Here is a 72,089-nt window from a genome sequence, read left to right as displayed (position 1 = left end):
ACTAGAGGGTATCATGCTTAGCGAAATAAGTCAAGCAGAGAAAGACAACTATCATATGATCTCCCTGATATGAGGAAGTGGTGATGCAACATGGGGGCTTAAGTGGGTAGGAGAAGAGTCAATGAAACAAGATGGAATTGGGAGGGAGACAAACCATAAGTGACTCTTAATCTCACAAAACAAACTGAGGGTTGCTGGGGGGAGGGGGTTTGGGAGAAGGGGGTGGGATTATGGACATTGGGGAGGGTATGTGCTTTGGTGAGTGCTGTGAAGTGTGTAAACCTGGTGATTCACAGACCTGTACCCCTGGGGATAGAAATATATGTTTATAAAAAAAATAAAAAATTTAAATTTTCTTTTCTCATGCTGAAGTCTCCTTAAATATTCCATGAAGTTCTGGAAATACTCTATCTTTACAAGTCTGAAAAATAATTATGTCATTCTCACTCTCAAACAATAGTTACTTGGTTATACTACTAAAGCGTGACTGTTCTTTTTCCTAAGCACACTGACTATACCTCGCCACTGTCTTCTCCTCTATTGTCCTTGCTGAGAAATCTCATAGATCTGTTATCCCATACAGACATTCTTTCACTCTGCTCTTGTAGTTTTTAAAATTCTAAAAGCCTATCTTTGTTTTTTTTCACCTGTCTCCCATCAATGCATAAAATCTATTTTTTAAATTTGAAAGGGAATTTTGAAGTGGGAAAACAAGACTGCATATTTCAAACTTTTGATCTGTATTTAATAATAAAGTAAGAGCCAAACTGAGTCAGAATATCTCAGTTTTTAGCAATTATTGGATTTTAAATCTGCCAGACAACCAGCTAAGCACTGGATATTCTATCTCTGATATTAGTGTGTCAAGGGGTGTGTTAGTGGTGGTATAGACACACAGGAATTAAGCTTCATGGTCCTAAACCAGCAAGGTTAAAATATATTACTAGTCTCCTTAATAGTGCTACTGCATAATTCTTACCTTTAATTTAAATATTCTATGACCAGTACATATGCATTGAGATTATCAGTAAGGTTATAACTAATTTGCCCTAGTAGAAGTATATATGAGTAAGCCTAAGAGTCCCTATAAAATGATTAAAAAAAAAAAATCTCCCAACCAAACTAGTATTTTCTCCAAAATCATCTTTACTGATTACACTAAATATATTTTTAATTAATTTTTAAAATTCCAGTATAATTAACATACTGTGTTACATTAGTTTCAGGTGTACAATGGACTGATTCAACAGTTCTATACATTACTCAGTGATCATCATAATAAATGTACTCTTAATCCCCTTCACCTATTACCCCCATTCCCCACCACCTCTCTTCTGGTTACCATTAGTTTGTTTCCAATATTTAAGAATCTGTTTTTCATTTGTCTCTTTTCTTCTTTGTTCATTTGTTGTGTTTCTTAAATTCCACATATGAGTGAAATCATATGGTATTTGTCTTTCTCTGAGTGATTTCACTTAGCATTATACCCTCTAGATCTATCCATATTGTTGTAAATGGCAAGATTTTAATCTTTTTTAGGGTTGAGAAATATTCTATTCTGTCTGTGTGTATAGATATGTATATCTATATCTATCTATTTATCTGTCACATATCCTCTATCCAATAATCTATGGATGGACACTTGGGTTGTTTCCATATCTTGGTTATTGTAAATAATGCTAGAATTAATAAAGGAGTGCATATTTTTTTTTGAATTAGTGCTTTCGTTTTGGGGAGTAAATACCTAGTTGTGGAATTACTGGATCATACAGTATGTATGGAAGCAAAAAAGACCCCAAATAGCCAAAGCTACCTTAAAAAGAACAGAACTGGAGATATCACAACCCCAGATTTCAAGATATACTACAAAACTGTGGTAATCAAAACAGTATGGTATTAGCACAGAAACAGACACATAAGTCAGTGAAACAGAATAGAAATCCCAGAAATAAACTACAGTTATATGGTCAATTAATCTATGACAAAGGCGGCAAGAATATGCAATGGAAAAAGGTAACTTCAACAAGCAGTGTTGGGAAAACTGGACAATTACATGCAAAAGAATGAAACTGAGCCATTTTCTTACACCATACACAAAAATCAATTCAAAATGTATTACAGACCTAAGTGTGAGACCCGAAACCATAAAATTCCTGGAAGAAAACAGAGGCAATAATTTCTTTAACATCAGCCATAGAAACATTTTTTCTAGATACATCTCCTTTGGTAAAGGAAACAAAATTAAAAGCAGAATTACGCTATTGGACTATACCAAATAATAAAAAGTTTTTGCATAGTGAAGGAAACCATCAACACATTATCCACCAAACTGGAGGTTGTTTTTGCAAATTATATACCTAATAGGGATTAATATACAAAACATATACATTAAGAACTAATACAATAAAAAAAAACCCCAAGTAGTCCAATTAAAAATGGGAAGAAGACATGAACAAGCATTTCTCCAAAAAAGACATAGAAGTGGCCAAGAGACACATAAAAAGATGCTCAACATCACTCATCATCAGGAAAATGCAAGTCAAAACCACAATGAGATAGTACCCCACACCTGTCAGAATCATTAAAATCAAAAACATAAGAAATAAGTATTTTTGAGGGTGTGGAGAAAACAGAACTCTTGTGCACTGTTGCTGGGAGTGAAAACTGGTGCAGACAATGTGGAAAAACAATATGGAGGTTCCTCAAAAAATCATAGTAGACATATTTTATTTTATTTTAATTTTAAAGATTTTATTTATTTGACAGAGAGAGAGATCACAAGTAGGCAGAGCAGCAGGCAGAGGGAGGGGGAAGCAGACTCTCTGATGAGCAGAGGCCAATGTGGGGCTGGATCCCAGGATGCTGAGATCATGACCTGAGCAGAAGGCTGAGGCTTAACCCATTGAGTCACCCAGGAGCCCCTACACTAGACCTACTTTAAGATGAATGCTCAGCCTGTGAGCCTCTAACACAAAAAACTGGTCTGGGACCTTGGAGCTTGTGGTTCAGCCTCATTACCTTAACGTAAGGTAGGCATTTAACACAAGCCACACAAATTGGGTTGTTTTCCCCGTAGTTGGATTGGGGTCCCAAAGACTGGTCATCCCTTACTATCATCCTGAATATAAACTTAACATCATGGTGAGGTCACACTTCCCCTTTGTACACAAAAACAGAGGAAACTGGCCCACAGATACACAAATTAAAAGCAGAAAACAGTGGAGACCCAGAGACACACAGAGAGAATAACTGCCTTGATTACTCTCAGACTTCCAGTTCCTTCCCCACTTATCAGGCCAACAAAACACTTCACCTTTCAGTTTGTGTTGGGGTTCCTTAAGACATTATGAGATGTTCCTGTATTTCACTTAATCTAAGTGGGGTTTTGCTATTATCAATCTAAAAAGTCATTGCAAAATAAAATATGCTTATTTAACATGAGTTTTCATAAAAAACTGAACTGTTATTAGTAATTTTTTCAAGGCGCTATAAAGACTGGTGTTTGTGATATATGTAGATGAATCTATACAAATTCGCCAAAGTGCCATATGAAGACAGATGACTGAAGTAATATCTCTAATCTCAAAGAAGGAACCCTTTTTTAACAACAACAACAACAAAAAATACAATATTTTATTTATTTATTTGACAGACAGAGATCACAAGTAGGCAGAGAGGCAGGCAGAGAGAGAGAGAGAGGAGGAAGCAGGCTCCCTGCTGAGCAGAGAGCCCAATGTGGGGCTCGATCCCAGGACCCTGGGATCACAACCGAGCTGAAGGCAGAGGCTTTAACCCACCAAGCCACCCAGGTGCCCTGGAGGTAACACTTTAATAAGAGATTAAGAAAACATACTTTTTAAGGAAAATAAAATATTTTTAAAATATTTTTCTGTGAGTCAGTATTATTATTTTTCATATTTTCCTAAGAATTTCTTTGCCAATAGAAGAGATTTTAACCAACCTCGTGTTATTTGAGACCTTCTTTTTGACCAAGAAGATTAAAAAATGGTAGTTTAAGATTTTATTAACTCAAAATAATATCCCCTATGCTCTGAATGCCAGACATACTTTTCTCAAAGGGTGTTTATTTGCATGCACTCTCTTATTTAATACTAAAAATAATACCAAGAGTAAGAGACTTTAGAGATGAATACTTTGGGACCCAGTGAGGTTAAATGAGCTACTCAAGTTCACAGAGCCTCCCAGTCAAGGTAAGGTTAGGCCTAGGATTTGCCTTCTGTATCCAAGTACAGCTTGCTTGCTTGCTTGCTTTTTTAACTAACAATCAGTTTATGCAGAGTTTGTAAGGAATTTCGCCTACAAAATCTTCCTGCTCCTTTACCTTTTAACAACCATATTCTCCCCAAGGAGGCAATTATTCAAAGAAAAACAGAAAACATTAGAATGACAATATATATCTAAGTTGGTTTGCAAGTTTACTCTCTTATACCCACACTGTTCATTGCCTATTGCATCAAGGGTTATTTGAAAAATTTTTGAAATGTTTACTTGCTTCAGCTAAGCTTATTATAAATTAAGCAAAAAGTGATGTATGAAGAAAAAAATTAAGCTTCCAGAAAGGAAGAAGCAGTAAAATTATCTCTTGATAACTACCAAGTGGAAAAAAGTTAAGGCTGTACTCAGCACCCATGAATATTCAGAGAGAACAGAAAAGAAAACAAGTCTTATTCCCTGGAGTTCAATCATACTATTAGCACAGCATCATCATACCGTAATCTCTGTTGCCTTTAGGCATCATTTTGGGGATTAGAGTGTTAAGGACATTCACAGATTCACCTTTCACAGAAAACCCAAATAAACTGCTTTTGTTTGGATGTTCCTTGTGTTGTCATTGACATTTTCAAGATTCAGCTGCTTTGGGAGACCAGGTTTAACTCCAGGGAAACTTAAAACTGCCAATATAATCCTACCACAGTTATATGTGGGTGACTCTGCGTAATTAAATAACCTCTACAACAGTCCTCACCTCTTTTTCACTTTCCATAGAACTTCTTTGAAAATCATCCTTTGCTTCTTATATTCTTGTCCTTCTGTTTAATTAATTCTTGTAATATATTTCTGCTTTCATTTTAGAGTCCATTTTCAGTCCTTTCATAGAATTGTCAGGTATCATTTTAACCTCTGAACATCTCCAAAAATATTTGACCAAAGAGACAGAAAAAGTCCTAAATACCCTCAAGAAGTTCTTTTGAGAATATTTATGTAAATTTGCTTAAAAAAAAAAGTATACATGTGCATATATCACTAAAACTTCAAGATTTATAACTTTGTGAAGAATTACATTAGTATTACATCTAATAAGAAAGCTTCTAGACCTTAATGTTGCTGCTAAAGCTTAATATTAATTTTCAACTTTGTTTTATTTTTCAATTTAAAACTATTTTGAAAAAAAAAAGACTATTTTGAAAACTGGAATTAAGAAACTATAAATTATGGATGAATGGATATAGAAAATATGATACACACACAAAGCAATGTTACTTGCTATAAAAAGTAATGAAACCTTCCCATTTGCAACAATATGGACGGGCAATATGCTGAGTAAAACAAGTTGGACAAAGAAAGGCAAATACCATATGATCTCACTTAAATGTAAAATTAAAAAAAAAAAGAACAACGTGATAGATACAGAAAACAGACTAGTGATTGTCAGAGGTGGGGGTACATGAAATGGGTAAAAGGAGTCAAAAGATACAAATTTCCAGTTATAAAATGAGTAAGTTATGGGAATGTAACATACAGCTTGGTGATGACAGTTAATGATACTGTATTGCTTATTTCAAAGTCACTAGGAGAGCAGATCTTAAACATTTTTATTATAAGAAAAAAAAATCTTGTTGTTATGTAGGGGGACAGATGTTAACTAGACTTATTGTGGTAAATATCGAATCGTTATGCTGTACACCTGAAACTAGTATAATATTATATGCCCATTATACCTCTATAAAGAAAAAAAACATAAATTAAAAAAAGAATCTGTTTAGCATCCTTAACAGTGATGGAATAGGACCAAGCCAGTTACAGGCAGTAACCAAAGGCAAAGAAAGAGATAGGTCAAGAAATTCATGAGGCAAACAGTAAGGTCAAATTATCCACAATCTCCACGAATGAAGTAATACATGTCAAGAAATAGAGAAAGCAAGTAGATTTCCCAGAAATCTGAAAGCTTAGGAAGAATGCGACAGGAACAAGAGGACAGTCTGCATGGGGCTGGTAAAAAAACAAAAGGATTCTAGCAATAACAGAGTGAAAGAAAACAAAGAGCCCGAGGAATGGAAACAGGGTAGCAACAGAAAGAAAGGGTTTAAATATGAAGCAAACTCCCTTTACTCATCTGGATCTTCAGAAGAAAAGAGCTCAGGGCTTCCAGGTTAAGAATAAGAAGCCAGAAGATAGTAATCCTTTCCTTTCAAATATTGAGTCTTTCTTTCCAAGCTCTAGCATTCTTCTAATCTAAAGACTTGAACTATAAATTACATAATGCTATCTGAACAACCTCATTAAGGATGAAATTATTTTACGCCAACAGAACTTCATCATGGACTGTGAGAGTAGTGTGAAAGCACATGGAATAACGTATACCTAGTTGTTCTTTTCTCTAGATTTGGGTGGAGAAACATTTCTAAATCTACAACCGGCTGTGCGCTGGCAGCTAATGTTTGGTTTATAGTAGAGTGGGAAGATCAATGTATAAATATTACTCTCTAACTATAGGGAATATGATAGGGTTTCATCTGATTAGAATCGTCATCCTGTCAACTTCCTATAGAGATAATGGTTCTGTTTACTTTTCCTTAATAGAGAAGGAAAGGGCAAGGACACAGAATGGTTCCTGAGAGTCCCTAGCATTGTGTCTGCAAACAAAAAGCCAGTTCTCTTCCTCATGTTCACTTCCACCAGGTCAGCCAGAATTTTAACTAAATCCAAGCATTTTCTCTCCATATTACACTTACCAAAGTCACAGAGTTAGAAAATAGAGATCTCATGAAAACTGCCTCACCAAACCATGATTTTAACAATGAATGTCTCAATCTTTTGAGAAGGGGGGTATTTTTATATTTCTTTCTACCATCTAGAGCTATCTCTAATGTTGTGCTGGCAAAAGATGTTTATAGTGCCAACTAGTCAGAGAAGATGTGAAACCAAACATTTACCATTGGGAATACATGACTGTCCTCAACTTGATTTCATGAGAAACTAAGCCCTACAGAAGATAATATAATTGACCATTTTCTCAACTTTCCAATTTATATACTAACATTCTGTGTGCATAGGAGAAAATACAATTTGTTGTATACGATAAATGTACTGAGGCAAAAGAGTTTAATTCTCCCACAAAAGGGTTTAATTCACTCTCCCACAGAACTCGTTTGGAGAGGGACTACTCAAAGCCTGAAAATTCACACAGTTTTCAAAAGCCATCCTTTTGAAAGGGATTCCACCTTTACTGCATGTTAAAAAGTTAGCCTGCTACAGTTACACAGATGCTGGTACAAGACCTAAGATTCCAGAATCAGAAACATCGGACTTAATTACAGTATAGGAGGAAGCATTACCTTTGTGTTTGTATTGTGTTCCTCCCCCCAGCCTCCAATTCCCAAACCCCTTAGGAGTGAGGAAGAGCAGTTCAGATAAATGCTACAAGTGCATTAGTTTTGTTTAACAGCTAAGGAACCCAGAGTTTCAGAAATCCAAATCTTTGAAAAGGGCTCCTACGTAACCTGCCTAAACTTTGCCCAGAGAAAGACATAATCTATATCACTTTGACTAGGAAAAAAACATCAGTCTTCTACTCCAAAGGGAGACATAATCTCTGTCTTCCAAGACTGTTTGTTATATAAAATACCTTGAAAAAATAGTCCAGAATAAAAATCATTAATGCCTCTTTAAAATACACGCAGAAACTCGAGACCCAAGGAGAACTGTTGCTCAGCAATGGCCAAACTCACAAAATCTGTACAGTTTATTCCCATAGCTATGCTTATGCGGTTCTCTCACTGAAAATCTATAGAAAGAAAAGTAACAATGGGTGATTATCCAAGTCATTCCAAACAGACACCATTCAAAAATTATCTCTTATTTAAAAGGATTGAGAGACAATTTAATCTTAGCAAACCATATAACAAGCAAGGTAAGGTTGAATGTTTAAAGCTCGCATCCTAAACCAGGTGTATTTTTTATCTTTCCATCATGAACAGTCACCACAGTATATGACTAAAGCATATTAGAGATACCTTATATTACAAAGCAACTGGTTTAATTACTTGCTTTGAGGCACTATACCACAGGATGGCAGCTGAACCAGTCTTCCCAGGTCTGTAAGAAGTGTCCTTTAAGGCAGCAGTGAAAGAAATCAATATTTCTTATTACTAAAGGATACTTGGCACGAATTTTTCCAATTACTCTGGGGAAACATGTTATTTTAATTTCAGTCTCTGTGGTAAAACTGTCTTGTATATATTTCCTGTTTTCGGTGAGAAGGTTGAAGAAGTTCCTGGATCTACATACATAAAATTATAGAAAACTAGCATACGAATATAGTCCTTGTATTGTACCCAAGAGGAAAAAATTTAAAGGACTGAATTATATGAATCAAATACAAGGAATGTAATTGTATAATTATAATTTTATTAAAATACCTATTTAAATAGGGAAAGGCAAATCTCAGATATCTGAAGATTAGAAAAATATGTTTGTTGCTAACAGCCTGAACCATCTCACATGTTCTCTTTTGAAAATGACAGCATGGAGTCATTAGAAGCATTCATAGCTAAAAATAAATGTACCTCTTCTAGGCTCCAGATATTGGCCATTATTAAATATCATATGGAAAAGCAGCAGCTCCTGCCCTCATGAATCCATTAGTTAGAACCAACCTCTTGTACAGTAAGTATGATTTGATTCCTCTAATGTTTAAAATTAGCTTTATCAATTTAAAGCCATATCCTTCTCTGACTGATTTGTTACTAGAAAAATGCATTTAGAAGTGGAGGAAATCCAAGTATAAATTGTTTTATGTTTATATAAACAGATTACCAATCAATGTGTCAAATCTATAAATAAATCATACTATTCAAATAATGGCATAAAGTCTCAATATCCAGAAATCTGTCTGGAAAGAGTTAAGAACTGAAAAATAAATTAAAATGGTATCTAGGGAGATTGATATATATTTGACAAAATCTATGCAATAAACCTATACAGGAACACCTTCATTTTAGTTTATATCCATCACTAAAAAAATTAAATACACTTGTGTCCAGAATTACAAAAGGATGGGAATATTAAAACAGTAATAGAAGAAAGTCCATTGCAAGGCAGAAAAAGTAGTACTGAAATAAAAATAGGTCAATAAGCAGATGAAAAGGGGTTCAATATCAATAGCATCAGACAGAATTATCACAGAACTCAGCAATTCTAGTCTTTGATATGTATCAAGAAAAATGAAAACATGTTCACACAAAAAAATATGTTCATAGAGGTATATCCATAATAGCTAAAAAGTAGAAATAACACAAATACCCATCAACTGTTGAATAAATAAAATGTTGTCTATCCATACAATGAAATATTACACCAATGAAAAACAAAGTAGTGATTCATGCTACAATGCAGATGAACTATTGAAACATTATATTAAGGGAAAGAATCAAGTTACAAAAGACCACAAACTGCATGAATCCATTTAAATGTAATATCCAGAATATGCAATACTAAAGAGATAAAAAGTGGATTAGTAGTTGCTAAGGAAGGATGGGGTTGGTTACGGGAAATAGGGATGACTGCAAAAGGGTTTGTACCAAAGGATTTCTTTGAGAAGGAATGCAGGGATTTAAGTGTTCTAAAATTGATTGTTCATGGTTATAGAACTCTGGGAATATACTAAAGATCACTAAATTATGCACTTTAAAGGAGAATTGATGGTATGTAAACTGTATCTCAAAAAGCTGTTGCAAAATAAATACATAAGAATTGATTCCATCACAAAAAACAGAAGAGATTACTATTAAGCTCTCTTTGTCTGTCTAGTATAGTCTCTAAAAACCAGAGCATAATTTTTCATAATTTCATACTTCTGTTCAAGAGAATTACAATTATTCTTTGTTGTGAAATAATTTCTGACACCGTAAATATAGTCAGATACTGTTTAAAAACAATACCTTAATCTCTTTAAGTTGGTTGAAAAGGAAAAATATCCACAAATTTCAAAAAGAATATTAATACAAATAACTCCAAAATATAACCTGGTCCCAAGAAATATAACAGACTACATTAGAAATGGTATCCCTCTGGGGCACCTGGGTGGCTCAGTGGGTTAAGCTGCTGCCTTCGGCTCAGGTCATGATCTCAGGGTCCTGGGATCGAGCCCCGCATCAGGCTCTCTGCTCAGCGGGGAGCCTGCTTCCCTCTCTCTCTCTCTGCCTGCCTCTCTGCCTACTTGTGATCTCTGTCTGTCAAATAAATAAATAAAATCTTTAAAAAAAAAAAAAAGAAAAAAGAAATGGTATCCCTCTGGCAATAAAAAGAAAAAATGGAAAGAAAGAAAAATGTCTGATGAGGATATCATGTATATTTTTGTAAGTTCTGGTATAGCCATTTGTATTTACCTCTCTCAGCTCTTTACTGGAAAGAATGTGAGGGCCTCTGGATATAACAAAGAGACTGAACTAATATAAAATTCTGTTTGAAACACTCAAGTCATTTGGAACCAATATATGTTGTCATTACCCCATTGTAGTCTATCCTCATTCCTGTCCACCCTCAATTACTATAAGTAAATGATACAGTGTTAGAAAAACTAGCCATAGCAATTTCTGTAGCATAAAGTACTTAATGCTGTTCCCCATAAACCCTATCCCTGAAATGTGTAACTCAGCTTCCTTTAGTCTATCTTTCAACTGACTGTAATGTAGCAGTTGACATAGCTACTCTGCATTAAAATGCATGGTGAAGCATGGCTCTTCTTTCACCAATGGTTTGCATTATTCAAGGGTTGGAGAATTGGAAGTAATTTGCATTCTTTAGAGAACACTCAGTAAGAATATGTATTTCTAAACTGATTGTGATGCATCTGTGGGGAATAACAGCTTGAAACTTAAGACACACACACACACACACACACACACACACACATCCCATACACCCTTACCCACACACATACATACAAAAAGTTAAAAAGAAGCAAGGATCTTAAAGGATGGAAATAGCCCTCAGAGAAAATGAGGCTATTATTGCACAGGCTGGAGCACTGAAAGAATCTGCAAAGGTTTGAGCCTTAAAAGGCTAATGGCACCAGCAAATATTTCAGAATCTGACAATCATCAGGCACCATTCTAGACTCTTGAGAATTAAACTCTATAGTAGAGAATCAAAATTGCTCCTCTCAGAGGACTTCTATTATTCCCATTGGGGGGGGAGGATGACATTAAACAAATAAATATATAATAGAGATATGAAGAAGAAATCAAGCAAGGCAAGAGTACAGGGAACAATGGAACACGATTGGGTGCTAATGCAGCCAGGGTGGATAGGAAAGGCTACTGTGATGAAGGGCTATCAAAATAAAAATCTGATTAAAATAAGAGTGTATGCAATGCAACTTTAAGGAGGAAAACCATTCTAGGCAGTAAAGAGTATAGTCTCTGAGACATAAGCAGGATTGGACTTCTCAAAGAAGTCCATTGCAGTGTGGACAGAAAGGGATTCACAAGGGAAGTACAGCTGAAGGTGAAATTAGTGAGGTTATAATTACAAAGATTACAAAGCTATGATTATGGTATTAGAGTTTGTTCTAAGTGAGAGGAGAGAAGCCATTAGGGAACTTTTAGAGAAGTGACTCAAGCTGAATTTTATCTTTGAAAGGTTACCCCAAAGACTTCATGGAGAATAGATTATAGGACAAGAGTGGGAAAAGGAAGACCAGATAGATGATGATCTGGGCAAAATATGAAAATGACTTGGGCTGTGATTTAGGGGTAGAATTTTTTAGAGTGGCCCCTGGGTGGCTCACTCAGTTGAGTGTCTGACACTTGCTTTCAGTTCCACTCATGATCTCAGGGTCATGAGACTGAGCCCTGTATAGGGCTGTGTGCTTAAAGGGGAGTCTGCTTGAGGATTCTCTCCCTCTCCCATTGCCCCTCCCCACCAAATAAATAAATACTTATTATTTTTTTTTAAAGAAGGCATCCATTTAGAGTTGATATATTTGTTAGGGTACAGTCTAAGCTGCTATAACAAAAATATCCAAAATACACTGATTTAAATCAGATAGAAGTATGCTTCTCTTTCATATGAAAGTCTAGCGGCAGGACACTATTCATCTTCCTCTTGGAATTAGTTGTATTTCTAATTGGGCTACCTGGTTTGAGTCACCAACCCTAAGCCAAGGTACTGCTATTTTTTTTTTTATTTTATTTATTCATTTGAGAGAGAGAGAGACAGAGAGAGCACAAGCAGAAGGGAGAAGCAGAGGGAGAGGGAGAAGCAGAGTTTCCTGCTGAGCTAGGAGCCTCACATGGGGCTCCATCCTGAAGATCATGACCTGAGCCAAAGGCAGATGCTTAACTGAGTGAACCATTCAGGCACCCCTAAACTATTGCTATTTTTAAAAAGTAAAGTCTTCTTCTAAATTAACCCATAAAAAATCTCTTTGTTTTCAAACCAAATCCACATTTTCATAGTCAATCCAAACATCTAATTTCATATCCTACTGCAACAGTCCTCAGGTATCCAGACTGTGTGTCAGTGAGTACTAGTCACTGTGCTAGATTGTGACTACATAACTATAAACAGAAGAGATTTGGTCCCTGCTCCTAGAATAAAGTCTACAGAATAGACAGAAGAAACAAGTGGTTCAATATAAAGTGACATAGGTCTACAGGGGAAGAGTAGGTCCCAAAAAAGATAGCTAGAAGGAAAATGCTCTTAAGCTCAACTCCCAGGTTTTAACTTATAGAAACCTACTGTTAGACTACAAAGTCCGTTGCTTTCTAACTTGAGACCTTCCTATATGTTTCATATCTAGCGTTTTTGACAAGCTCTACTTCCCATCATAGAATACCACCCCACCTGACCCAAGTGAGTTACCTGCTTTTCCTCAGTACAGACAAAAATTTACCACATTGTTTTGAAAACTTGAGTATTTAAGAAGGCAAGGCATTAAATCCAAGGGGTTTATAGATTACTTATATGCCAAATAATGTCTGTAGACTGAAGAAATACTATATCTTGTCTATATGTTAGGATAAAATGCAGCTTCCAAACTGATTGGTTGGAATCTCTGTAATACTGCTCACTAAGTATTTTGAATATCACTCCCAATTTACCTATAAGTACTTACAAAAGCTATATGCATGCAACTGTAATTATCACATGCAAAATCATGTCAAAGCATTAGTAAATTCACAACAGCCTCTTGGTTGCATGTGGTTGCTCAATAAAATAAAAAGGATGCTTAAAAGGGCGAGTACTGATTCTGCAGTTTACATCCTTGCTTTTTACAGTCTAGTGTCCCCCATAGTAGCTAAGGCAAGCATTTTTAAAACTAAATCTAGGGACACCTAGGTGGCTCAGTCAGTTAAGTGTCTGCCTTTGGTTCAGGTCATGATCCCCAGGGCCTGGGATTGAGCCCCATGTTGGACTCCCTGCTCAGTGGGGAGTCTGCTTCTCCCTCTCTTTCCTGCTTGTGCTCTCTCTGTTGCTTTCTTTTTTTTTTTTTTTTTAAAGATTTTATTTATTTATTTGACAGAGAGAGAAATCACAAGTAGGCGGAGAGTCAGGCAGAGAGAGAGAGAGAAGCAGGCTCCCGCTGAGCAAAGAGCCCGATGCGGGGCTCGATCCCAGGACACTGAGATCATGACCTGAGCCGAAGGCAGCGGCTTAATCCACTGAGCCACCCAGGCGCCCCTCTCTGTTGCTTTCTTTCTCAAATAAATAAAACCTTAAAAAATAATAAAAATAGAAATAAATAAAAATAAATCCAGATCATGCACTCTGTTTAGAAAACTCCAATGACTTCTCGTCTCACGCAACGGCCTACAAGACCCTGTCCCCAATCTCTCTCACCGATGCATTCCTCAATCACCTTCCATTATTCCTTGTTCCCATGATTCCAGTTACAGTAGATATGGTGTTATTCCTCAAGTACATCCATCTTCAGCTGCTGCTGATGTTGGCTGGATGAGAACTCAAAGCTACCCCTCTTTTCTACAGATAATTGACCTCAACAAAATAGAGGTGCCTTTTCCGCAGGCCATGCCATACCACTCTTGTGAGAGGTCAGCTGACAGAAGCTACAAAAGGCCAAATCCTACCTCACAGTGAGAGCACTTCTGCAGTGCAATTTATGCTCCAGAGCTTCCTGTGGTTTACCTGAACGCTTCCAGCTGAGACCACATTCCTAAGTTTTTCGCCCAGCTCTATTCTGCTTGCCTTACTTCCCTTCTGAGATCATCTCCCTCTCATTCAAATAAATGTTTAGAAAAAGGCTATTCTCTGGAAATTACCTAAAAAGGATGCCTTCCCTGAACAGCATACAGAGGCACTCACTATCTCCCTTATCTTGCCTTACATTTTTACACAGCACCTACAGCCATATTGTTTTTTTAATGTTTTGTTATCATTGTTGTTCATTCACTTTCCCTTCTAGTGGCGTGTAAATTCCACGAGGACAGGGACTTTTTTCACTACCGTATTTCCAAGCCTATAAAACTACCTAGTTCATTATAGTTACTCAATAAATATGCATTGCTAAATGAATGGATAGATGGATTTTATTTTACTATTTTTAAAAGGATATCCATTCTTGAAAGTGCTGGGAAACAAGAGCCTGGGTTAATTTTATCTGCAACAAAGAAGGATTCTGTTGGGGACCCTGTGCTTTCAAACCAGGTCAACACTGGAATACTGATCATTGATATAATACGTGCTTATCAACTGAGAGTTAGTTCATTAACACTCTTCCCAAGGCTTGCAGTCTTTAAACTCAAAGTTTTTAATCTTGTTACATTCTGACAGTCTTTCAAATCCCCTCTGAATTTCTTAATTAGCCTTTGTTTCTTAAATAAGAATTTATTTTTTCACTAATCAGTACTTTGAACTGAGATCTTCAAAGCCCATACTGAAAATGAAACTGTATGTATTTTAACAATAAAAATCATTAAGTAAGGAAAATGCAATGTAACTACAGAATGGTCAATGTAAGCATCACTCATACGCAGTTGAAGACTGACTCTCCCTAAAACAATTCTAGAGTTTCTTGAAAATTGATTTTAAAATAAGGTAATAGCTGTTTTACTGCACAGACCCTATTTGGCTATAAAGCCGGCAAAGGAATAAAGCTTACATCTGAGCTCTTTCATTAAGGAAATACTGCAGCTGGATATGACACATCAAAAATATTCAAATATCAAACTATGGAGATTCTGGATGACTTTCCGCCCCTTCAGTTCACAAGCTTTCTAATAGAACTCAGCCTTGATGAGTGTTTTCAGAAAATTGTCCACATTGCCAACTACATTCCACAAATATGACTTGAATAATTTGACTTTTACAGATTTTAAAAGTCAGAAAGGATTTGAGGTTGCATGTCAACTCCACAGAAATCTTTTCCTTAAGCAAAAAAATAAAGTTTGATATAATTTTTTCATAAAGAGGTTTTTGTGGTCATGAAAACCTGCTGTCTGTGTCATTAAAAAGGAAGAAATCTTCTGGGGAGAATCTCAAACATATTCAAATAAAGACCTTGTAAAGATGTTTCATCATACTTGGGAGTACATAATGAATATACTTCTTTGCAACTAGCATTTAATATCAGTGCTTTTATGGTTTATGATGTAACATTTGTTTCTTTTTATTCAACAGAAAAGGTCAACATGACTAATAATTAGAACTATGACTCTGAGAGAAGAAGACTGCAATTAGACTATTTTTCAACAAATAATAAAATGTCAGAATTAGAAAATGAATCGTTGGTGTCAGCAAAACTAGTTTACATATAGACAGGAAAAGTGATTCTTTCATGCATATGTACACTTAGGTGACCTTCCAATAATCTAACTCAAATAATAAGTATACATAAAAAGGACTATCAAGATGTTCAAACTAAAGCAATGGTTTTCATCCAAGGGTGATTTTGCCTACAAGGTGATTATCTGGCAATTTCTAAAAACATTTTTGGTTGCTTCAAGTGGAAGAGTGCCATTGACATCTACAGGGTGAAGTCCAGAGATGCTGCTAACCATCTTAGAATTCACAGGACAGCATCTCACAAAAGGATTTCTTTATACCCAAATACCATGTCGATTTTGAGAAACTCTGAACTGATGTCATAAAACATTCTGGTTCTGAAGTTAATGAGCAAGTTTTTAAAGTGTCCACAGTTGTTACAGTCCTATGGTAACATAGTTGTCTACTAACATTTGACAGACACTTTGTAGCTATTGTAGATTAAAAGAAAAAGAATTAAAAAAAAAAGGAAAAAGAATAAGCAGTGTTAGACTTCTTACAATCCAGAACTCTGAGGTAATACTGGGATTTTAGATACTTAAATGTCATGTCATTGTCTTTTGGGGCTGTATCACTTTGTTAAGGCTGCCATAACAGAAGTGCCACAGGCTGGATGGCTTAAAGAACAGAAATTTATTTTTTCATAGGTCTGGAGGCCAAAACTCCAAGATGAAGGTGTCTACAAGCTGTTTCTTCTGAGACTTCTCTCTTTTGTTAGTAAATGGTTGTGTTCTCCCTATGTCTTCACATGATTTTCTCTCTGTGCCTACATCTGTGATCTAATCTCCTCTTCTTGTGCGGACACTAGTCACTAGATTAGAGTCCACATGAATGACCTTCTTTAAATATAACTGCTTATTTAAAGACCTTATCTCCAGGGTAGCCTGGGTGTCACAGATGGTTATTATCAGACTCTTGATCACTCAGGTCGTGATCTCAGGGTTGTGGGAACAAGCCCTGCATCAGGCTCTGTGGTCAGCACAGTCTGCTTGAGACTCTCTCTCCCCCATTTCTCTCCCCTCCAAATAAATAAATAATCTTTATAATAAATAAATAAATAAATAAATAAATAAATAAATAAATAAAGACCTTATCTCCAAGTATAGTCACATTCTGAGGGACTGAGGGTTAGGACCTCAACATATAAATGTTAATGGGACACAACTCAGACATTAACAGCGGCATTGGTCTTTGGTCCAAAAGTCCAGAGGGAGCGTATCTAGCCATCAGTGTGAAAGCTTTCCAGCCTTTCTACTGCACTGGAGAGCAGAAAAGCATACACAAGGGAAAAGTGAGCCTAATCTGAATCAATTCATATTTTTTATAAAACGACTCTGAATTTGTCCCCAGTTTTTGCAGGAAATAGTTATAAGAACTCAAAAGAAACAAAAACCATAACTTTGAATCACAGAATCAAATTTGTATTTATAAAGCATTTTCCTAAACCAAACCAGAACTAGAAGAATGAGTTCTATGCAAGAATTATTTTGGCCATGTTGGCCAAAACACCATGAGGACCCAGCATACAGTAAGACCTCAATATACACTTGCTTTCAGAGTGTGTGGTTGTATCAATGAAGAATATTCCTTTGACATTCTATGTGTTGGATGGTAGTATGCTCCTTGCCTGCCTCTTACTCAGTCGCCAGCCTTCTCTCTTGCTACTTGTTGCCATGCATTTTATGATTTAGCAGCAACAAACCACTGGTAGTCACATGCTCAGTTGATGCTGTTTTCCTTCTCCACACAGTGCCCTATTGTCACTTCCCGTTCTATCACCTAACCCTTCCTACTTCAAAAGAGACTGCAGAAAAATCACCTAGAGCATTTCTTTTTGACAGAAGATAATAATATTTCAAACTAATTTAAACTTTATAGATGGTACTAAAAACAATACATATATGTGTATATATGTACAAGTACATATGACTATGTACAAACACACATGTTCAAAAATACATGTATATGCATATTCATTTATCTAGTCACAAATATTATCTATTTTGTGTCAGACCCCTTGACAGGTGCTAGTATATGTTATATTTCTGCCTTCAAAGAAAGTATACTATTAGAATATATTATGGAATATGTGTAATAAACAGTGGGTAGCTCAATTTACTAGAAAGAAATATGGAGGCATAAAACCAGTGACTAAAACAACAAACAAAATACTGACTTTTTAAAAAATAACATGGAAACTTATTTCCTTCAAATAATTCTATTTATATCAATCTTGTTTTTTTGGATTACAAAATCAAGCTAATCATTTTAAACTCACTAGCATTCAAAGCAAATTTTCTTGGAAATCAGTGATTAATGAAAGCAAATATTTTATATGTTTCTTAAGAATGATGCATAACTCCTATATTAATTTAATTTTTAAATAGTATGGATTACTGATAATTTTTAGAGTGGGCAAGTAAGATTCCCATTCTGAAACTAAAAACACAGCAAAAGAAAAAGCACTAGATGAGTAGACACTATAAATTTGTTCAGACTCCCATCTTTCCCCAAACACCAGCTGAGAGTATAACTCCAAACAAGGCATGTAAACCATTTGAATCAAGGACACTCTATCTATAATGCAACAAAGTTGATGTAACTGATTTGCATTTTCACTGAATCTAAATTTCTATATTTTTATGAAAAAACAAATACTTGAAAATCAGCTTTTACCAAGTTTTTAATCTTGTTCTCTATTTAAAAATATATTTTTTTAAGATTTTATTTTTCATTTGACAGACAGAGATCACAAGTAGGCAGAGAGGCAGGAAGAGAGAGAGGAAGGGAAGCAGACTCCCCACTGACCAGAGAGCTCGACTCGGGGCTCTATCCCAGGACCCTGAGATCATGACCTGAGTCGAAGGCAGAGGTTTAACCCACTGAGCCACCCCAGCACCCCTGGTGTCTCCTATAAATTCTTTTTTTTTTTAAGATTTTATTTATTTATTTGACAGGCAGAGATCACAAGTAGGCAGAGAGACGGTTAGAAAGAGAGAAGGGAAGCAGGCTCCCTGCTGAGCAGAGAGCCCGATGTGGGGCTCGATCCCAGGACCCTGAGATCATGGCCTGAGCCGAAGGCAGAGGCTTTAACCCACTGAGCCACGCAGGCGCCCCTAAAAAAAAATTTTGGACACATAACCAAACCTCATATTTTAGAGGTCAGTAGTGAGCATATGATTTCAGGTTAATTGCTTTTATAAGCTAACATAGTGTAAAATCTTTGAAAGATTTTTTTTGTCAATAAGAGAAATTAATAATTTATGAAGTAAATTATAAAAATATGTGATCATTGTTAAGATCATATATGCTAAGATTATAGCACTACTGAAAATGTTATATGACCAATGAAACAGTTCAAGTTTCATAAAGTTCTGCCTATCAGATAGATTGACATAACTGGATTAAAATGGGAGACATTTTCAGGCAGTTTAGTGTTCCTCTGTTTTTCTTTGTTTAACTGTATTTCAAACTATGTACTATTTATACAGACTATGAATAAATGAGGAGTAACAGCTGATGAGATTTCCTCAGCAGGACTTTGACCAATACATTAAGTAAACTTGTTTAATAAAGAAAATCCATAAAAGTAATAGAATAACCAAAGGGAAGATTGTAATAGGTGGTAAAAACTAATGACACTTGAATTATTATAGGAAAAGAATAAACAAGGGAGTATGTGAAGGCAGTAAATGAAGAAAATAGGTATACTTTAATATTACGTTGCCCACAAGTAATAGCAAACATTCTGGTCATTATCTTTAAATATGCAGAAAATAAAAGATGTATCTGCATAATATTTTCTACTTTAGTCATGAAATTTAAAATGAGTGTCATATTTTAGATCTTGACTATATCCAGAGGAGGGGAAACAATATGATTTAGGGAAAAAAAAAAAAAAAAAAAAAGCATTGGCCCAAAAAGCAAAACCATCTGGTAAAGTCATGAATGACTGGGTTGAACATCAGGGGAGCCTACTGTTAATCATTTTTGCAGTCAATTGAGAATTTTGTAGAGAATATATTAAAGAGTAGTAGTGCAGTGACCCAAATAAATTGCTTGAGAAAAAAGTCAAAAATCAGTTAACAGTTATTGTATTCCTACCAAAACTGAATACTTTTAAGAATCTGTAGGAAAAAAATGTATTTGCTTATTGCTGTGAAGGAGCTATCTCCTCCAAATTTCAAGAAATCTCTACTTCATTGTATTCTTGATGAAATTCCAAGAGGATGGGAAGATTTCCTATGTCCTACTTTCAGTATCCAAGAGATATTTGTTACTAATGGTTCAATTCTGGTACACAGAAGGATAAAACCAATACCCAGTAATAGATCAACTTCCTTAAAATTGAATACAATGAAAATTTCTTTAAAATTAGTATTTTATGTTGCTACTGTCCTCAAGAAACCATACTTTGTCTCTCTCTCTCTCTCTCTCTCTCTCTTTTTTTTTAAGTAACGGAACCCCATTATTTTTAGCTTATGTGGAGTTGGGACACTCAGCTACAGACTTGCTTTCCCATTCTTCACAGCAGTAATGTGTGGCCATGGGATTACATCTGGGTCAAAGAGGATGTGAGCACAAATAATATGTGCAACTTCAGAGTCCTTGCTTTGAAGATAAATTCATTTACTCTGGACTTCCTCTTTTCTCTTGCCTCCAATCCATGTAGGACAGAATAATACTCTAGATTATGACTGCACATTCACTAGGATATTATCCTATGAGGAAACGTATACCCATGAATAATTTTCTGTTGTAGACCTTTGCCAGCCTTGACCTCTCTCCTCTGACAGAATATGAGAAAATAATTTTCAACCTTATTTAAAATAACTGTAGTTTCAGTTCATTTGTTATAAAGATTTATCTTGTACTTCATCTCATATAAAAATTTGGTAAGATGTGAGAGACTACAATAATAAATCTTCAAAAGATCTGTTATTGGTTTAGCAATTAGGTGGATGGTGATGAGGAAATAGATATCAAATCACATGAAGCTAGCAACCTATTTTATTCCAAGGGGAACCAACAGGAAAAAATGCAACCCTCTAAGGATTAAATGTTTGTGACCCCCTCAAAATTTGTATGTCGAAGCCCTAATTCCCAGTGTGATAATATTTGGAGGTGGGGTCTTTGGGAGGTAATTAAATCATGAGGATGGAGCCCTCATGCATTGGAATAAGGCTCTTTAAGAGAAGACATAAGAAATATGACCTATATTCACCATATGAGAATACAAGAAGACCTATAAACCAGAAGGAGAGCTCTCACCAAAATCTGACCATACTGGCGCCCCAATCACAGATTTCCAGCCTCCAGAACTAATAAAAATAAATAAACTTTTGTTGTTTAAAACACTCCATCTATGATATCTTATTATGGCAGCCCAAACTAAGACACAACCTGTGACAAAACAGAAGGCAGATGACCTACTTGCTGAGCCTGTTGCTCTAGAAAATGGATTGGAAAACGAAGAATACTGAAGTGATATTGTCTCCCTGTCTCCTTTAGAAAAGCCCTGTAGCATAAAAGGAAGCTTATGTATGAACAGACCAGTTTCCAAGTAGAAACCGAAGAAAATAATGAAGGTACTTCCCACCTGTGGCATTCCATCTACGTTGAGAGGTATATGGTTTTGAGAGGACTGGAAAAGTCAACCGCTTATGTGCTCCAAACAACAGAAGCTATGTCTGTTCTTCAGAGTCTTTCTTTAAACTCTCCAAATAACACCTTAGAGTCAAACAATGGAAGCAGCCCAGAAACCAAGTTCAGAGTAACTCCTTATTTGAAGTCTGTATTTTCAGAGGACTTTAAACCAGCCAGTATTATGTTGAAAGTGAAATGGAGAGTTCAAGCACAGATGGCAAGCACAAACATGAGAAAAGATCTCAGAGGCTTAAGAACTATGAATAAAAGTAATCTGAATATGGCGATTTTCACATGAATTTAATTGGAAGCAAGTAGACTGGAAGCTAAATAATCTTTAAGGAAACTATACTGCCAAAGCAACCACAAATCTGACCAGCTAGAGCTGTGACTGTCTTGTAAACAGAGCTTATGGAGTGCATACTCTCAATGCTCACTTTAGTTGTGGTCAAGAAGGGTAACAGAAAAATACCCAACAAACCCCTCAGAGAAGAAATAGGGGACTTAAAAAAATGGATCAGAGAGCCCCTCAGAAATCAGGACAAGAGTCAGCTGAGCAATTTACTCCAATGCTAGAACGAGTATCTTAAAATTATCACATACCATATTTCTGTCATTTCTATGGAGCTGTGACTACTCCCATTTTTCTGATATTATTAACAGGAGCTTAATCATGGTGGTTACCCTGTTTCAGCTCCTTCACTGTATACCGGGTGTCAGGAACATACAAAACTTTTGTATTCACTCATGAGTTATCAACCTTGATAAAGGGCCAAGATCAAACTTGACAAAAAGAAAAATACAACACTTGTCTCAGCCTCAATTTTTATGTGGATAGGATAACAAAGAAACTTGGCTCCCTCATTTGTGGAAGGAAAGAGTATGGTCTACATTTGGGACAAAGGTACTCATGGAAGGTGGCCAGAGGGACAAATCACATCAGACTGTTCACCAATATCTGACACTTAGATTTTTATATTAATAATAGAACCTTTGGGAATTTAGCTGGCCACTTGTCCACCCAGTTTCTTTTTTTGTTTTTGTTTTTTATTTTTTATAGCTAAGCACAGCATTTTGTCTAAGTTTGGCCAATAGGATTATGTAACTTCTGGGTTGTCTCCCTAAAAACAAAGGCATTTGCTTTGGACTTCCTTTTCCTAAATATTTCAGCTAGACTGTGGACAAAGGGTGATCTAGCTTTGACAAGGTGGACAAGAATAACACCCTCATGGTTGAGCAATAGGCTCGTGCTAGATCCCTGAATGATCTAGGAAAGCAGAGCCACCCAAGCAGCTTGGTCTGCTAACTTCTAGACTTTTACATATGAGAAAGAAAGAAACTTAGAATTTAAGCTCCTATCTTTTGGAGTCTCTTGTAGCAGCTTTGTCTGAATCCTAACACAATATATAATTTAACCTGATAAACCCATGACTGTAAAGGACAGTTAGAATTGTGAAATACAATCAATTCTATAATGAAAGAAAATAGTGAACTTTTATACAACAGGCATGGTAAAAGACTTTTTCTAGTGGAAGCAAGGAAAGTATCAAATAGTTTCTGGGAGACCTGGTGTGATGGATGCCTTCAACACTGACGTTAGACCCAAGCACTTTTTATTTAATTTCAAAAGGTGCACCATATGTACATCTGTCTCAATAAATGATCATATTTTATAATTATAAGACTCTTTAAATCATCTGTCAGACACATCCAGATGCCAAATAAGTCAAAACCTTCAGTGTTCAAACCACTACTCAAAAATAATTTATACACCTGGGAAATCAAAGTTAATGATTTGGAAACTATTTCAGAATGTGCCATTCAATGCCCAAGACCTTGAGGACAGAGAAAGGATAGGATACTGTACGTACAATCAAGAACATTTCACCCTTGTTGAAAATACAAAATTAATGACTTTAAACAATTAAAGAAACATCTGCTATTAAAAATGAATGCTTTTGGTTATAATCTAATTAAAATTATTAGTGTTAATCTGTGATTTTCTGGTAAGTTAAAAATAAATGACTAAGACATAGTTCTCATGATAGAAATTATAATGTAGATTAGGGATGGGGAATTAGTGGTAGAACAGGGAAAAAGGAGAAATGTAAACACAGTCTCACCAAGAACAACACAAATAAGTAACATATGGCAGATTTCCAAAAAAGAATAAATAAAATGTCATGTCACGTCCATACATAGATTGGGACATTATAACACTAAGACTGGTCTTCAGAGAATGGAAATAGAAATAGAAAATGTTTTTTTAAAGACTTTTGGTATTTATTTACTTGAGCAAGAGAACACAACATGGGGACGGGCAGAGGGAGAGAGAGAAGCAGACTCCCTGCAGAGTGCAGAGCCCAATGCAGGGCTCCACTGGGCCCCAAAATCATGACCTGGGCCAAAGTCAGTCACTTAACCAACTGAACCATCCCGGCACCCCAGATATATAAAACATTTATCCACTCACCGCATTTGAAAAAATGCTTTTATTATATACGTGTTGTGTTCTAGGTATTAGGCTCCTGTTCGTGACCATGGAATGATCGCTGACCAACAGTTCAGTTCTGCAATGCAACTGCTCTGGTGCAGTGCTGAGAAGGCTGGGGTAGGCTGGGGTAAATGGGAAGGTACGGCCCTGCTCTCAATGAGCTCATAGCAAAGAGGGAAACAGATGAGACAGGAGAGAGATTACTGCTGATAAAGATGAGGCAAAATTCCTCTCCGTATGCCTTTCATACATATTTTTAATTTTTGTCTACTTTTATTATTATTTTTTTAAATTTTAGAATCTAGATTCTTTTAACAAGTAGAACAAAACACACCCATTATCTAGTGGGGGGGTTCTGGTTTTATTTGTTTTGTGGTTTTGTTTTTCTTGTTTTTTCTTTTTTTCATTTTTCTTTGTTTTTTTGTTGTTTTTGTTTTGTACTGTTTTGTTGTTGTTTTCTCTTTCTTCTTTTCTTTTCTGGACAAAATGATGAGACAGAGGAACTCACCCCAGAAGGAAAAACACAAGGTAGAATTCACAGCCAGGGATTTAATCAATATAGATATAAGCAAGATGCTGAACTAGAATTTAAAACAATGATTATAAGGATACTAGCTGGGCTTGAAAAAAAGCACAAAAGACACTAGAGAATCCCTTAACCCTGACTACAGACATAAAAGGATTAAATCTAGTCAGGCTAAAATTAAAAATTCTATAACTTAAATGCAAACACAAATGGAGGCCATATAAGTAAGGATGGGCAAAACAGAGGAGTGAATCAGTGATACAGAAAATAAAATTAGGGGAAATAATGAAACCAAAAAGAAGAGAGAAAGAAAGGTAATGGACCCAAAGGAAGACTTAGAGAACTCAGCAATTTAGTAAAATATAATAACATTTGTATCATAGGAGTCCGAGAAGATGGAGAGAGAAATAAAGGGGTAGATGGGTTCTTCAGACAAAATATAGCGGAAACTTCCCTAATTTGGGGAAAGAAACAGAAATCAAAATCCAAGCACAGAGAACACGCATTAAATTCAACAAACACCAGCCATCTCCAAGGCATATTATAGTCAAATTTACAAAATACACAGACAAAGAAAAAAAAATCCTGAAAGTAGCAAGGAATAAAAGGTCCTTAACCTACAAGGGAAGATAGATCAGGTGTGCACTAAATCTATCCACAGAGACTTTGCAGGCCAGAAAGGAATGGAAGGAAATATTCAATGTTCTGTATGGGAAAAATATGCAGCCAACAATTCTTTATTCAGTAAGGCTGTTATTCAGAATAAAAGGAGAGATAATGAGTTTTCCAGAAAAACAAAAAATAAAGGAGTTCATAACCACTAAACTAGCCTTCAAGAAATTTCAAGGTAACTCTTTGAGTGGAGAACAAAAGACCAAAACAGCAAAGACTAGAAAGGAACAGAAAACATCAGCAGAAACACCAATTCTACAGGTAACACAATGGCACTAAATTTATATTTCTCAAATAACCACTCTAAATGTAAATGGACTAAAACCTCCAATCAAAAGACATTGGGTGTAGAAAAGCTAATATATATGGATATATATATATATATATGAATATATATATTCATATATACATATGCTACCTATATAAGAGACTCATTTTTTAAAAGTTTTTATTTATTTATTTATTTATTTGACAGAGAGATCACAAGTAGGCAGAGGGGCAAGCAGAGAGAGAGGAGGAAGCAGGCTCCCTGCCGAGGAAAGAGCCCGATGTGGGGTTCGATCCCAGGACACTGGGATCATGACCTGAGCCGAAGGCAGAGGCTTTAACCCACTGAGCCACCCAGGCACCCCTAAGAGACTCATTTTAGACCTAGATACCTGCAGATTTAAAGTAAGCGGATGGAGAATCTTCTGTCATTCTGATGGATGTAAAAAGCAAGCCAGAATAGACAGATAGATAGATAGATAGATAGATATATCAGAAAACTATATTTTAAAATAAAGATTGTAACAAGAGACACAGAAGGGCATTATATAATAATTAAAGGGCCTATTCTTCAAGAAGATCTAACAATTGTAAATATTTGTGCTCCCAATTTGGGAGCACCCAAATATATAAATCAATTAAAAATAAACATAAAGAAACCCACTGATGATACAATACAACACAATAATAGTAGGAGACTACAGGAGTATATTATATATACTCCACTTATGACAACAGACAGATCACTAAACAGAAAATAAAAAAGGAAACAGTGGCATTGAATGACACACTGGACCAGATGAATTTAACAGATATATTGAGAGTATCTCATCTTAAAGCAGCATAATACACATTCTTCTTGAATGAAAATGTCATCCAGAAAAGATGACATACTGAAAAAAAAAAAAAAAAGAAAAGAAAAGATGACATAGTGGGTCACAAAATAGACCTCAACAAACACAAAAAGACTGAGATCATTGCATGCATATTTTTAGACCACAACTCTTTGAAACTGAAAGTCAACCACAAGAAAAAAATTGGAAAGACCTCAAATACATGGAAGTTAAAGAACATCCTACTAAAGGAAGAATGGGTTAACCAGGAAATTAAAGATTTTTTAAAAACACATGAATGCAAATGCAAGTGAAAACATGATAGCCCAAAACTTTTGGATTGCAGCAAAAGCAGTCCTAAGAGGGAAGTATACTGCAGTACAGGCCTACCTCAAGAAGTAAGAAAAGTCTCAAATACACAACCTAACCTTACACCTAAAGGAACTAGAAAAGGATCAGCAAATAAAGCCTAAATCCAGGAGATGAAGGAAAATTATAATAAAGATTAGATCAGGAAAAAATTAAAATTATAATAAAGATTAGATCAGGAAAAAATTAAAAAACAAAACAAAAAAACCCAGTGCAACAGATAAACAAAACTAAGAGCTTGTTCCTTGAAATAATTTTAAAAATTGATAAACTCCTAGCCAGACTTATCAAAAAGAAAGAAAAAGGACCCAAATAGATAAAATTACAAATTATAAAGGAGAGATCACAACTAATAATGCAGAGATATAAACAATTATAAGAGAATATCATAAAAAATTATATGCCAACAAACTGGGCAACATTGAAGAAATGGGCAAATTCCTAGAACTTAAGAAGCTGTCAAAGCTGAAACAGGAAAAAATAGAAAATTTGAACAGACCCATAACTAGCAAAAAAAATAATTGAATCAATCATCAAAAATATCCCAGCAAACAAAAGTCCCAGCCTGGATGCCCTCCCAGGGGAATTCTACCAGACATCTAAAGTTGTGTTAGTACATTTTCTCAAACTGTTCCAAAAAGTAGAAATGAAAGGAAAACTCCCAAACTCATTCTATGAAGCCAGCATTACTTTGATTCAAAAACCAAAGACCTCACTAAAATGAATTATTATAGGTCAATATCCCAGATGAACATGGATGTGAAAAATCTCACCAAAATACTACCAAACTGAATTCAACAGTACATTTAAAGAAATATTCACCACAATCAAGTGGGATTTATTCCTGGGCTTCAGGGATGACTCAATATTCATAAATCAATCAACATAATACGCCATATTTATAAAAGAAAGGCATGATCTCTCAATTTTTGCACAAAAAGCATTTGAAAAAATATAGCAGCCTTTCCTGATAAAAACCTTCCACTAAATAGGGATTGATGGAACATACCTCAACATCATAAAAGCCATATATGAGAGACCCACAATCAATATCATCCTCAATGGGGAAAAGCTGAGAGCCTTTCCCTTACTGTCACGAACAAAATAAGGATATCCACTCTCACCGCTACTTTTTAACACAGTATTGGAAATCTTAGCCTCATCAATCAGAAAACAAAAAGAAACAAAAGGCATCGAAATTGGCAAGAAGCTAAACTTTCACTATTTGCAGAGGACATGATACTCTATGTAAAAAACTCAAAAGACTCCACCCCAAATTGCTAGAACTCATACATGAATTCAGCAAACATGGAGGATATAAAATCAATGTGCAAAAATCTGTTGCATTTCTATGCACCAATAACAAAGCAGCAGAGAAAGAAATCAAGGAATTGATTCCATTTACAATTACAAGAACAATAAGATACCTAGAAATAAATCTAACCAAAGAAGTAAAAGATATCTACTCTGAAACCACAGAACTCATACAAAAGAAATTGAAAAGGACACAAAGAAATGGAAAAACATTCCATGTTCATGGATTGGAATAATAACCATTGTTAAAATGTCTATACCACCCAAAGCAATCTACACATGCTGTGCAATCCCCAATCAAAATACCACCAGCAAACTTCACAGAATTAGAATGAACAATCCTAAAATGTGTATGGAACCACAAAAGAACCTGAATAGGCAAAGCAGTTCTGAAAAAGGATAAATTGGATGCCTCAATTCCAAAATTCAAGCTATATTACAAAACAATAGTCACCAAGACAGTATGATATTGACACAAAAACAGACACATAGATCATTGGAACATAACAGAGAATCCAGAATTGGACCCACAACTGTATGATCAACTAATCTTTGAGAAAGCAGGAAAGAAGATACAATGCGGGGGCGGGGGGACCAAAACAAACAGTCTCTTCAACAAATGGTGTTGGGAAAACTGAACAGCAAAACTGGGTATTATAGAGGGCACGGATTGCATGGAGCATGGGGTGTGGTGCAAAAATAATGAATACTGTTATGCTGGAAATAAAAAAATAAATAAATATTAAAAAAAAAAAACTGCAGAAGAAAGAAACTGGATCATTCTTACACCACACACACAAATAAATTCAAAATCAATGAAAGACTTTAATGTGAGACAGGAAACCATCCAGATTTTGGAGGAGAACATAGGCAGCAACTTCTTATTAGATACATCATCACAGGCAAGGAAAACAAAAGCAAAAGTTAACTATTGGGACTTCACCAAGATAAAAAGCTTCTACACAGCAAAGAAAACAATCAATAAAACTAAAACACAGCCTACAAATGGGAGAGGATATTTACAAATGATATATCTGATAAAGGGTTAGTAACCAAAGAACTTATCAAACTCAACACCCAAAAAACAAATAATCCAATTAAGAAATGGGAAGAAGACCTGAATAGACACTTTTCCAAAAAACACATCCAAATGGTTAACAGACACATGAAAACATGCTCATCACTCATTACCAGGGAAATATATATCAAAACCACAATGAGATACACTTCACACCTGTCAGGATGGCTAAAATTAACAACACAAGAAACACCAGGTGTTGGAAAGAATACAGGGAAAGGGGAACCCTCTTGCACTGTTGGCAGGAATGCAAATTGGTGTAGCCACTCTGGAGAGCAGTATGGAGGTTCCTCAAAAAGTTAAAAATAGAGCTACCCTACAATCTAGCCATTGCACTCCTAGATATTTACCCAAAGGATATAAAAATACAGATTCAAAGGGATATATGTACCCTTATGTTTATAGCAGTATTATCAACAACAGCCAAACTATGGCGGGAACCCAAATGTCTATCAACTGATAAATGGATAAAGAAGGCATGGTATGTATATAAAATAGAATGTTACTCAGCCATCAAAAAGAATGAAATCTTGCCATTTGCAATGACATGGATGGAGCTAGAGTGTATTATGTTAAGTGAAATCAGTCAGAGAAAAACAAATATGATCTTCCTAATACGCTGAATTTAAGAAAACAGATGAACATATGGGAAGGGGGGAAAGAAAAAAAAGAAGAGAGGGAAACAAGCCATAAGAGACTCTTAACTATGGAGAACAAAGTAAGGATTGATGGAGGGAGGTGGGTGGGGGATGGGCTAGATGGGCAATGGTTATTAAAGAGGGCACTTGTTATGATGAGCACTGGGTATTGTATGTAAGCAATGAATCACTGAATTCTACTCCAGAAATCAATATTGCACTGTATGTTAACTACCTAAAATTTAAAATAAAAAATATATATAAGAAGTAGAACTAGAAACAAATTGTTATAAAATACTAAGATAAACACTATAATCAAAGACATATTCAGTATTATAGGGGCAGATGGATGGTGTTAACAAACTGTTTACTGAGAACATATTATTTTTGACAGGATGAATGAATGATTCATATTTATGTTCCATTCAGTTTACTCTAGTTTGTACCAAAATAGAGGGAAAGAGAGAAATAAAAAGAGTGGGATTTTAAAAAGTATATATGCATTGTCAAAGCATAAAAAAAGGTTGCCTCCCCAAAAAAGATTGCCTGTTTGGAAGAAGTAATTCAGTGTTTGTCAACTCTGTGTGCTCTCTTATTAGCCCAAAAGACCCAGATTTTTAAAAAATGTATCCCAAATGTCAGATGACTTCTTATTCTCTAATTCCTTTAGCTATATGTGCTACCTTTGTGTTAACTTTGGTGCAGAATTCAATGCCTCTTTGAGTTACTGAAAAGAATATACTTACACATAAATCAATAAAATTAGTGACCAGTTTACTGATGGCTCCATAAAAAACTCAGAGGAGAGCATTTATATCCTCCATCCCACAGCAAACCACCTGAAAATTGTCAGTATTTCTATATGTGAGATAATCTTCCTGGACACACAGCCATCATGAATTATGTTAGCCTTTCCCTCACACAGAGTCCATGCTAGATGTTTCCATTCTCTCTCACTTTCTTTTCATTTTGTTATCCTGGGTCCTTCCTCTATCTTCTTTGGAACCTGCAAGCTCACTTCTGTGTTTTATGCACGTTATGCACAACAAATTAGCAGTCACCTTTTTTTCTTGCACATGTACTTCTGTCCCACAATCAAGTTTTTTTTTTGTTTTGTTTTGTTTTTTCCCCTTAGAAAATGCTGATAGTCACACTTAGGAGAGTTCCATTGACTAAAATAATTTTTCATCTGATTACATTGCGAATGATCTCATTTTGTTTATTATTGTTTAACAGGTTCTATGTATTATAATCAAGAGGTGGAGATTTTCCTTCACAAATACAACTGAATGTCCTGCTAGCACTATAACTGAAATAAAATGTACAAGCAAGAGGGTCCTTTGCCACTTTCCTCCTGGCCTTTGATCCTTGTCTATTTCCCCACCTTGTGAACCTTGACTAACTAACCAAACATAATCTTGCAGAAACCTTGCAGAAACAGTTCTCAGAAAGCACTATTCTGACAGTTATCAAGATTAATATTACACCAACAATCCTGAGCTGTTGGCCTGAAAATAAGTACAACCTTCAACTATGAGTTTTGCAGCATTTAAATACAAAAACAGTTTAACCCAAGGCAAACCCTAGAGATTTATGTCTCTGTCTTCTCTCCTAATAAAATGCTAATCTTGTTTCAACCCAGGAAGTTACCTGGTCTTTAGATGCTCCCAATGTACATCAGCTAAATAATGCCTGTATCCCTCCTTTGCATCACTTATGTTATTTGGGTTGCATAGAAATATACTGATAAAGTTCACCCACAAAAACACATTTAACATGTAATCAGTGGCTAACAGAGAAAGATAGACAATCTCCTTTTTCCTGTTTCTATAAGAGCAGTTGGTTAGCCATGCACATAAGTCATTCATATGAAATATCTGATGAGGAAAAGTGTACCAATTGGTACTTCTTAATGTCTGAATTGTAATCTTCTGTACGGTCTACCTTCCTGATGCTAGCATACGCTTGAGGTCCATCTCCATTCCAGATGCAAGAGAGTCATGACAGACTCCAGTTGCATCTGAATTATTTTGTGTATTCTCCTATCCTTATTAGCACCATAGCCGGGCTTTCTCCAGAGACACAAGAAGGATCTCCAGAACTTTATTTTCAGCATTTTTCTACTCTTTTGAAACTTACTTCTACTTTTCCTGTGAACTTTTCTCCTTTATGTCCAGAGGATAATCTCTCATTTCCCTTGGATCTCTAGTTTCACTCTTCATCACAGATATACCTAATACCTTTATCACACTGTATGTTTAACAACTCCTTCCAAACGTTTATCACATGCACTACAGAAGATTGGACACTGTGAGATTTAGAGTAGACTCACACACTAGGAAATTAAGGAGAAATAAATGGAGACACAAGTGATGGCACCTAGGGCAAAAGGAATAGCACTAGCTAAAGCACCAGGGCTTAAAAGCCATCAGCACCTTACTGAAAAAGTACTCAATTTTGGCCTTTTCACTGAATATTTATAGAGATAAAGGGAAGATAAACAGTAAAGGTCATTTTTTGTAAGAGTTTTTATATGGAATTGAGAAGTTTTCATAATTTATTAGATAAAGATAAGCAACTGTTTTTGAGAAGTGGTTAGTGAATAAAATGAGGGTTTTCGTTTCAGAAAATTAATATAGAAGAAATGCACAGAAAGGACTGGAAAAGAGTTGTAAGAAAAAGAGACCAATTAAGATGTTAGAATACAGAAAGGGAAAAAAAACAAAGGAAGGCCAAAAATGCAAGACCTGCAAAAGTTGACAACTCAGGTGTTGAAAAAGGAAGAGAAGAAACTGATTTTGGATTCTGAGGCTGAATGACAGAGAGAACATCATGATAAAATCATGAGATCTTTTTCAGGTATGTGTAGTCATGTAGCCAAGTACTCACACTAGAATTTAGGTCTATATTGAAAAAAATTACTTTTGTATTGTTTTCTATGATCTTGCCTTTCTCTAGAGCTTTATCTGTTTCTGATTAGTGATGGGGGTAAGGATAACTAAAAGTGCAATCGAGCTTAAAGATTCATTTGAATACAGTGTCTCTTAGATAAAATATGCTCTGGTCATTGATACCTTGCTTCTAGGAGAGGAGTATGGGTTATTACTTTCATGATATGGGAGAGGAAACATAAAATCCTCATTCTTTCTCCTCCAGTGGTTCAACAATGCCTTTTTCCCCATGGATGTTCTGCTTTCTTTTATTGCTGACCTCTACTGTTAAAATATCTCAGAGGCCATGCTTTTGGCACAAATGGTGCTGCTTATGGTATTCATACCTGACTACCTTCACCTTTCATCTTGCTGTAGAAACTTCTAGTCTGCCTACAGCTTTTATACAACTATATATCCTCTGACTGAGGTCATCTTTATAGACCTCACAGTGTTGGGGATCCTAACAACCCCCTCTGGCAAGATCCATCTGAGAACCAAGGGTGCCTTAGAAAAGCTAATCCCCAGAACCATTTTTTTTTTTAAGATTTTATTTATTTATCAGAGGCGGCGGAGAGCGAGCACAGGCAGACAGAGTGGCAGCAGAGGCAGAGGGAGAAGCAGGCTCCCTGCTGAGCAAGGAGCCCGATGTGGGACTCGATCCCAGGATGCTGGGATCATGACCTGAGCCGAAGGCAGCTGCTTAACCAACTGAGCCACCCAGGCGTCCCGACCATTTTTTTTTTTTTTTTAAACCTTAATAGGCTACACTGGCCAGTTCACTTTGAAGTGGTTGTGCACCAATTACTTACATGACCCCTTGCAAGTATCCTCCTCTTGTAGTTTCAAAAGGGAAAGGGGCATCTCCCTCACTTTGCTAATGTTTTCTCTTTTCTAATGTACCTCTGGGCTAGAGCCCAGAAAAGGGGAAATGTGGACCCACAAGTAGTAGCTTTATTTTCCTCTCTCTCTTTCTTCTTCCTAAAATCCAGTAGGCTGAGACTTCAAAAAGGTCAAAGTTATGCTGTGTAAGTTACAAAAAAGCTCTGAAATGACTATTCCAAGATGAGTTGTTTATTTGCAAATATGGGGAATGTAAAAATAATGAGACTCTTCTCTCAAGAATAGCTAGTAGTTTGATTTATCATTATGGGAGGAAACTGCCAACACTAACTTCAACACCAATAAACCTTTCTTAAAACATACTTCTTTATTCTTTTCTCATTTTTATTTTTTGGGCACTTTCCCTTTGCATTCCTTCTCTAACAAATCCTTATCTCCCCTAGGCATACTACTGCCTTAGGCAAACTAAGACAATGGTCTTGTACTCTGAAAGGCAAAATAAAAAAGTACATCAATAATTTTCAAAATATTGCCCCACTGCACATGTTCAGTTTAAACTACCTGCACACCATTTAGGAAAGTAAATCCCCCTTAATAATCCAGAGAGACTTTCTTCCCCATTTTAGAGTCTAAGCAATGTTCTAGTTTTCATTCGCCCTCTTATGATTAATCATCACTAATGGAGTTTGGCTATAAACCAGGAGAAGTTTTTATACCTTTAAACTCATAGAGTCTGAAGAATATATTTCAGTTTCCTAGAAAATATGACAAGAACCTGATAAATCCAACTGTAATTTTTAAGTACCAAAAAGCCCCATTACCCACCCTTATTTAACAATGGCAACTATCTTGTCATGCTAGCACTATAAATACCAGTGGAGAACTCATACAAACTGGTCATCAAACCTGGAAAAGTCAAGGGAGGGACCACAGGAGATAAATAAAATAACCACAGCAAAGAGTCGTATTTCACAAATCCTAAGGTCAAGGCAAACAGAGACCTAGAACCAGATATAACAGAATTAGAGCCAAAGACAGCAGGAGAGAGCACAGAGTGTTAAGCCAGTTGGGACATGGGCAGGCTGGCCAAGAGATGAAAATAGCAAAAGGCCACCAGGCATCTGGGTAAATTAATTTTGGGAAGCCACGGGGATGAGATAAGGGTGTGGGATTAATATTCTGGTCTTTTCGTCCTCACAGGAACTGGTGTTAGATTGGTCAGTGGATAGCTGACCAGCAATGATCATTTTTCTTATGGCTGAGGCCACCACTCACATTTGCTTCACACAGTAATCTCTCTATAGCTTCTGACATCTAACTGGGTGAGTCAGGCTGGACTTGAGAACAACAACAACAAAAATTTATGACCCATATATTAGAGGGTCCAGAGTGACTTCACGTGAAGATAACTGTTGGAATGGCAGTACCATAAGTTGAGGGGCAAAAGGAGATGGAATCAGAGTTCAGCAGAGCATGTGGAAATGTTAGATGACTGCCTAGAACACTGAACAGAACATATGCTGCCTGTGGATCTGAAGATTCAAGATACAAGTCAAATAAAATATAAACTGGGCAGTGTTCCAGCTGAAGCAATAAAAATCAGGAATCCAAACAGACCTACAAGACATCTCTAGGTGGTCTCAATATCGGAAGATTTATATTCCTAAGCAGGTTATTTTTCATTTAGAAAAAAATGAAAAATATATTTTTAAAATGGTAAAAGTCTAATTTCTACATGATCTGAGGATAGGAGAGGTTTTGTTTTTCTAGTCATTTTCCAATTTGTATATTTGAACAACAGTAACTCAAAAAATTCTTTCAGTGATGGCCAGTGTCAATTCAAATGTCACCAATGAGCACTTGAAATTCCTCAAGTTAGCAGGAATTGAATTCTTAATAGAGATATTTAAAGTGTTCTAAAGTGTCCTAAAGTAGTTATATTCATATATATATTAATATTTATATAGACCCTACTTTTTTCTGGGTTACTATCAAGGATATGATGTCAGATCCCTTCCTCTATAAACTTGTTACCTTTTCTTTTCTTTTTTTTTTTTTAAAGATTTTATTTATCTATTTGACAGTGAGAAATCACAAGTAGGCAGAGAGGCAGGCAGAGAGGCAGGAAGGGAAGCAGGCTCCCTGCTGAGCAGAAAGGACGATGCTGGACTTGATCCCAGGACCCGGAGATCATGACCCGAGCTGAAGGCAGAGGCCCAACCCACTGAGCCACCCAAGTGCCCCTACCTTTTCTTTTCTTAAGCCATCATTTCATAGAGTATTTAATGATCCCCTTCATTCAAACAACATCTATTGATAAGGACTCCGTTCTATGATGTAGAGAACATAAAGACATATGACAGAAAGTCTATGTTTTCAGCATTTGGAATAAATATAATTGGAGATGGGAGAAGATTATATGTTGATGTTGCTGAATCCCATTTCTTCTAGAGAAGTAGATATTTGACAGAATTAGCAGCAGGTTTTAACAAAAAAAACAAATCACACACCCTCCACAGTAGCAATTAAAATTTCAGAGGGTCAAACCTGTGTATGTTGACAGGAAAAGGTTAGACTAAATACACAAAAGAAAGATCTTCTATCTGCAGTTCAGAGTGAGGCCTTTTGAATTGCTGAAAGTATCATCAGCATGAGGTCTTTTATGTAATGTGAGGAGTTACAGAAAGGGCTTCATTTATTGTATTTATCCTTCATAAAAGCATTCATAAAGCACAACTATGATTTTTATGTTTGGTTGTTTATGTAATGCCTGATATTCCCATTTGACTGTGGGCTTCATGAGGATAGAGACCACATTTGTGTACTTCATCATTACGTACTCAGTTCCAGAAAAGATCTTGGACATGGAAGACAGCCAGTAAATATTTATTGAATGAATAGAATTTGAGCTGAATTTCGGGACTGTAAATATGACATGAAGTAGGCTCAAGTGAGCTCTCCAAATCCACAGTAGCTGGGATTGTGTTAAGGGCAATGCAATATCCTGCTGAGCTCAAGGTCATCTTCATTTTGAGAGATATCAAGGGACCAGGTTGGTTTCAAGGCCTCTAGGAGACTTTGATCCTTTTCAGGTCAGCCATGACAGAAAGCACACAGGCATTTTCTGAGGGACCTTTGAGATAAAGAACACTTTTGAGAGCAGAGGGTCACCCTTGACATTCTGCCTTGTTACACAGTAACAATGTCATTTAACCAGCCAGCTTTGTAGAGGGTACTCAGTCCAGACTATTTTTGATGCTGTGTCAGATTTAGTTCTTCCCTAGATCAGCATATTCAGGTCAACAAACTGCCCTTCAACCTCTAAAGCATTTTTTAGCCCAATCTTGTTGGGGATTAATGTATTCTTTCCATTTTATATTCCTTTTTCCCATTGTCTTTTAGCACTAAGTTTTTATGTAACATTCTAGAAAGAGCTTCAGACATCCCAGCAGGGGGTTGCATTACACATAAAATCATTGCTTAACTGACATCAGTTTTGGACCCCTGCCATTTGTTTATAACTTCTCGTTTTTGCCCTTCAAATGAACTGTATATAAATAGACTCAAAATAAACTCATTATGGAGTTGGAAGTTGAACATATGTCTGAAATGTCACAGCATTCTTTGCAACCAATGTAAGAGTGTCTATGGATTACCATTTTTATTTTCAATAATAAAAGCTTTTCCTTTGAAGCTAAGTTCCAGCATTTAAAGCGCAGCTCCCAACAAATTTTTGTTTGATACAGAAACACCATTTTTAAAAGTCTTATTTCCTGCCAATGTGGTACCACTGGGATTTTTACAATAGTTAAATGACAGAAATATATGTCATAAGTCTCTTAACACAAATAGCTTTTTAAAGAGTTCAACACCAATCTTCAGATTTATTTGTCCATGTTGCAATGTCAATGATAACATAAATCAAAACATTTTCTAAATATATATGCATAGGCAGTCCTCAATATAAATGTATTCAACAAATAATTATGAATGGAATTGTCTTTTCTAGAAAAGGAGAAACTTAAATGTCTGAAATAAAAAACTTTGAGCTTAAGACAATACATGTTTCAATTTCAGATTACTGATTAATTTGTGATCTACATACTTACATTCAAAGATGTTTTGGAAGTTGAAAACATTTAGGTTACTATTTGTCTCTAATTTGCTTAGTAACAAATGCCACCAAAATCACAGTGGCATAACTAAAGGTTTGTTTTTTTGTTTTTTTTTTTTTAATTTCTCACTCAGATGAAGTCCACTACTCAGACAATTTGATGTTGTGCATTTCCTTCTCAACTTCTGGTTTCAGACTTCACCAGAATAGATATGAGCATGGAGACTATCACACCAGCTCCTAAGTAGTCAAGACTTAAAGTAATTCCGATCATTCCCAGTCACAAGCTATTGAGAAGGACCAGTCACACAGTCCCATCATGCAAAGGGGCCAGGAAATGTACCCTGTAAGTACAGAAAGGTGAGGAGAGCTGGTGACATTTGGTGAACACTAAAAATATCTACCTCAAAACTCCATCAAGGTAAGACAAATTTAACTTAACGTTACCCCTCTCAGCATGAGGTTGATTAATGTCCTCAAAATTCATGTCTACCAGGAACCTCAGAATGAGACCTCATTGAGAAAAGAGTCTTTGAAGATGTAATTAATTAAGATGAGGTCACACTGGATTGAGGTCGGCCCCAAATTCAATGATTGGTATCTTTATGAGAAGGTCATTTGAAAACAGAGAGAGACATGCGACAGAACACCATATGAAAACAGATGGAAACTGGAGTGGTGATTGAAGTGATGCCAAGGAAAGATACAGACTGCCAAGGAACCACCAGAATCAGGCATTGGAGAGATTCTTCCCCAGAGCTTCTAGAACCGACCAGTCTTATCAATACTTTGATTCCAGACTTCTAGCCTCCAGAAGCATGAGAGAATAAATTTGTTACTTTAAGCCACCCAGTTTTTAACATCTTGTTATGCCAGCCTCAGGAAACTAATAAACCACCCCAAAACAAGGCGGTAGGTAGAGAATTCAATCACTTCTCCTTTGTTCCTGATGTCCAGACATAAGCAGGCACTGTCACAGGAACTTCTCTCAGACTTGTCATTATTTGAATAACTTAGGATACTTGTCTTGAGGAAATAGTCACAAAATATGTCATACTACATTACTAAAACTCAAGAAGACATAATTTAACAATTGACCAAAGGATCAGTCTGTTCTCCTTATGTTAATATTCTATTAAAGTATTTGCTCTGAAACTCTGGAAATTCATTAAGAATTTGATGTCTCCTGGAAATGTAAGAACAATTAGAATAGTGCTAATGGTCTGTACATTTTCTTGTATTTTTACTTGTTTCACTAGCGATAAAGAGGTTAGGCATATTGAACTGGGGTTAGAATTACAGTTAAACACTTACAAGAATGTTAGAATTTCTGTGCCAAGGTCACCATTTAGCTATTTTACAAATAGCTAAATGGGTGCCAAAAGCAGGTTGTAATAAAAACCAGATCAATGGGAAAATAGAAGTGAAGTACTTAAATTACTTCTCCTTTTAAAGATGTTAGATACTCTGTAACATACCATCTCTCTTCTTATGAAGAATACTTTATTCTCTCCTAAGTTGTAATCTTCCAGCAACAGATAAAATCATACCATTTCCAAAATGTTTTCAGAATATTTTGTTTTTCTAGGAACACTTTTTCCCTTAATGTTTGCAATGAAGCAGAAAGGAACCACAAAACACTGCAATTTCTATTACATCAATTTGACATTAATATTTAGTTTCACTTTGCAAGTGCAACCACCTTTGAAGCATGCTTATTGTTCTTTGCTGCATCTTATTTCAAACTCATTTCTAATAATGTTAGCATCTGAGCTTTTGTGGTGTGTCTAGTTCTGTGGGAGAAAAATCACTGAAATGGTCTTTTACTATACCGAAATATACCCAGGCATCATCTCTAAAGTACTGCTGTGACAGTCATTTACATAGTAACTCTGAGGGTCTAATTCACATCTGTAATGTTCTATGATGGCCAAGGGCTGATGTATGAGCTCTGCATTGGGAATTACAATCAAATTTATCATTTTAATGTATCTATACGGATATATGTGTCATTCTGAAATTCATAATAACCAGTATCATCATATTATGAAAGCTAGAATTTCCATGCTTATATTCCAACCAAGTCCACATGGTTTCCCTAATACTGTATTTTGCTTTAACACTGCAATATCCAGACTGAAATAGACTGAAATTATTCATTGCCATGATTGTTATTAACTGAAACCAGAGATTAAAATGAGTAGCCCGGAGAAAGACAGACCAGCTTTCTCATCTCTCTGTGGAACACAGTGTTTACCTGCTTTGGAGTGTGGAGACCAAACTCAGTCCCAGTTTTCTTTATATAATTCACATAAGTAGGTGATATATGTTTTTCCAATTTGCACAAAAATCAGCTGTTCTTCGCTTTTTCCAATATTTCACTCAAGTGCATGCTGGCTATTTTCTTCACCATTCAGTAGAGTCTAAATTTTATGTAACTCCTGTATAAATATTTTCCAGGAAGTCTGTGTTTTCTTAAAAAAGATTTTCTTTCTACATTATGCACAAAATTTACTCTTATATTTGGATTAGACTGTGAGCTTTTTATCTCTGATTTTTATATAATGGGTTTGAATATTGTCTGTTTGATCATATTCATTTGTCTCATGTTCCCACTATAAAAGAAGAAACCTTAAGATCAAGAATGATGAGCAAGATAGATTCTATGCTTCAGCACTAAGACCATTTTCTTTTTAAATCTCATGATCTAATGACACTGATTGCAGTGATAATGGTAAAAATATGTGGCTCCTAGTTCGTTGATTCTACAGGACCGTATGACTAAAGTAAATGTAAACATGTTTGAGTGACTTCTGTACACCCTTGGTGAAGAAGGCACATGTAATATCTGCCCTCCTAAATCTTAAAGTCTAGGAAAAATTGTAACAAATCAAAACAAACATATTTATTTCCCATTCTTTGGAGACAGATCAATAAACTGCTCCAGTTGTGCTACTTATATATTAACCAAAGATAACCTTAATAAAATGTTTATTTCTCCCCATTCCTTATCTGATCATTCACTTTAAATTTATCTCCATACTATTTTATTTTATTTTATTTTATTTAAGTGTTCTTTGGGATTAAATAATATCGGGTAGTAAAAGAAAATTAATAAGCACTGTATGATTTAATTTCTAGCCTATCCATACTATTTTTATTGACTCTAGACACTTTTTGGCAAATAACAGACCATCTACCATTTAAATTATATTTCAACTTCCAAACGTTGTTAAGAGGAAGAAATCAAAAAACAAGAGTTGATTATTCCCAGGGCTCTGAGCACAACCATCAAGGTTAACATGAGCTAAAGTTAAATATGATGTGTGATATTATTAGCATTTACTACTTCATGTTATGTGGCTAGCCTATGCACCCAGTCCATTATGCTGCCATTACTGATGCAAAAACCCTTTTGTACAGCCTTTTAAACCCATTAAAATTCAAATCCAAACCATCAAATATTATATTTCATAGTGTTTGCCTACTCTTAATCTGCAGCATGACAATTAAAAACCATAAAATAGTGATGTAAAATCTATAATGAAAAGAGTTATTTCCCCCTGAGATTTGACTAATATTATGACAATCTGCTTCCTTGTTACCATACATTTGAAATGGAGTTGTGTGTCTTGTGCCAGTATTTAAAAACTGTCTTTTGAGTTTTTTCCAAAAATAGTTATTCTGGCTAAACCTCAAAGACAAAAAACATTTCGTATACTTATTTAAAAAGATGTTAATATTCATTTTAGTTGAGATGCTTTTTTGGATAGCTGATGCTATTCTGATATGCCCTCGTTAGAAATTTGCAGTAAACAAATACATCATCTGAGAATACCTTGGGAGATTTCATGGAATAGCAGACTTTAAAAAAATATTTTTTATGATAATAAATCTAATTTTAGTGTTAGATGAGAAGTGGAAAAGGAACTAGAAGTATTTTTATCACTGAAATCCAGACATACATGCTTTTTTCCTTCTCTATAGTAAGAAATTTAAAGATAGAAAAGCCCAGAATGCTAAATACATTCTAAAAGTTCTTAAAAATCACTTTCATTATGTGATTATTATTCAATTCTGTTTTTATCTTTATTTTAAGGATATATGTCCCTTTAAAAATTTTAAGTATATATGAGTTCTAATTACTAAAGTTATTGCTCTAAATATTCTCTTTTAGAAGAATCAGTGTATTTCCATTTGAATGGGTAAAAAGCACAGAGAAAAATACTGCACCAACAAGGAAGCACAGAAGTATATAAGCTTTCAGTATGCTAGGACTGTTGCAGACACCTTGGACAAATCATTCCCTCCCGCATTTTTTAAAAGATTTTATTTATTTATTTGAGAGAGAGCAAGCAAGAACAAGAGAGCCAGAGGGATAAGTAGACTCCCTGCTGAACAGGGAGCCCAACTGGGGGCAGGGGAGGGGGAAGGCTCCATTCCAGAACAATGGGATCATGACCGGAGCTGGAGGCAGTCACTTAACCAACTGAGCTGCCCTGGTGCCCCTCCCCTTACGAGGTCACAGAAAATGAGAAACTGGTGTAGTTGCTCCCACCGTTATCCAGGTAATTAGACTGAGAGCCTGGGGCTGGGAGCCCAGAAGTGTTAAGCGTACATACCAAGCAACAACCTGGTCCTAGAATATCAGCAATTAAAAATCATAAGAGTTCATACTTGTTAATCTTTCTCTTATGGAGTTATCTCTTCACTTACTAGCTGATAGAAATTTTAGAGAAAACATCCCTTTTCATGGACAACCAAATAAATCACAGCTAGAGTGCAGATGTGAAAGGTGTGCTATGAAATGGGTTGTCATACTGAATCCTATCATATAAACACAACTGAAACATTTCTAGATGAAATTAGAGCCTATCTCCTAAGGTTGTCCAGGACACTATTCAGGCAAACTGAAGTATCCTTCCTTGCTAAATTTTACTGTCTTGTTATAAAGATGATAAAATTGATCCACAGTGAGTGAATGGAATTTCTAGCATAAATGTAAATATAGATGCCCTCCAGTATTTAATAAAGATTACTAATCTTTTTGAAAAGGCAAGAGCATATTAACACCTCTAAAACAGATTTTGGTCTTATCTATGTATAGTATTCAACTAAATTAAAACAAACAAATAATTAAAAACAAAATTTTAAAATAACCGAATAAATGATATTCTTGGCCTATAAAAAATTATCAAAATATTTTCCTGAGGACACAGCTATACTGAGAATAAGGGACTCAGCTATTAATTGAAATTCTGACATGAATAGAAAAGGGCATGATGATATATTCACACATTTAAATTATTATCATAAAATATCAACTTTCCTTCAGGACACCTTCAGCATGTGTTTCTGTCTGAACCACCTATTTTTTAAAATCTGACCAGCCTAATCCACAAAAGCACAAGATAACTACTCACAAACATGACCATGTATGCCTGTCCAGGATTTTTGCCTCCTGCTTCTCCTCTTCTGGCTCATTTGCATTATCCTTGGTTTTTCAATAAGGTCCATTTAAACATTCAAAGCAAGAGCACTTATTTCTTGACAATACAATTTGCCCAAAAACTATGTTCAAACCCAGATTCCTCTTAAGGATAGTCCTGTATCTCTCCTTGTTACCACATACCACAACTACACACAATGTCTACCCAACAATTCTGTGGGAACTAACTGCCTGGAAATCCTCCTCAGTTAAGGCATATGAAAGAATACTAATTCTGTGGATCAAGATGACCCCAAGAGTTTTACCTCTCAGTGAGCAAAGACTAACAAAGTAGCACTAGTCCATTTCTTGGAGCTGGTACACATCATCACATTAAGTATAAACAATAAGCTTCTAGTCTGTCTTTCTGCATTCTGCCTAGAAATTTTGCTCAAAAGATATAAAGCATGAAGTAATTGACAAAGAGTAGCACTGAAACAGTTATACTAAAATTCCTTTTGTGAGAAATAACATGCTTCAAGAAACATTAGTTTGTTATTTTCTGGGGTTTTTAAAAGCATTTGTTTATTTATTTGGCAGAGAGAGAGAGAGGGAACACAAGCAGGGGGAGTAGGAGAGGGAGAGGAAGAAGCAGGCTTCTCACTGAGCATGAGGCTAGTGTGGGGCTCATCTGATCCCAGGACCTTAGGATCATGACCCAACCTGAAGGCATATGTTTAACAGACTGAGCCACCAAGGCACCCCTATACTGTTATTTTCAAAAGGAAAATGGACAATTGCCATGAGTAGGGAAATGCTAGTATAAGTAAATGCTAGTGGATCTATTTCCTACTGAATTATCCACTATTCAAATGTTTAGCAATTGTTACCTTTAAAAATGGATGGGCAGTATTATACCAGTTCTTAATATAATTTAAATCATATAGGTTGTTTTATATTTGGGATTCATTCAGTCCAATATCTCAATATGTCTATATATAGTTATAGCACTACAATAACTAATACATAATGATAACTACCCATCACTAAAAAAGTTTTTAAAATTTTATTTATACTATTTTCCCATGAAAATTAAAATTTAATGTAACAAATTATTTTTTCAGAATATACAGAATAGTATAAATTCATTATCTAGATAATCTCATTCCTATATATTCTGAAGAGCTAACATAGTATTTTTACAACATCAATCACCAAATATTTAGAAAACACATATGTCTAGGTCCTGTAAGGCAACACTTAAGAAGGCAAAAGACAAACATCAATTCTAGTGGTGTATCTACCACATTGTAAGTGTGTGAGCTTGGACAAATGACCTAAACTGTCTAGCTCTCAGATTTCTTGATTTTAAAAATGAAATAACACTTTGCGCTTAGTTTCACAGGATTGTGAGGATCCAATGTAAACACTGATACAAAGATGTTTATAAAACATTCAAGAATAAAATCATTATCAGTTTTTTGGGTTTTTTTAAAGATTTTTACTTATTTATATGACAGAGATCACAGGTAGGCAGAGAAGCAGGCAGAGAGAGAGGAGGAAGCAGGCTCCCTGCTGAGCAGAGAGCCCGATGCAGGGCTCTATCCCAGAATCCTGGGATCATGCCCTGAGCCGAAGGCAGAGGCTTTAACCCACTGAGCCACCCAGATGCCCCTCATTATCAGTTTTTAATGGCTTCCTCTTTTGTTTCTAATTTCTTGTTTCTCATTACCTTTATTCAAATGGGCAAGTCCATCCTTTTCATCTTTATTCTTACATGCTTCATAACTTGAGCCCTTGCTACTATACAAGTCAGTAATTATTTTGTCCCATTTTTCTGTTGAGACTCTCTAGCAGTGAGCATCTAAGAATTCTCTTCCTGATATAGAATAAACCAAAAGCATGCGGATTATCGCTATTCTTTGCTCTTCTTCATCATCCTACTCGGGTAATCACCAGCATACTCTAAAAAAATTTTCAATGACTCTTTCTTTTAAGTAACTCACATATGAAAAGAACATCAAAAGTATCTAGAGTCTTAAAGACTTCCTTTCACACTTCCCTTCGTTGCATTGTTTCAGTGAAATTATTAACCTCCAGATCATTAGAGGAAAAAAAAAACAACTGGGAATTACTTAAGTGGTAGAACTCAAAGAAAGGCCAGTGGAAGGGATGTAAATTGCTTTATAGTACAAATAACTCTTGGTTGCACTGACAGAACTCTCCTAAACTTCAAATTAGCAAATACAAATTCAGTGAAGACATTCCGACTTAACATCTTTGTTTCATATATTTTTTAGGAGAGCCCATAAAAATTAAAATTGGTTGCAGCCAGTGGAAATGGATTTTTTTAATCAGGCCAACAAAAAGAAGCTCCCCTGAGAATTTCAGAAAACAGAATGTCAACAGTATGAGAAATTAAACTACTAAAACTAATTCCAAAGCGTATTTGTGGATATGATCATGAGACAGGATTATGAACCTGTGGTACTTCTAAATATAAAAATTTGTGGCGGAACAGATATGAATGATTATGAATCAATGTTGTTCATCTCTGTAAATGAACATCTAAATCTTTCTGTACCAACCTATTTGTAAGACAGAAAAAAACCTGATAATCTTGATGTTTAATTTTTTCATGTTTAAGCATTTTAAACATTTAAGCATGTCAGACTATTTAATATGGAAGGTAGTGTTACATAATATTGTCAACCTCATGTTAGTTATCAATTTATAGAAAACTACAAAATGGAATTTCTAATATGCTAAAAGTATGATGATACTCAAGACTGTGGGAGAGCTTTCAGTAAGATTTACTTTCTGCACAATAACATTTACTTAAACTTTTCTGCGTAGTACATCTAATTAAAACAAAGTTCCAAAAATGGGTTTTTCTTTAATTTTAATAAGGCTTTCACCCAACTTACAGTAACAAATCTATAATAGTGACAAAGAAGAACATTAAAATTATCTATCATATCTGTACATTTTTAGATTAAAGAAAAAAACTAGCCCAGACCTATTTATTTATTTATTTTAAATTTCTTTTTAAAAATATTTTTATTTATTTATTTGACAGAGAGAGACGCAGCGAGAGAGAGAACAAAAGCAGAGGTAGAAGCAGGAGTTTTCTGTAGAAAACGTGTCCCCAAAAGCTTTCTACAAAAACGCGTATTGCAACTTTATTCATAATTGCCAAAAAAAAATAGAACAAAACACAAATGGTAACAACAAACAAACTGTAGTAAATTCATGGTATATTCACTCAACAGAATGTTATTCTTTAATTTAAAAAGAAAGAAAGAGGGGCACCTGGGTGGCTCAATCAGTTGAGCTTCAGACTCCTGATTTTTGTCAGGTTATGATCTCAGGGTGGTGAGACTGAGCCCTGCTGGGTGGGCTTGGAGCTGCTTAAGATTCTCTCTCTCCCTTTGCCCCTCCCCACTCTCTAAATAAATAAATAATACATAAAACAACATAAATTAATCTCAAAACTAGTACACTGAGCAAAAGAAGCCAGAAATAAGTGAGTCCATACTGTATGACTGCACATTTATGAAGTTCAAGAATAGACAAAACTAATCTATGATAAGGAAATGATAATCTTTCTCATCCGTGGTTATAGAACTTGCTTGGAAAGTTGACACCAGGGAACTTTCTGGGATACTGGAAATGTTCGATATCTTAATGTGATACAGACAGTGGAATCATTTGTTAAAACTCACCAATGTGTACATGTAAAATCTGTTAATCTCAATGTATATACCTTTTACTTCAATTTTAATAAGGAGAATTTAGGAGGATTATTTAGGAGATTTAGGAGAAAATTCTCATTAGTCAAAAATGTCCTAAAGAAACCCCGTCAGTTTTTAAAATATGCTCTGTCTTATTATTGGAACACAACCAGCAAGAAAAGTAATGACATGCAAGTTAATTAGGACAGAGAAAGAACAGCTTCCTTAGATTGAGATCTCAGAAAACAGGCTACACATATATGAAAGAAAAAAGAAGATCTCGGGGCCCAGGAGAAAAAGAGAAATATCACTGATCCTTTTTCAAAAAAGGAGAAAACAAAGGAAATGAAATACTAGAGGAATAGCCCACTGGATAAACACGTAAGAGAAAGAAATACTCTCGCAACCTAGAAATTCAAAAGCTAAAGAAAGATGAACTTGAAGGTACATGACAAACTTACAATTCTCACTCCAGTGTTGGTAGATAGTCTTCAAAAACAACAACAGCAGCTTCAGATCAGAAATGTGCTGCAGCTGATTCTCCAACTGAAAAATAAAATAGAGGAATGAGAAGAAAACCTTTCCTAGGAAATAAATTTATATACATAAGCAATTGTGGGGCAAGACACAGCATTTGTCCAAGACAAATGCTGACTTGCATTGTGTGAAAGCTATTTCACTAGACAGAATCCACAGCTATTGTGACTTGGGGATGTCAATAATACAAAGTTCAAAGAGGCAGTATGAACAAAAGGATCTGAATATGCTACATTTCCAAGAAGAATACTTCAATAAGTCTTAATGCCTGGGGCTTCCATTTTTACAAATACATAAATAACTAAATGCCCCTGAGAAAAGTGGTATTTTTTTCCCCTCGATGTAGTCTATGCAAGTGTCACTGAGCTCTCCAGACACCTAGACAAGGTAAAACCATGAAGAAATTCTCTACTTTTTTTTTTCCCCCTTAGATACAAGCAAGCTCTCCTGTGTTGTCTGGCTAATAGCATTGCACCAACCTTTTCTTGCTTTCTGCTCACCGCCTGTTGGCCAAACTATTCCCATAGCCCATAGAGTTTTAAGGGTGGTTAGAGGTTTCCCCCAGGAGTCCCCAGGGTCAGAACACAAAATTAATTCTAGCCAATGGAATATTTCTTCAATGCCTAGGAACACCGAAAGTGGTAACCAGTAATGGGTAAGGGTAGCATCTAGGGTCAGAGTGTCTGGATTAGAATCCTGGCCCTATCATTCAACAGCTGGGCAAATTAGGGGTGAATTACTTAATTTTCATATGCCTCAGTTTTTCTTCGATAAAACGGGGAGAATAATAATATCTCTTATGTACAATGGTCATAAGAATTCAAAGAAATAATACCTATAAGCATTTACCACAGATGCAGGCACACAGAAAGCACTTAATACAAATGTCAGGTATAACAACTTGACTGTCCTCTGACTGGCCAGCTCTTTATTTATAGCAGAGATGGATGATAAGCACTCTGCTAATGTGTTCTAAGCTTTTAACCTTGACTTCACTTTTCAAAATGAGAAATATTAAGCCACTGAACAAAACAAAGCAAACAAAAACAAAACAAAACTTCAGAAAGAATTGGAAGTTCTTGTTGATTTATAGCTTTGAAGACAGTTCATCCACTAAATATAATGATTTGAAAGAAGATATTTTTCTAAAATTCAATTTAAACTTATTTTAGCAGAAAAATAATGACAGCCAATAGTAGCTACAATTCAGTATGCACTTGACATAAATTATCTCATTTAATCTTCAACAACTAAAGGAGACAAGGACTCTTAGAAATTGCATTTTACAGATGAGGACAACTTTGGCTGAAAGAGATAATAACAAAACAGTCTTCAGGCCACAGATCTGGTAGCTGGACTGAGTATAAACTGAATCCATTTGACTCCACGTACCCCTTGAGTTAACTACTTAACTGTCCTAGGCCTCAAGTCTTCCCAACTTCAAATAAGAGTAATTGTAATACATCCCTCATAGAATTTTCATAATGAGTGATTATATGCAGACTCCTAAACCAGGCCTGGAACTATAATACAATTATAATTCTGGCTGATTTGAGGGCAACACTGTCCAAGATCTTTATTTCTACTGAAGAAATACCAGAATAATGGTGATGATCTCACCTAATTTTATTAGTGGTAACACTTCAGGTGGGCAAAGTAGAGTCTACACTCCTCATAAGCCAAACAGCGCAGTGGATGAAAATCAGGACTGATTTGTCAGGATACATAGGACACCACTTTTGGACTCAGGAACGTTGCAGTGGCTAGAAGGGAGGAGGAATAGGTACTTTTTGAATAGACTGGAATTTGAACTAAGGAAATTTAGGTTTAAGTGTGATGTAGCCTGAGGACATTTAGGTTATAGATATTTTATGACAACTTAATCAGTGCTACTAATGAAGAGCCCACCCATCTACTGCATGTAAGCTTACTGCTAGCATGTGCCAGCTATCGAAGATGAAGAATTAGGAAATACAAGCCCAAATAACTGCAGAACATTACTGTTGCCAAGAGTATATAGCCCCAAAAGCCAGCAACATTGCTTAATAGGATTATGTTTAATCTGAAAGAACTCCACTAGAGATAACATAAAACATCCAGTGTCCTGAAGTGGCAATGAGATTATTCAACTCGTGGACTGGAGGAGCTTTTAATCAGGGCCCCTGGAATGCTGCAGCAATTTAGTAAGTCTAAATTGGTTTCACTTGGCTAGATCCAGATTTGTGTTGCAGATGTTAGCCCACCCAAATCTCCTGTACAAGTTCATCAAAAAGGGTATCATGCCTAAGCAATCTGGAAATTCAAAAAGAAATAAAACTCCAAAGCTTAAATCTGCAAAGAGAAACTCGTCAGATAGAAAAGCTTACCGAAGAATAAGCCTGTGCTGATTGTAGACAAAATAAAAATATCAGTAATGCTAAAGATTACTGGATTTTTTCATTTTACTAAATGATAACCTTTTAACATAAAGACATTAAGTATATACATTTGAGACAAAAGGAAAAAATCAATACATTCGAAATTAGTAAAGATCCAATACAGATGTACACATAATAAATGTATAGAGGATATAGATAAATGCAAAAAGTCTTCATGCCAAAGAAGTGATTTTTAGAGGTCAGAGGTTCTGCACAAGCAATCTCTGCCCGTAAGCTGTACAGCAAAAACAATTCACATCTATACTCCTAAACTGAAATAGGACTTTGAATGCCTATCACTATGTATAAAGTAACTCATCTCACTTCCAAATGGAGAACACTGAACAGGGCAACAATTAGCTGATTAATTATTCAGCAGCATTGCCAATGTTCTTACAGAGTTTGAAATATACTGAGCAATCGCCCATATTTTCTCACTTTCACAAGGGCATTTGCTAAATGCCTATTAAATGAATGTAACTAATCATGGTCTATGTGTGGAAATTGTGCATAAATATCAAAATTCAAATCACCACTCCATTCAACCCATAAAATCCAGCAGGTGGTATGAAGAACATTTAAGAACAACTAATCTACGAAGCAACCTCTATCACCAGCTAAATAACTTTCAGCAAGAACCTTAATTATGTGCAGGTGCAGATGATTGTACCCATAATACAGTTAAAAGGCCACGTCCAAGGTATTAAGCCTATGTAATTTTGAAGTGGAGTACGGAATGAAAGGAAACTAACCTCTACTGAACCAAGTCTCTGAGATAAAATAACTTACTACACAACATAAATGTCTGTGGGTGGCAGCTGGAATTTTAACCTAGGTCAGTGTGACAACAAAGTCTACACTTCCCCTACTTCACTACGTCTTTCCATTCATTGTACAGAGTCTATTAAATCTATCTTGAGATATGCCTCTTTTTGAATTGTGACTCACTTCTGGCTACCTCATTCAAATTTTCTAACTAACCATTCCAGTAGCCTCAATAACTATAACAATACTTCTGAAAGGTCAGCTATAAAAGGTCGGCTATGGGATGTCCAGATTTATGATGATATAATACAAAAATATCTACCCCTTCTCCTCTCAAATATCATCAGAAATCAAATACCTAGGTCAGAAATGCAAATCCATCTTTTAAAAAAAATTTAGCATTTATAACCCCAAATCACAAAATATGAAAATGGAAAGAATAAGGAGAAGTAAAACTCCTCGGCATAAAGGAGGAAGAATAATCTTGAGTTCCTAGAGAGAGGGTGTTTTGCTGGGTTTCAGTGTTTCCTCATCATTAAAATGGGAATAAGAATAGCACACAACACAGCATTATAGTAAGAATTAAATGAGAAAAGAAATTTAGTGTGTGGTGCGGAAATACCTACAGAAAACCTCACCATAGAGGTTCACTTGTTAGATCAAGAAAGCTGGAAATGCAAGCCCGAACCTCATGAGGAATGCCAGGGCTCCCTTGGTTCATGGACACATGACGGAGAGCTGAAGCGGTGAATGACAGAAGCGGAAGAAGGAAGAGGTACAACACATGGGACAAATAAGCACCCGAGAAATTAAAATTAATTTTAGTAACATTTATAATAACAATAATAATTTTAAAATGAGAACTTAGTGCCAGGCACTGGGCTAACCACCTCGTATTTATTTCTCCTTATGTTTATCAAAAGCTGCCTCTGACAGATGCTACTGTTCTGATTTCATGGGTGAGAACATCGATAATGACACAGTAACTTTTTTGTAAGGTTGTTGATGTTATTGCTTTTCTGAGCTATTGCTAGAATGTATGATGATGTGCCATTCAGACTGTGTCGTTTGTGTTGCACATGCTGCAGCTAGAGATAAAAGGCATCTGAGTGTCAATTGGCCGAGTAAATGCAAGGGATGGATATAGTTTAGAACAGGTGGGCAGTAGCTCAGAAGTACCTAGAAAACAAGGGAAGAGAGTATATCTTCAGATGAGAAAGATTTGAGTTTGTCTAGACTTCTAGTATATAGTGGTGGCCTGTCCTGAAGGAATAGGACTCAATTAAATACGCATTTATTATACACATGTATATACAAGAGATGGGCAAAGAGCAGTAAGAGACAATTCTGTACATGAAAGTGGGCTAAGATAGAGTCTGGGTTGGGGAAACCCACCAGAACTGAAACTAGAAAAAGCTATTTTTGGTTTAGAAGAGGTTGGTTCCTCTGTCAAATCAAAGCCAATGAATCTGTTTTAACAGAGTAATTTCTAAAAATAAACCTATTCAGATGATACAGAGTTTGAATCATTCTTTCTATTTCTAGAGTAGTCAGAGATACAGATGAATGTTGTTTAGGATTTTAGCCGGTCAGAAGAGATTATAAATTAATATGACTATATCAAAGCCCAGACTGTTTTTCTCTCTCCAGACATGAGTTGTATAAAATGTGCTGATTTTAAGCAGGACACATTTGGAGGGGTATAGTTTCATCACAAATGAGGTGAAATAACGGAATCTCAGACACACTGAGAGGCCGGTCAGAAAGCCTTGAAATGCTTTTCCTTCCTTCCTTTGCCCTTTCTGCTTCCTCTTCCTACTATATACATCCATATATTTTCTCCACTATTAATCAAGCCTGCTTTCAAAAAGAGGATCAATTATTCACGAACTGCTCTCAAAAGAGCCAGCTGTTTGACCAAATGCAAACGATTCCTCAGGAAAAAAAAAAGCATTTTTCTGTGTATATAGAGCCAAAGTGCCATAACTGTGAATCACCACATCACTTGAAAGGTAGAAGAATCACTGACTCAAACATCTGGTGTAAGTGGAAGCTGTGTGAACGATGGCTAGCTGTCTGTCAAGAACTGGAGCTTCCCGTTTCACAGGGAGGCAGAACCTAAGCATAGACTGTATTTTCCACCCTCCCTTGCAGCCACATGACTAGATTGCACCAACAGTACGTGAACAGCAACGATTTACGCAATTTCAGGGCTAAGACTCTTAAGCAAATTGGTAGTGGACTCCTAGAGACCTCCCACCAACCAGAAGCATTTGTGTTCGACAGTTATATGTGAAAAATAATATGATTGTGCTAAGCTACAGAAACTCTTTTCTTAATATTTTCATCATTTCAGCAGTATCATGAGTATGTTTTCTGAAGGTATAGTGCTAGTTGGTTTTGAGTTTTTTCCTTTTAAGGAAAAGGTTTTGACTGTTAGGAGCAGAATCTCTGTACGTCAGGGCAAGGGCACTCTTGGTTCTGGCTCAGGGCGTGGTATCAGGGCCCTGAGATCAAGCCTCTCATTGGGCTTCACACTCAGTGCAGAGCCTGCTTGAAATTCCTCTCCCTCCTTCTCCCTTCTGCTCTGCTCCTCCCCCTGCTTGCTTTCTCTCCTTCTCCCTTTCTCTCCTAAATAAATAAATAAATAAATAAATAAAATCTTTTTTTTTTAAAGTTTCCTGTCAGAACAGGAAACTTCTGGATGTTGTAAACACTTAAATATTCTTGTAGATAAACAAATGACCATTTATTGATTGCCATTGCTAAGCTCTGTTCTAACCGTTTTTCATTTGTTATCTCATCATAAGCTCCCAGTAATCTGATAGAGTGCTCTTCTCTCCATTCAAAAATTGGCAGAATGTGACAAATGGCACTGAATAATTTGCTCATGATCATCCAACACTTCCATAGCATCAAAAACTTTAATACCTCTATGTACAAAACATGTTGTTCTAAGACTGTCTACAAAATACTTCTTTTTAGAATTGGGCAGCAGCAATAAATCTTTAGACTATTCAGTGAGGCAAGCATTTACACTATAAGGATCAGCTCACCATTCACTTTAAACAAGTATATGTATATTTCTCAAGTGAAAGGTATTTTAAAATGGGAAATATAAGTAATTTTTATTCCCCCTCCCTCTTGGGACTTTTATAATCCTCAGTATCTGAGAAATAAATAGCATCTGAGAGTATTAATGTTATCTTCTTTCCTTTAGAAGTTACAGATTAAAGAATTTTGGTTTGAATAAGGTCATTACATAACAATATATCAACCAAAGCCTTTCAAGCTAAGTACACCAGCGGCCAAAAAAGTATCTCTGTCATTCATTTCAGATGTCTACCTTGGTGAGCCAGATCTTCGTAAGAAGGAGGTTTCACAATATACTACAGGGAAAATACAACTTTTTATTTGAGTGGGAGTCAGCATGAAAATATACATTGTGCCTACTTGCTTCTTTTAATTCTTGCTCCTATTATGCTTCCTGGTTTATTATTTTCTTGTATCGTGCTACTATGTCATGTCAATAAAGCTGTTTCTTTTGATTAAAGTCTCCTCTCAAATCCTGTAGAGCCTTAAATTGTTGGCCTGCGCTTTGTATACTTGCAATCTTACTGCATTTTCTGAGTTATAAACATAACTTACCTCTAAGGCACTAGTTCTTGAACTTAACATGCATAAAAATCATCAAAGAAGCTTATTAAAATATACTGGGTTCTAGCCAGCATATTCTGATTTTTATACCTGAGGTGAGGAATGTTTATTTTAACAAATTAAGTTAGCGTAATGTAGGTGGTTTGGATCAAACTTTGAAAAAGGGAGTATTGTATGCTAGTCTACTCTAATTTAGTTGCACTAAATGCCACAGCTTCAAAGATACTATAAATTCTCATACCTAAAAATACTCCATAAATATTTGTAGGTAAATATTTTTCTTCTTCTTTCAAATTTGGCTATCCTTGTTTTTAAGAAAAAAAAAATTAAATCCCTCAATAATCCCTTCCTGTACTCTTGCTCAGGTTGGATACAGGAAATGTAATCACTGAAACTGCTGGTTGTATATAAAATATCAATGTAAGCATACCACCTGTTTTTATGATATTGCCACATATTTTTACATTTCCATTATAGGTCATGTGAACAGCCAACAGGAACATATGGATTTAATTCAGTATGGAACAAGCCAAATTATAAGTAAATATTTCTTACATTAAACAAGAGAGGTTTAGAGCTGAAATGTATATTAGGGATAATTCAAGATAATGGTGTTCAGATAACACATCAGTTTATATAGAAATACTTTTATAAGGCTCATAGTCAATTAGAAAGCTATGAGTTTAAAATCATTAAGTTGGTACTGGGAGGCTTAGGCAGACATACAACCTGAATTCAGTCAGACTAGTTTAGACATAGATAATCTAGACAGGTAGGTAGGTACGTAGGTAGATAGATAGACAGACAGACAGACAGACAGATGTATCTCATTTTTTACTTTAGTAAAAACTTTACTCTCCATAAAACCAACCAGATTTTCATGTTTAGAGTCCTCCCAAAAGTTAATCTCCTTCTAAAGAGTTTAGTCTAGTGATTTATTTCTGCTCTGATTCAATAATTTAGCACGTATTATTGCTCATTCTGAGAAATGTGGCAGAGCTAGCATATTCAGGACTAGAATGGAGCATGTAAGCTCCCAAGGAAAGCTTCAGGCAGATTATTTTTAAAAATACTTTTTCAATCTATGTTCAGAAAAAAGGCTAACTGCCACACTGAGAAAAGGTACAATTAAGAGAATAACTACTTTAGTTGTTGCAAGAAATTACTTAAACTCAGGCCCTAATCGTGCCTCTCCCACTAAGAAAAATGAAAGTCAGTAGCTCCTTGGACCCGTTCTCCTTTCCAGAATGGTCGCCATTTATTTATTCAAGCAAAAACACACGAACTAAAAGCGTTTATCAAATAGTCCTTCAGCCAAATATAATACGCTCCCTGAGAATCTCTGATGATCTACAATGTTTGCTCCATCTCCTTACCTTTCCAATGGGACCTTGGCATTCCAACGATACATTAAAGATCTTTAGAAACTGCTATCTTGGGCAACTTACCCCCAGTCTACCCATTAATATAGCATTAAATGTGTTAGGTATTACTGAAATATATGGATTCCAGATTGTTAGCGAAGCAAGTGAAAAGGTAACTGACCAGGAAAATAAAAAAATATAAACTGCTAAGTGGTACATTAAGTATTAAAAAAAAAAAAAAGCAAGGTAAGCAAGGTCAACAAGAGTGAGAGCATGAGCTACACTTTCTTTAATACTGACACTTAAGGGGCGCCTGGGTGACTCAGTGGGTTAAGCCTCTGCCTTCGGCTCAGGTCATGATCTCAGTGTCCTAGGATTGAGCCTCTGCTCGGCGGGGAGCCTGCTTCCCCCTCTCTTTCTGCCTGCCTCTCTGCCTACTTGTGATATCTCTCTCTCTGTCAAATAAATAAATAAAATCTTAAAAAAAAAAAAAAAAAAAAAGAAATGCTGACACTCTCTCGGATTCTTGGTTTTTTCCGTAACATGGCTTGTGTAAATCCCGCCTGGTCTTGTATATTGTGTACCTATCTCTTCTCTCAGATTACAAGGTATTTAAAAACAAGGACAGCTTCTTGCATCTCTTTGCACCCTGCTCAGTTTTTAAAAAGGATATATTGTAGAGAGCAGTGTTGACTGAATTTAACTGAACAAATAAAGGTTGAAGATAGGAATTTCTGCAGTTCAAGATCTAAAAGTGTATCCTGCAAACTGACCAAATGAAAGGAGGTAAGGAAAGGGGTGGCTGTGTTTTGAAACTGAATGTGGTTGTAGAGTTTGAGGAACTCTAAGAACAAGGTATCACGGACTTAATTGATCATTAATTACTTTAATAATGTCCAATGTTAGAATAATATGGAAACATGGAATATCTTATGGAAATAAAATGTGTTTAATTTACTGCGATCAAGTAAAACTGAAATATAGATGCTGACAGACAACTGTCAAAATAAAAGAGAAAGGTGTCATGCTTGGTCATGGGTCATGAAGAGAAAAGGATGGGTCGGTTCTGGTGTCCAAGGAATGGTCTGGAAGCAATAGCAGAGAGCACGGAATTTACTGACTTTGCCTTCGTTTTAGAAGATTTAAAAATTCGTTCACAGCAGGACACAACGCATTGATACTTGAATAGATGAAACACAGAACTATTACTTACAGCTCCAAAGTAGAAAAACCTGCCAGTCAAGGTTACACAGAGGGTTGCATCCCAGAACAGGCTAATAGCAAGCTGGAGTAGTAAGAGGCAGTGTACGTCTGGCTCCCAGTTATCTAGGAGTCTAGGGCTCCCAGTGGATTGGCTAATTTGCATAATTTCAGTTTCCCAGATAAGGGCATAGGGACAGTCCCCAGTTATCAGTACCTAGCTCTGGGGCAATCAGGGTGGGAATATAGTGGACCTGCAGTATAGAAACCCGATAAGAGAAGTGGTAGGGGTGTGGATGCAATTAGGAAGAAAGGATCAACCTCCAGCCAGGACATCAAAATTAGGTCAAGATGACTTAAAAAAAAAAAATACAAAACAAAACTATATTACAATCTTGACTAGTAAGTTCAGGGCAATGGAAGAAAAGCATCCTTTCCTCCTTCCAAGTAATGTCGCTCTAAATTCATAGTCATAAATTCATAAACTCATAAATTCATAAATTCATAAACTCATAAATTCCTAGTCAGTCACTCTAGAAACATAATTATCTGATCTTCTTTTTAGAATGGTAGAGCTATATTGACGGAGAATATGAGGAGTATTTGATCAAAGTCTGTATCACATGTTAACCATTAACAAATACCGGAAACACAGAATTAAACTTACCCTTTAAAGTTTTAGAGAAATATTTTCAGAACATAATGAAGTAATACTACAAAAACACATATGTGATCACATATGTGGAATTCCCAAGTCTGGATCCTCAATCATCAATTACAGATCTACTATCAATAGGACCCCACCTTAATTTCAAGCATATTGACTGTGAATGGATATATCCTAAGATGTGACGTGGAACTCTGAGGAAATGCTCCTCGGATTCTGGTTTCCCTCCCTGAATGATATCTATGACCCCATCACACAAAGGCACACCACATCCCCCAACACACCCATACCAGACCTCTAGTAACATTTTTATTGGAGTAATTAAGTTATGTATTATGTAATTTTGATCTCTGAGAGAAGCTAAAATAGTAACAATTATAGAAATGGATGCAGCATTTCTTTAACATTTGAGTGATGGTCATAAAAACAGAAACATCCCTGATACAGCTATTAGAGGTAAAATGCTGCTCCAAATGACCACCACTGTGACCCCATATAGCACATTTATTATTCCAATATCTATCTGATTCTTAAAAATGAAACTAGTGTCAAAGAAAATTGCACAGGACAGATTAAACAGCAAGGAAGGTTTACTTCAAGACTACTATAATAGGGTAGAGGGATTCAGCTCGACTCCATGAAAAAAAAAGTGGAGTGAGCGTTTTTAAGCACTGGGTGATCTAATGGAAAAGTACTGGAGGAAGGACTCTAGTGGGGAGGTAGCTGGTCAGTGGGAGCCGGCCATCAGTGTTGCTGATTGGCACTTACCTAAATTGAGCTCCTACTCTTACACAGAGAGTGGGTGGTAGTGGTAATATCTTTCTTGATGATTACATTTCGAAGGGATGGTTCCCAGGTCCAAGAGAAAGAAAGTCACTCTTGGGTTGTAAAATAGGCTAAACACTGAGAGAAGACATACCTAAGAGACAGAGAAAGAACTGACAATAGCAAGTTTTTTTTAAAGTGAATGCTCTAAAAAAAGTCAGGTGCCTACAATCAGGAAGAAAGCTGTCTGAAGTTTAGTCAAGCTAAGAAGGAATCGTAAAACCATTTTGGTCACTTGGAAAAGAATTGTTTATTCTTTTAACTACATTATAAAACTTAATCATTCATTTTCATAGCTGTGTAAGCTAGTATCTCTTCATACAATATTTATTCATCAATTTACTCACACATTTATCAGACATCTACTATATAACACACATTGGACTTAGCCAGGGAGATTACAAAGTTTAATAAGAAATTTTAAATATTAACAAAACAAAGAGGGAGGGATAAGTAACTTACTCCAGAGGGTGAAATTAATCCTTTTACAAAGAATATTTTTTTCCTAAGTTATCTGCCTTTTAAATCTATATTTTAAAATCAGATAATACTCCTCAGGATGCATTTCTATTCCAATTTTTAAAAATCTTATGAAATTTATCAATGTACAGAAAGTACTAGTTTTCAGATATCAATTTTATAAAAGAAAATCTACATTGCTTGACATTTATTTCCTATTTTGTTCTTTTCTTAATTTGGATTGTTGTTCCTGTTGAAAACCAAACCTGAATACTGAACTCTTTGCTATTTGGCTATAAATCTTTTGTTTTATTCCTAAAAAAGGAAGGAGGTTTATAATGCATACTTTATATGTTTAATCTTATTTTATTCCTCCTAGCTCAACTAAGCTAAACCACACGTAAATTTAGTTTTGGTTCCTGGTCTTTTTGGTCATGCTAGAAATGTTAACGCCATTTTACAGTCTACTTTTAAAAGCTTCCTGCTATTGACTAATAAATACGTATATAAGTAATCCATTGTTCATCAGCGAAGAAAGCCAGGCTCCTGAAAGACCAAGCACAAGAGAGGACAATCACCCATCTTTGGAGCTGAGATTTTTAAAAGAGGTTTTTACAGAAAGTGTTTTAAAACCTCTTTAGTTCCATTAAATATACCCACCGTTATAAGCAACAAATACATAAAAATGTAGAAACGGGGATGCAGAAAGGCCATTTTTCTGGCTTATTTCATAGCAATAGCATTTCCCTTCACACCTCCCTTACGTTTTTGAAACACTTTAAAATTTTTACATCACCTCATCACATTGTAAAGTCTAAAAAGTGCACAATTTGCTTTACAACACCAAACTGAACCAACTAAACATAAACTAATATTTCATACCACCCATGTATTTATTGAATTTTTCTTCTTGTTATATGATGTATAAAAGCCTTATAAATTATTGAATGCCCACCAAAATAACTGAACTTGACAATTTTCTAAAACTACATATAAAAAATTCAAGTGTTCTGAGAGCTAGGCTTTTCATTTGAGTGGTAAGGGGAAAACAATTTTAAGAGAGAAAGTAAGTGGAATTTTTCATATATAAAGTCGATATTATTGATTTTTAAAACGGTAGTTCTGTGATTAGAGTACCACCTAGTGGGGACATGCATTAGACAAGGTGTGTTTCAGCAGTTCTAACAAGACAGCTCCCTAATTTTCTATCGTTTTGGTAACCAAGTGAGTTGCAAGGGTAAAAACTAAGATATAAGAAGACAGTTGTAGTTCTGATGAGGGAGCTTCTGAACCACAGAGGGAAAATATATTTACCCTGAAAGCTAACAGTGTAGTTTTACAGTTTGTCTTCTGAGAATTGCACTCTCGCTGCACAGATTTTCAGCACAGATGACTGCATCTACTTCCCTCTCTCACACACACTAGGGCACTTGACCAAACTCCACCATAGCTTCTTTCAGCTCAAGGTCAGGTCCCTAGGATGACAACCTCATGCCCCTTAAAATATCTGCCTGAGAAAGCTCAGTGTTGCCAAAAGAATTTACTGTTTCTTCCAGCCAAAACCTGACTTCAGACCCTGACCTCCTTTCTTAGAGCATTTACTTTAGAAAGTATACTATTGTAAATCCCTCTCTACCCCTTAGAGATGTATCTTCTACAACCGAGAAATGTCTTTCTCAAGGACTTAGGAGTCATCCCTTGAAAATGTAATCAAGAAGCCTAAGGCCTCTGTGGGAGCGTAGGTGCCTATGGTGACAGAGTGGCTTGACCACACTGACCAACCTCCCCTACCCTAACATTCCTCAGGACTTTCCCTTTAGCAGCCCCCAGCATTTAAAAAAGCTTTCCACCTTTTGTTTCAGTGGATTTGCGCTGAAGTCTCTCTCCTCCACTGTAATAGTGTGAATAAAATCTGTCTTGCCATCTTGAACAAAATCCACCCTTGTTCTCTTTCACACTTCAAAGCTGGCAAGCTAGGAAGTGATTCAGAACACTGAAAGAAGCCCATGGAAATCATCCGTCCCTACTGCTTTCAGGCAGTGATTTGGGCAGTGCAGAAAGCCAAACATTATCATTTATCTGCTGAAACAGTGGCATCTTGACTTCTCTTAAAAGCCCTTCCCGATATTGAATCTCTCTCATCATCAGAAAATGTATCTTTATTTCTAACTTCCTATACTTTATAATCTAAATTCTGTTTCTCTGGTTTTTTCCTCAGTGGGACTAGAGAAAGAACCTATGGATCACAGAGTCAGACCTGAAAGAACTCATACATAGAGTAGGCCATTGTTTACAGGACAAAACTGAAACTCAATTTTTTAAAGCCCATTGTCTTAACTGAAAACATACATTAATGCTAGAATAAAATTAGCCTCTAGGTCCTGACTCAAAGCCTAGCAATCTCTCTACTCTACAACAATGTATCTCACTGCTTTGTGTATGGTCTTCCAGATAACTAAAATCAAATATTAAGACATGTGGTTTGTCCTCAGTCTTGTCCTCTTAAAATTTCAACACTATTAATCTCCCCTCTGACACTTTTTAAAATTCTCACCTAATCCTTCTTTCCCAATGCACAGTACCTAGTACCACATGAACACACTATACTCACTTAGTACCTTTTGAGTGGCTCCACCCATCTTAGCTACATCTCTAAATTTCTTTGCTTCCTCTTGTGTTCATTTGAGATACGCTCACCAGAAGAAAATAGCCTATGTATGTTCATGGCTTGCAATGATTATTGCTTCATTTAAAATATGTTGAGAATAAATCATTCTCATTTTTATAATCCATCAAGGTGGATTTCAGCAAAGTACAGCAGTAAATGTGGCAAGTAATGATTTACTCTGTGAAAAAATATGAGCTTCATAGGTTGTTTAGACAGATATGAAGACAAAACCCTTAGTGACAGTAAAATCTATTTTGTGGTTTCTCCTATAGGATGTAAGCCATGACTATACCTATATCGCACTCCTCATTGACGTCATATATGTATGCCTTTGTCAAGCAAGTAAAGAACTTGGCATCCCATCCTTAATTTATCACACACAAAGTGGAAATTATTATAGAATCAGGGTTTTTTTTAAGATTTTATTTATTTATTTGACAGAGAGAGACAGAGTGAGAGAGGGAACACAAGCAGAGGGAGTGGGAGAGGGAGAAGTAGGCTTCCCATGAAACAGGGAGCCCAATGCGGGGCTCGATCCCAGAACCCTGGGATCATGACCTGAGCCATAGCCAGACGCTTAATGACTGAGCCACCTGGGCGCCCCTGAATCACAGTTTCTGATTTTCATTATTGTTGTTCCTACGATCAAATTCCTACTTGTACATATAAATATGAATTCATTCAATTGAGAGGGTTCTAAAAATATTGGCTACTCTCAAATAAGATCTTCCAAAAAATCAAACTACTATTGTCTTTTTTTACTTTGACACCCCTTAGAAATACTGACCTGGAGGATACGTTCATTTTATGCTAACTCAAACACTCATGAGATGGTAGGCAAACATCCTGGCATCAACCAGGAACAACAACAAAAAAACAGCCAAAGAAATCCTTATTTATACCTAACAACATATTCTATTATGGCTGCTTTATTTCTCTTTAACTTAAAATAATGCCCAATTCATAAAATATCCCTTAATATCTATAAATCATTTTTAAAGTCTAAATATATGTGTAACATAAACCAAAAAAATGTACATTTTCTTGCTCAAACAAATACAAACAAAAAAAAAAAAAACAAAAAACAATCTAGAAATCGGAGATGCTTTTCTTTAACAATCAATTCCTTATTGGTTTAAATAATAACTGCAGCTGTAGGGAAAATATCAATACTGGTGAGCACATACCAGTACATGTAGAAGGCTGTATTTTAATTATCTGTCTCTCCCGCTACTGTGCCCCTTCAGGGACCATGTCCTACTTATCTTTATAACCCTGTCACTGAACATACTAGCTTTCATATAGGAGCTCAATAAATGTTTGTCCAAATAAACCATACCCAAGTGCTTACTGAATTGGTGATTAGAGTCAGAAAACTCTAACAATTTTTATTTCTCTTGGTAATTCAGAAATTAACAGAAGTTGGTATTCAAGTTTTGTATCTGGTATCAACTTTCACATATGCCCCAGGACAGAGACCAAAATACAGCTAAGAGTTGCTTAATTTTACACAAGTCGAATTTAATCTGACATTAATAAGATGGGATAAAAAGTCCCTTTTTATTCCTCTGAAATGTTCCCCAAGTCCCTACCTTCAAGCTTTGATGATACTCTTTCATGGCCTGTGTACATCTTTTTCCATCTCACCACCCAGTCCTGCCTGCAACTACTCCCCAACACTCAAGGCCCAAGTCAAACCATACCTCCTCCATGAAGCATAACATCATGTCCACAACAGTGACATAGATAGAACTGCTTATGATTTTCTGTTATACTCTCTCCATTTGTAAACTGTACAATATCATTATGATGGAAATATTTTAAACACTGGACACTGAACCTGATAATACACATTCTTGGCACTTTTTATCTTGGGGTCCACAACCATGTAACTGACACTTAACCTCTCTCAGCAACCTTCCATTAACTTTCAATTGTCTGTTCTCACCCTTATCTACCCCACTTTGATGTTTATATCATTGTACTCTGGTCTTGGTATATGTTTTGTTGCTGTTGTTATCTCTTAGTTTTGGTTAGGTTTTTGAACTCTGCTACATTCTCCTCAGCCCTTTTAATTTGTAGCCTTTCTCAGCTTGAGGTGAACAATTCCTCCATTTCTAACACATTGTATTAAACCCTCAGCTCCCCTCCCATCTGGGAAAGAGCTTAGGCAGTAAGCATTGAACTTTGAGCAATTGCTAGAAAGGAATCCCCAGTTAAAGACCAGGTTCCTCTTCCATATAGGGAAGTTTGATTTCAAGGTAGAAAGAGTATCCTAGCCAATGGAATTTCCAGAGAGCTAAAACTTCTAGCAAGAGCATGGGTTCCAACACTGTAAGAACAGTATGTAAAGATAAAGAAGAGTACTACTTCAGATAATCATAAAAGTTTCCACAGAGGAGATGTTATTTAAGTAGAGACAAGAAAGAAGTCCGGATGCAAACCATGTGATTATCTGGGAGACAAGCATCCCCTAACAATGGAAGAAAATCTAGAATTTCCTGACACTGACTCATTCTTATAATGTTGAATTAGCAACAATTAAACTAGTTGGCTGGAGCAGAATGCATTAGGATGAAACAGGTCAGAAATGTGGTCAGGCGCACCAGGGTGGCTCAGTAGGTTAAATAGCTGACTCTTGATTTTGGCTCAGGTCACGATCTCAAGGTTGTGAAATCAAGCCCCATGTTAGGCTCTGATGGAATCAGTCTGCTTGAGATTCTCTCCCGCCTTTCCCACTGCCCCTATGCCTACTCATGTTCTCTTGTGCTCTTTCTCTCAAATAAATAAATAAAATTTTTGAGGAATAAGATCAGAGAAGTCAGCTGATATAAGATCTTGCAGGTGATGGTAAAGATTCTGGATATCATACTTAAACATAATGAGAAACTATTAAAATATTGAAAATGGGAGAGTGATATGATCTGATTAAATTTTTAAAAATAACTGACTTAAATATATGTGTAGGGTTCAAAATGTTACATATGGAAAAATCACTCAGGAGAGCAGCCTATAAAAAGTCGGTAACTGAATGCTAAATGTTACACCAAATACACACAAAAACAGCTTCTAGTCGTCTAGAATTTTTCTAAGATTTGCCATTTCAACGTAGGACTCAGGAAAATATAAACTATATATACACATATAAATACATATATAAATATATACAAATACATATAAATGTGTTCATTGCTATTTTACTTTTCAACTTACCATGAATATTTAATAAGTAAAATTAATGTGTATCAATAAGAGAAAAATATTTTTATCAATCCTATTTTGAGGAAACATTTTTGTATTTCTTAACCAATTCTTTTAAATAAACATGTTAAATATTTTGAAAAAGTAATCTTGAGGTAAGGGACTGAATGTTCTTTCATACTTGAAGGATATGGAGAAGAACAGATTTAGATGATTAAAATAGATTAGCTAGTGATAAACAAGAAAATGAAGAACAGTAAAAAACAAAGCAAGTAAATATATTTTTATCAAACACCAAATAAATACCTAGCAAGAAATAATGTGTAATATACAAGGTTGATAAGCAGAACATAGTACTTAGGCTCAAATCTCTAATTTTCTATCAGCAGGGCTGTTTTCATTTTTGGATCACAAAAAAGATACTCCACACGTTAGGACTTGATAATTTTATCTCTTTCTACTGGAAAAAGGGAATAGAACCGAGTGATTAGCATCTCTGACTGCAGGGTCAAATAAACTGATAGAACTCTGGCTCCACCAGTTGCTAATCATATCACCTTGAATAAGTCACGAAAGTGCTCTAAGTCCTAATATTCTTATCCATGAGATGACCATAATATTAGTTCCTACATCCAAAGGGTTGCTCTAAAAGAGATAATTCCTATAAAACATTTACACCAGCCTCTGAAATACAGTACATACCTCTTAAATAAATATACCTTGTGCTATTGCTATCAAAACACAATGATAATCTCAATGAGTCTAAATAAAATGCAATTAGAAAGAAAGTGTTGGTTAAAATGTGTATTTTTTGTGTCGGTAAAAAATTAAATTTTGTCAGGAAATAATATATATAATAGTATCGTACTTGATGATGTAATTTTGCCCACAAAATATAAATAAAGTGAAAGGAAAGTATACAAACTAAGGATCAGTCTTCCTGATGATGTTATAAGGTAAAGTAGATGCATCAGTATCAATCTAAACATTAAGCATGTGGACTAGGGTCTTTCTGTTACCACTTCTCTCAGTCCAAATCCTGTGTCACACATTAAGGTATTACCAGCCCAATAGCACTCTGCCAAGATAACTCTGTTAAGGCTGTCATATGTTTATTACAGCTCACTAAAAATTGAGATCAAGGCAGGAGAGTTCACAGAAATCCCTCTCAAAGCACTCAGCCTTCACTGAGAAGTGCACTTCAGCAGCCATCTGAAAGCTAAAACCTGAGCACAGATTTGAGAGAAATGCCTGATCAGCACTCTGAACTTTTACAGGGTCTCCAAAGACTTGGAGCTGGTCAACAAGACAGACAGGGAACTCCATGCTGTAGAAAGTTTCCAGTTAGTAATCACTTGATTCGTGATCAGACTCCAAGCCCTGCTAAAAGGAAAATTTCAATTCTGCCTTCAAAATTTGAAGCAAATTGTGATCTAAATTTAAGTGACGGTGCAACAAAGCAATACAGCTTTCCTACATACTAAATTGTTTTGGGGCGCCTGGGTGGCTCAGTGGGTTAAGCCGCTGCCTTCGGCTCAGGTCATGATCTCAGGGTCCTGGGATCGAGTCCCACATCGGGCTCTCTGCTCAGCAGGGAGCCTGCTTCCTCCTCTCTCTCTCTGCCTGCCTCTCTGCCTACTTGTGATTTCTCTCTGTCAAATAAATAAATAAAATCTTTAAAAAGAAAATAAATAAATAAATAAATAAATAAATAAATAAATTGTTTCATCCCCTCCCCAAACTAGCAACCAAACAAAAGGAGAGGTATTCCTTTTTCTGAGAATAAATATTCACTGCAGTATCTACTATTTTTTTACCCCATAGTATCAAGCATACAATAAAAATTACAAAATGTAAGCAAACGTTATCCATTACCAAGAGAAAAGATAGCCAATAAAAATAGAACAGGAGATAAATCACTTGCTGGGGTTACAAGAAAGGGGCTTTAAAGAAACTGTTAAGTATATTAAAGATATATTACAAAAAGACATCCTATGAAATTGTTGATTTACATACTTAATTATCTTGCTTGGCAGTATGTTCAAGAAAAGAGTAGGAAAATTTATTTTTATTTATCTATGCAGCCACAGGTCATTGCTTTGTCTTTAGTAATATCCAACAAATCTTTTATTGGAAAAAAAAAAACCTATGACAATGTATTTTCAAGTCTTTGGAAAAAATATCTATGCATACTAGAGACCCATGATGATACATACTGTATGTGTGATACAGATTGATGGTCTTATATGTATCTATCTATCCCAATATTTTTGGAATAATTTGTAATATGTATCAAATATCTATATATCTATAATGATACCCATTCTTCCCTAAATCCATGGTAGGAAGTAGCAGATATAACATAAAGGGAGTTGGGTTTGTAAGGGAGAAAAAATAGAGAATTGGTCCCTTTCTTCCTCTCTCTCAATAGGAAAATAGGAGGATAAGAGATAAAAGTATGTTAAAGGATCGATTTCAGGGTTCTAATTTTTCCACTTCTCATGACTAAGCTGCATATGGGTAGTATTCCTATCCAATTATATACGAGGGTGGCCAAAAAACAGTGTGACCACTGTTGGCATACCTGGGAAAGCTAAAGGCCTCTGGAAGAAGTCTAGCAATCAGCTCATTTTTATGTCTAACATGGTATATGATTAGTACAACTTTGGCAGGAAAAGAGATCAGAAAAAAAGGTCTGTGCAGTACCCTCTGTCCTCATGGCCTGCACATGTTAATGATTCAGAGGTTCCCATGTACCCTGGTAAGAGAACAAGAAGTGTGTAGATGGGACCATAGCTTGTAGTAAGTGAAGGAAACATGGACAGACACGGGCTTTAGCCATAGTTGCTACCCTCACTCAAAAAAGACCAGAGAATACCAGACCACCAGCTACCCACAACAGAGATGTGGAATTCAGGAAATACCACCCTTTTTTCCTCCCACCACCCCAAATCATATAGGCCCCCTCTATATCCAGATGGCATCTTGCATAGAAGCAGATTATTGGGGGGAGAAAATAGGAAAAGCCAAGCATTTGCCTAAAGGAGATCAAGTCATCCACATAAGACTACTTTAACCAGAAAAAAACAGTGACACTGTTAAATGACATGTTTAAAGTTCTTCCTATTTAAGATTCTGTGGGGTTACGGAGGATTTTATCTGGTATAGAGGCAAAAAAGTACATTTTCTTTGCACATTTGGTTTTTGGAACATGAGTAAATGTTACCTCCTTGCCATGGACAGAAGAACAATCAAAACAACAGAGGGACTGATAAATTATGGTAGATAGATAAAAATATATCAGATATACAGATATAGATGATCAATAAAGATATAAGGTGAAAATGAAGTTGAATATAGATATAGATGTATGTAGACATAGGTATAAAATACTCCACCACAAAAACAATAAAGAATAAGTCTTAAACAAAATTATTATTTCAGATATTGTTCCTGAATACAAAACTGTCATTGTGGCTTTTCCACACATGTCTCTCTCAAAAGTAAACTTTAAAGGAAAGAAATGAATACCTTTGAATGTCTTACACATGCTAGGCTCTGGTTGTATGCTCTCTCAGGCAATCACCAAGCAACTATGAAGTAGATATATTAATAGTTCCATTTTATAGCTGAGAACACAAAAAGTATAATTAATTAATTAAGTTAAACAATTTGTTTAAGTCCAGGGAGCTCCCAGCAACAAAACCAATGTGCAAACCAGCTCTGTCTGGGTTTGCTATATGAGGTTGACTCCTGAAAAGGAAGATATAAGAAAATTAAGTAAGTCTTTCTTCATATCTGATATATAGATGCCCTTATGATATCATTGTACAATCTCGGGTATTATTCAATTTATTATATATTTATTTCCCTAGAGAATATTGTTGCCACCTTTGGGAGATTTTTAACTCCTATGCTTCTTTTTACAGATTCAGAGCAATTATACAGTAGTTTTTACATAGTGGGGAAAAGGTTAAACATTTTGAACAAAGGAACAAAGTTTTAAGTTGCTTTAGCAGGTAGACAAAAATACTAAGATTGTGTCAAACACAATATACTGATCTAGGGTGCTAGGTCAATGGTCACAGAAAATAATCTTAGGACTTCAACAGAAGCTTAAACACCATGAAGGAACTAAAGCTAATCATCCTCCCTAAAAAGAGATTGATTTCAAATGATTCTGGAGTAAGACAGTTCCCAAAGTGTGGCAGATTCTCTTCTAAAAAAGATATGCAAACATCCCAGATTAATAAGATAAAAGGAAAAAGATCATTCTCCATACTGATGGATGAAAAGGATAACGTGTTCACAAGTAGTGCTGCTTTATCTTGTATTTTCTTCCCAGATTGCTGAAGAAGGGAGGAATGTTTAAAAATCAATAAATAACACAGTGTTATTTTTCTTATGAAATGGTAGAAAAAATATTGACATAACCTCTGCCTGACTCTACACTCAGAGCCAAGGATAAGGTACCTAATGCCACTACACATTAGCAGAGAAACCAGAAGGTATAAAAATTAAATTGAATTAAGAAATAAATAGCAAACTTTTGGGAAAAAGATTCTTTTTCTAAATAATTGGAGACAAGATAAAAAAGATCAATTCATTTTTGCTCATTAGAGCAAAAGTCTTCTTATATCCTAACACTGATCTGTAAGATTTCATTTACAAATCCAGAAGAGGTAGAATTATGTTTCAATTTGTTTTTCTTGTTGGTATTTTCTTCCTTTTTCTTTTCTTTCCTTTCTTTTCTTTTTTCTTTCCCTTTCTTTCTTTCTCTTTCTAAATCTATGTGTTAAATGGAAATAAAGTAATACTTTTTAATTTAAAAAACTACCACTGTCATTTCCATTGATTTGGGAAGTGCTTTTAAAAATCCTGCCTTCCGGGTGCCTGGGTGGCTCAGCGGGTTAAAGCCTCTGCCTTCAGCCCAGGTCATGATCCCAGGATCCTGGGATCGAGCCCCGCATCAGGCTCTGTGCTCAGTGCAGAGCCTGCTTCTCTCTCTCTCTCTCTCTGCCTGCCTCTCTGCCTACTTGTGTTCTCTGTCAAATAAATAAATAAAATCTTTAAAAAAAAAAAAAAAATCCTGCCTTCCTGGGGTACCTGGCTGGGTCAGTCCATAGAGAGGAGACTCTTGATTTTGGGGTTGTGAGTTCAAGCCCCTTCTTGGTCACAGAAATTACTTAAGAAAAAAAAAAAAAAAAAAGTCCTGCTTTTCCAAATTCCACAGTAGTTTAGAGCAATGCTATTCAAAGTGTCCTCATGGATCACTGTTGGTCATAGAATTGTTACTGATCTGTTATGAAAAAACATGGAAACTGGGAGTAAATGTTTAGAAATTTTTATATTAACAGTATAATTTTACATTTGTTAAATCTAAAAATAAAACATACAAGCTTGCATTTCACTTCTCTAGTAATTCTAGTAATTCATTTATACTGTACTTTATATTTGGGCTATAATCATTATAGGGAGGAGAAAAAGAGGTCCTTTCTTACAGGTTAGATTTAGAAGCACTGGTTTAAGGATGAGTTTTGGCAATAAACAGAAATTGTCTTGAGTCCCAACTCTGCTAACTTCTAATTGTATGACACTGGGCAAGTTACTTCAACTATACAAGTTTTAATTTCCTCATCTGAAAAGCGAGTACCGACTTTATATGATTGTTGTGTGGTCCTTAACCAACAATATCAGGATCACCTAAGTACTTGTTAAAAATGCAAAATCTCGAAACTGTCCCAGGCATACTAAATCAGAATCTGCACTTTAACAAGATCTCCAGGTGATGCATGTGCACAAATACAGTGCTTAACATAAAATGATCAAGAACTATTAGCTGCTATTTTTATTCATCCTAATAATATGTGAATGTTATTGCTTGAAATAGAGGGTGATATTCAGCACTCATGTAAATACAGAGAAATAAAAATCAAACAATTAACTTTCCATTATTTTTCAAGTACCTAGAAAGGACAAAATACAATACAGATTCTGTGGATACTAGTAACAAAGAACAACACATGCTTCTTGTCCTCAAGGATCTCATGTGATAAAATATAAGTCAAGGGTATATAATAGAAATAACAAAGTGTTCTGATTTGTTGGTATAACCAGAAAAAAATTATTTCCAGAGGAAAATGGATAAATTGAGGCAAAGCAACTTTAAGACTGTATTCTTGCACAAAAAGTAAATTTTATCTGAACTGAAGGAAAAAAAAAAAAAAGGGCAAGGGGGGAAAAATATCAGTCTGTGCCCAGCCAATAACTGGTGTGTATACTTGGTCTTATATAAATAATAACCTGAATGTTCAAGGGTTGAAGTGTTAACTTCAGCCAAATTCCTAGTCCTTTAAAGTTACCCTGCTGTGACCAGGCAGTACAGGGGTCACATACCATTTCAGCTGCAATAGCAAAACTCAGTGGGAAGTCAAGAATGAAATTGCTTGCTACTTATCTCTAGATCCTCTGTCTAGGTTTCCAAGAAGCCATACGAAGGTAGCAAATATAGCTTAGTAATGATTTTTCAGAATCAACACATGAAGGTTAAAACAAGAAAGAAAAGAAGCACATTGACATTTGCTATTTTTACATCCCAACAATTCACAAAGAGAGTGTGCCTCAGCCTAATAGTGCCAGTGATGCTTCAGAGGCCACAAAAGATATCTAATAGGACTAGTTTCTTATCTAATACACATCTGATGGTTCTCTTCTGTTAAAGACATGTACAAGGATTGCTCAGAGCAAAGAAACTTAAATATCGGTAAGTTACCACTCCGCTTATAGTACCTTTATTTTCTTTTCAATTCCTTATAACTGACTTTTGTAGAAGCTGAATTCTTACAAAATGGAAACTTCAGTTGGACACAGAAAAGTATTTTTCTATGATGCCAAGTACCAAGATTCCTTCCAGGACATGGACAATTATCTAGTGTTCACCCTGTACCCCTTAATATACTAGATACTAAAAGATGGATATAAAAGAAATAAGAATGTTCTCTAACTGTGATATTTATGGAGGTACACAAAGAACACATGCAAAAATTCTATTTTTTGTAGTGAGTCCAGAAACCTGGTTTCCCTTCGCAACTTCCACCTACTTTTTATTTTGCCATGTTTAACATACCATAAATATAAACAGTATCTTGAAAACCTGAGTTCCACCAAATGTAGCCATGACTTCAAAGACTCCTATGACACTAAAACAACTGATTTATAAGTTTTAAAAATTTATTGAAACTGGATAAAATTCAGTCATTTTATTCTTAAATGTATAGGAGTAAGGTATATTTTCTTATAACTTAAAATTCTTTATATATTGGGAAAGTGAGAAAATCATTTGAAAATATTCCAAGACTTTATGAACCTGACCCCAAATACATTGTCTTTATTATTAGAAACGTGAAATAGCACATGG

Source organism: Mustela erminea, chromosome 6 (genome assembly GCF_009829155.1).
Source record: "Mustela erminea isolate mMusErm1 chromosome 6, mMusErm1.Pri, whole genome shotgun sequence".
Taxonomy (NCBI): domain Eukaryota; kingdom Metazoa; phylum Chordata; class Mammalia; order Carnivora; family Mustelidae; genus Mustela; species Mustela erminea.
This window is presented reverse-complemented; position numbering follows the sequence as displayed.